General features: G+C 33.9%; 3 protein-coding genes and 1 pseudogene across 5 annotated transcripts; 1 reads left to right on the top strand and 3 right to left on the bottom strand.

Annotated features, from left to right (window-relative positions):
- Nucleotides 1-26,625: 26,625 nt before the first annotated feature.
- On the bottom strand, nt 26,626-29,361 carry LOC116118410 (beta-galactosidase 15-like). The gene is made up of 10 exons (XM_031404397.1): nt 29,293-29,361; nt 29,098-29,186; nt 28,903-29,008; nt 28,708-28,795; nt 28,489-28,607; nt 28,029-28,384; nt 27,838-27,941; nt 27,644-27,753; nt 27,107-27,558; nt 26,626-27,010 (listed from the first exon to the last, which is right to left on the bottom strand). The coding sequence occupies exons 1-10, from the start codon at nt 29,359-29,361 to the stop codon at nt 26,626-26,628; spliced, it is 1,878 nt and encodes a 625-aa protein (XP_031260257.1).
- A 3-nt stretch (nt 29,362-29,364) lies between these two features.
- LOC116118418 lies at nt 29,365-30,377 on the bottom strand (annotated as a pseudogene).
- Nucleotides 30,378-37,545: 7,168 nt separating this feature from the next.
- Nucleotides 37,546-38,792, top strand: LOC116118411 (FCS-Like Zinc finger 13-like). The gene is made up of 2 exons (XM_031404398.1): nt 37,546-38,223; nt 38,310-38,792. Exons 1-2 carry the CDS (start codon nt 37,661-37,663, stop codon nt 38,467-38,469), a joined length of 723 nt encoding a protein of 240 aa, XP_031260258.1. The 5' UTR covers nt 37,546-37,660; the 3' UTR covers nt 38,470-38,792.
- Nucleotides 38,793-40,102: 1,310 nt separating this feature from the next.
- LOC116118414 (oligouridylate-binding protein 1-like) lies at nt 40,103-46,941 on the bottom strand. 3 transcript variants are annotated; one of them, XM_031404403.1, is made up of 13 exons: nt 46,861-46,941; nt 46,615-46,704; nt 45,832-45,893; nt 45,379-45,481; nt 45,113-45,189; nt 44,983-45,044; nt 44,811-44,898; nt 44,594-44,669; nt 44,432-44,462; nt 43,720-43,830; nt 42,850-42,935; nt 42,201-42,374; nt 40,103-40,793 (listed from the first exon to the last, which is right to left on the bottom strand). In XM_031404403.1, exons 2-13 carry the CDS (start codon nt 46,699-46,701, stop codon nt 40,506-40,508), a joined length of 1,245 nt encoding a protein of 414 aa, XP_031260263.1. In that variant the 5' UTR covers nt 46,702-46,704; nt 46,861-46,941; the 3' UTR covers nt 40,103-40,505. The 3 variants fall into 3 exon arrangements, with proteins under 3 accessions (XP_031260263.1, XP_031260264.1, XP_031260262.1); XM_031404404.1 differs by lacking the exon at nt 46,861-46,941 and having other exon boundaries at nt 42,850-42,932; nt 46,615-46,796; XM_031404402.1 differs by lacking the exon at nt 46,861-46,941 and having other exon boundaries at nt 46,615-46,795.
- Nucleotides 46,942-54,049: the final 7,108 nt, after the last annotated feature.

The raw sequence follows: 54,049 nt of genomic DNA, 5'->3' as shown, positions 1-54,049 counted from the left end.
TATCTACCATTTGATCATTATTTCAGGAAATCAAGTAGTTCTCAAAGTATGCCTTTGGCCTCTGATCTATGTCATATCATTAATGGAGTTGTCAATAAGAAGTTATATTAAAACAATTCTGTTTGCGCTAGCCTTTGGTCATTTTTAAAAGGACAGGAACTTGCTTTCTATGTTTTTTATATTGAAAAAATTATCTGAGAAACTGGCGAAGATGAGGTGTAACCAGCGGTGGTTCCAAGAACTTTATCCAGCACAAAAAGGAAAAAGTATTTAATATGATTCACCTATACAAATATAAAACTTTGTTTTCCTGTTTACTAATTTTATTTTAATTTATGGTCAATGACAATATGAAACTGTTAAGGCGCACAACTTGGGGAACTATCGGTCCTATACAATTATTTCATGACACTCGTTGGAGCGCCGAGAAAGGGTGGATTAATGAACAAGCAAGAGAAAATATGTAAGTTGATCATCTTTCAATTTCGATATATGAAATGTTACCATTCAATTGGGTATAAATGTATTGTTTTTTCGTAACTGTTCCATACTGCCATGCTTTTATTGTTTTAATTTGAGTCTCATTGCATTTCTCTGTCATTTGACCTGTAATTATGTTGGTGCTTGTGCATTTGTTTGATATTGGCATTTAGTTTCCTGAGTGTTACCAAACTTTATAACTTTGCTGTGGGTTGCTATAGATATGTTACAAACATTGCAGGATAAGGCTGAAAATTAACTTGTGTTAATTTTCTTCTGATGAACTTAACAGTTTGTATTTTTAAAGCTGAAAGTTGGAGTTTCTTCTAGTAGGAAAAACCTGTTTCATGGTTTATAATCTGTTTGGATTGAACTTAACAGTTTGGATTTTATGATGTAGATATTATTATTGTTGAATATATAATCTGAATGTCGTATCGCTGAACTTGACAGGATTAGAGTTAGATTTTTTTTTTTTTTCTATATTTTTGGTGTGGTGTGTGTGTGTGAAGTCTTCCTCCATGGAATTGAGATTCAGCTTGATTGAAACCACCTAAATCAGAATGATTTAAAATGTGTACATCATCTTTTGAAATGAATTTGTTATTTTCGAATATTAGCTTCATGATTGCTAAAGATCATGTATGGGAAATGGGAAAGCATATGTACAGTTATAAATGTGTACAGATTTATACACTTGAGAGTAGTACAGATTTAAAAACACTTTGAAAATGGGAAATGAATATGTACAGATTTATATAGGCTTTGTTTTGCCTCTTGCAGAATATAACACTTTGAAAATGGGAAATGCATATGTACAGATTTATACTTCTTGATGAGTAGTACTGAACTAACAACTTCCATTCCGTATCACCATAGCACCCTTGCCACATCACTTTTATGATATTTAGAAAATGCAACAGCCCTTATCTTTCAATTACTTAGCATGTTTATGCATGGATATGTGAATGTAAATCTGTTGCTTTATGTGTATAAGAAAAACTTTATGTTAGAATTTGCCTTTTAGTATTAGATTGATAATGTTTGAGATATTGCGTTCTCTACTCCATCAAATTTATTTTGTTGGTGTTGTAGTATTCTTTTATGTTGCTATTTAGTTGTTGCTTGACTTATTGATTATGCATTCAATTGATGGTAGGAAAAAAAGATAGAGCTGCAAGAGGAAACACAAGCAAGGGAAAGTGAAAAAAAAAAAAGCTGAGATATGTGAGGAAGTTTTGGGTAAAGCTTCCGGATTTAACCAGAATTTTGCATTTCATAGATTGAGCATCAATTCATTGCAGCAGAAGCAGAGTTAAGGTGCATTGTGCAACAACAAGAAAATAAGATTAAATAGTTGGAGGAGCAGCTCTCTTATTTGTCAACAAAAGAGAAAATAAAAAGAGTTGAACACCAACAATTTGTCCTGTTGGAGATGAAAGCAGCTAACTATAGCCTTGAACTACAACAATCTGATAAAGCTCCCACTCGACAGCGCTTGCTATCTCCAACTGATGAGACCGTCCCATCAGCTACAGCTATTTCAAAACTGCAACTGGGGACACTTGACATGCTAACGGTATGATGGTTATTTTTGTTGTATGGTAGTAGATATTTTGACATGGGGGTAGAACCATATTTTTAGGATTGTTTGCAATATGTGTTAGATGGTGTAAATGGGGTGGACATTTTTTTGTAGTTATGCACAGATAGATAGGTAGTGGGGAAAATGTGGGTGCATGCTGTTCTTTTGGGTTATGCACGTGATAGTGCATTTTGAATTTTGTTGCTCATCATGCATAAAAATCCATGTATGGACTATATATAGATATTAGATATATATATATATATATATATATATATGTATGTATGAAAATATGATATTTGATTTAGTGATCAGATTTTTATATTGTGTCTATTATTGTTTTGATGTTGAATGTATAATGTAGGTCAATACAAAATGCTCTAATAAAAAACACATTCTTGCAACTAATTTTTTAGTGGCAAAAAGTCATTTAACATAATTGCATTCCACTGAAGGTCAATATGAAATGCTCTAAAAAAACACATTCTGCAACTAATGTTTTAGTAGCAAGTTTTAGTAGCAAAAAGTAATTTAGTATAATTGCTTCCATATTCAGCGTTTAAAAAATAATCGCGAAAACCTTTTGGATTTCACATTCAGTGTTTAAAATGATTACAATTAACTACTAAATTTTAGTCACCAAACGATACATTCGTCCACTAATAAAACAGTCGCAAAAACTTATTGGATTTCGCATTCAGTGTCTAAAATGATTATAATTAATCACTAAATTTTGATCACCAAAAGATACATTCGATCACTAATAAAATATTTACAAAAACCTATTGGATTCCACATTCAGCGTCTAAAATGACTATAATTAAAGATACATTCGGCCACTAATAAAATAGTCGCGAAAATCGTTTGGATTCTACATTCAGCGTCTAAAAGTATTACAATTAACCACTAAATTTTGGTCACCAAAAGATACATTTGTCGACTAATAAAATAGTTGTGAAAACCTTTTACGAAATTACCCTTACACCTTTGGCGTCTAATTTTTGTGGGATTCGCGACAAATTATTAGACACTAAAACGTACATTTTACAACTAATTGATTAGTCGCTATACAATTTTACCAAATTACCCTTGAACTTTTAGCGTCTAAGGTGGGGGACTATTTTGACCAGCATTTAGTGACTATTTTGCTAGTCGCAAAAAAAAACTTTCCGCCTCTAAACAAAAATTTAGACGCGCTATGAATCTGCGACAGCGATACTACAACTAAGGGGCGATTACCAAATTTAGACGCGAAAAATGGCTTAGCGTCTAAATGTGACTTTCTGCGTCTAATTTTGCTAGACGCAGAATGCCAGTTTTCTTGTAGTGTCTCCTTCTTTGTCATGTAGGATATGTCTATTTATTTGTATCGATGCAGCTTATTTGGTTCATGTCTGTATGAGCTGGAGCTGCTACTTCTGCCATGTTCTATATACGTCCACATGCTCAATCCTTGATAAATGTCTTCATCAGGGTCCTACTGATTGTTTATGTTGGATGTTTCATTGTACCTAGTTTGATATAAAGAAAAAAGACTTTTCAATTTTCTATTAAAGTCTATCAAATAAGAACTATAGTCCAACATCAAGTACGTGAAGTTCCAACGAACATGCATTTTGTTATTTAAACCTAAGATCTACAATAAGGCCTAATCCATATAATAATGGAATATCTAACCAATATTTCTGGTATTTTGTTTCTATTTTTGAAACAATTTCCATTAAGTCTTCATTATATCTATGTTTAACAAAAGTTTTAGAAATTTGAAGTAAAATATATAACACTAAATTAGTAATAGGATAATAAATACCACTTAATGTATTAGAGGAATCGTAAAAACTTTAAGAAATGAATTAAGAAGTTGGCAAACCGTCCAATCATCATAATTGACGACTTCGTCCGGATAGTTCTTCTAGTTGATGAACTCTGTAATTTGTGTAGTGGTTAGCAAAGCTTTTTCCAACATCAAGTACGTGAAGTTCCAATGAACAAGCATGTTCATACATAATTTCTTTGGTCAAACTGGCGGCTCCTCTCGGTGACAATATTTAACGTACTTCTGCCATCTTGTATTGCTACCTGTGATGAATCCGATAGTCGCATGCACCCTTTTAATCCTCGAATTTATAGCTTCTAAACTTGTTTTAACAATCAAATTGATGATGTGACAACACATCTCTAGTGAAAAAATTTACCTTCACTACGCAGATTCAATCTATTTTCAAATAAAGAAATTGTCGCAATGTTAACAGCTGCATTATTTAGCGTTAGCGCTACAACTTTATTAGTTAATACATATTCTTGCAAAACTTCAGTAATTGTAAAATAAATAATGTCAACACTATATTTAGCATATAATGGTTTAAAACCTATCAATTTTTATTGTAAACCCCAACTATGATCTAGGTAATGTATTATGACACTCAAAAAATATGTTTTTCATCTAGCAGACCATATGTCTGAAGTAAGTGCAATAGATATATTCCTAAAATTTTGAAAATCGTTTTTAAGTTTATCACTTATTTCTTTATAAAGTTTTTGTATGTCTCTTCTACTTGTACCTTTACTAACAAGGCTATATGCTGGACAAAATGCATTTTTAATTATTTCAACAAAATAAGGATTTTCAAATAAAGAAATGGGAGAGTCTGTAGAAACTATGTATCTTGTTATTGCCTCTCGTGCTTTGAGTGCATTGTATTGCCAAGTTGAGAGAGTGGAGGATTGTGGATCAAAATTAAGTTGAGTTTGAATTTGCTTTCCAGGTCTTGTTGAAGTTGAACCAGACTATATATATTAGAGGTGCTTCTTCTCCAGGTGTTGCCGCATTGTCGAAGTCATGTGCTCAACACCGATGACAGTTGGACAAAAATTACATATCCCGCACGTTTCTTCCCCTCCCTGTTTGGCTTTGCCCGTTTTGATTTGGTGGATATTGTCATACCCTAGAGACGACCCTTTTTGACGGTCTTGCCTTGCCTGTGGTGTCACAGCTCGTTTGTGTTTGGCTGCACGTAGTCCTAGCTGTTTCTGGTTATGGAATTGCTACCTCTGGAAATGTTGAAAAAGGATCGAACTCTTCCATTTCTTTTGTGGATGGAACGTAAAACTCATTTGGAGATGATCCTCCGAATGCATAATTTCGGGAATCCATTATGAATTTATGATAAAATAATAAAAAATTAAAATGAAAGAAATTGAATAATATGAATAATAGATTAAATTGAAAAATGGAAGAAATTGAATAATGTTAATATAAATTGAATTGAAGAGAATTTGAGAATTGGAGTAAAGACTATTCTTATAGGACCAGTCCTTCCATGGACCAATTGTAATGCCCAACATGGACGTACATGATTTAATTTATGTTTTTATAGCCCTTAGTTAATTTTTGTTAAAGTGATTTTAAGAGAATATGAAGAAAATGCCTTAAACTTGCATTAAGGGTAAAATGATCTTTTCACTCAAAATTAGTTGAAAAAGTAAGGAGTGAAAAGAGATAGAATTTCATAGAGAATGCATTAAAAATGAGGGCATTATGGTAATTGACTAAGGAACATATATGAAATTTCTAAGAAAGAGTAAGGGCAAAATGGGAAAGTGTGTTTATAAACTAAAGTGTTAAGGGTTTGAAACCCTTATTTTCTTCATTCCACCGCCACACTCCTCCCCCATTTTCTCTCAAATTTCCATTCAATCCTCCAAGGATTTTGAGGGCTTTTGAGTGGTTTTTCATAGGGTTTTGATTTTAGGCTTCAAAAGGTAAGAATTCATGCTCTTTATCTATGTTTTATTTGTGTAAAAGTTGAGTTCTTATGAAGTTTATGCTTAGGGTTAAGAGAAGATTTGAATCCAACAAGAGTAGAGAGCTTAGGAGAGACTACTCAAGCATAAGGTAAGTAAATTCCACTCAAAATCCAACTCAAGTTAAAGTTTAAGAAAATCAAGTGAGTAGAGATTTCTTTTAAATATGCATATGTTATGATTATTGAGAAATTGAGATGAGATGGATGATTAGTTATGCTTGTTGTTGGATATACTTGAATAAGATGAGTGTATGTGATGGTTTGATGATGGGTTGAAATTGGAAGAATTGGAGAAACTTTTAGGAGTGTTTTTGCCGTGTAGGTATGGTGATGTTACAAGAGAGTTTTTCTCTCAATTTGGATGGTTTAAGAAACAAATAGAATGATAATTACATTAGGGTTTGTTTATGCACAAGTATTGTTTGATGAAATGCCTAAGAGAAGTATGAGTTGAGTAGAAACCTTAATTTTATGCAACATTGCATATGTGCATTTCATAAGTGCATTTAAGTAAGAAATTTTAAGCATGAGCCATCCATATGCATATAATTGTGTATGTGTAGAAACTTAAGAAAGAATAAAGAATAAAGAAAGAAAGAATAAAACATTCTAAGAATAAAGAGAAAGAAAGAATAAGCATTAAAGAATTAAAGAAAGAAAAAGTGTTAAAGAAAAGAAAAGAATAAGTTGGTGTGATGGGGAACCGTGAGTGTTAAGAAGAAATTCTCACATATACGTCACCTTAATTGAGTGGCATAAGAAGAAGAAGAATTGTACGACCCGTAAGAGTGTATGTGGATGAGGTTGTACCAAGAAGAATTCCTACATGCACGTCACCTTAATTGAGTGGCCTAAGAAGAAAGAAGAATTTGCACGGTCCGCAAGAGTGCATGTAGATGAGGACTGTACTCACTCACACGGCCTAGGTTCCGAATCCATACATCAACCGAGTCCGATCGGCAAATAATAAGAAAAGAAGGGATAAGAAAAGAAAAGAATAAGAAAAGAAAGAATAAGAAAGAATGAGAAAGCTTGAACAAGCAAAGAAAAGAAAAGAAAAGAAACAAGAAAGAAAAGAGAAGCTTGGGCAAGCAAGACAAGAAGAGAAAAGAAAAGCATAGAAAGAAAAAGAAAAGAAAAGAAAAGAAATAGAAAGAAGAAATAAAATGCATTTCTATGCATTATTGCATATGCATTTCATTTATGCATATTCCCATGAATTTTATTATGGTTAGAAAGAATAGAAAAGTAGCAAGAAGAGAAAGAATGGAAAGAGTAAGAAAGAAAAAACATAAAGAAAGAAAGAAACAGAGAGAATTAGAAAGAAAGAAAAGAACAGTGAGAATTAGAAACAGAGAAAGAAAGAAGAAGAGAATTAAGTAAGGAAATAATCAAAGAAAAAGAAAAGTTAAGAGATTTACTTACTGAGCTTTTTTATGCTCACCCCATTGTTTTTCCATGTTTTTGCAGGAAATAGGTGAGCAGCGGTCGGAAGGACGTCGACAAGCAGAGAGAATTAGCATTACTGTCCACCGTTGCTAAGTTTTTGTACTTATTATTTTGATATATGTAAAAAATTATATTTTGTAAAGAAAAAATTGGGCCAACTATTTTCATATGCTAATTGTGTATGTTTTTATAGTATATGTTATAAAATATACTATTAAAAAGAAGTCATTACACCGATCCTGGGTTCGGTTTTTTGGGTGGGTTTTTTGGGCTCGGGCCCAAATTCCCACCTCTAGGAAATGTTTTAATATCATAGACTCATTATTGACAATAATTTATTTGTCAAAAAATGTAATTTATAATTTTTATGAATCATATATATATACTTCCATTTAGGTTGAGAGCCTTTACATTCATAATCTTAAATGATTTTTCAAAAAAATTCATGAACCGTCATGTTCATATTTTTAAATTTTTTATTTTTTATTAATAATTAAATAGATTCAATTGAATTTGAACTAAATTTGTGAAAATACATTTAAAGGTACTCACTTCAAATTTTAATTTAAAAGTTATGACTAACACATAATTATTGGCATACACTCTGTAACATTTTAATTTAATTTTAGTAGTTCTTTGAATATTAAAAACCTTAAGTTAAAAAATCGTTAATTATTAAAAAAATATTATTTTATTAAATAAAATTTATCATTTTTTTTTTAACATAATTAAGTTGCAATTAATATAAGCTTTTATTGACAATATATGTAATAATAAGTGCTTGTCAATTATATAAATATTTTTTTATTATTGATAATACATAAAATATATCCTTTTCTATGAAGTAAAATATATTTTAGTTAAAGAAATTATGTTATGTGGTCAATTTTCTAAATTTATTAATTTAATATGGTTGGCATGACCCAATGTCAAATCAACAATGACTAACCAAATTATTTTTTCTCATTTTAAGGGTATTTTAGTCAATTTCATAGTCAAACATGGTCTTCCATTAGATTAAACGGCTAAAACTAATGGTAGGAGTAGTGTTTGTGTAATATGGCAAAACTCCATACCTAATGTTAATTTTGCAAACGTCAGGGTACTAATTGGATTTAATCCTTGAATTAAATGTATAAAATAGCAGATGCCGATGTATATAACATAGATATGGCAACGGGGCGGAGCGGGGTGGGGTGGGTTTTCTCGGGCCCATCCCTGTCCCTAAGACCCAACCCCCTCCTCGGTTTGTCCCTATTATAGGGATGGCGAGGAATCCCCAACTCGGCCATCGGGGATTTTTAAACCCTCGATCCCATCTAGTTCCCTCCCCGCAATAATTTCTTTTTTTGATTTTTTAGCATGAATCTTTTAAATATAAGTAATTAATCAAATTTTTATATTTAAATATAAGTAATTAATCAAATTCTTATGCTATTTCTATAACATGATTTTCCAAACTTTTTCTTGTTTTATTTTATTAACATTCTATTGCTTTAAATAATGCTACATTCATTCAAATTATTAATATCTCAAATTTTTTTTTTATTGCAAATGATATGGCATTGGCATGTCGTTAATCTTCATTCACATGTTACGAATAAGAAGTTGAAGTAATATCAATATCGAAACACTAGAAGAGTGGCATGCTTATAATTAATTAGATATATTGTGTTTGAGATTGAGAAGGTAACAAATTAATAATATTCATGCAATTAGATTGTAGTTGAAATTTTATTGACAATTAGTTATGGTTGAATAAATTTCTTCTTCATAGAGTCGACGTAAGATTTAATTTGAATTTCAGTGGACAAAGCTACTTATCTTCATCTTGTTAGAGAATAATAATTTTGAAAATGGAGATATATCTAGATTAAAGTTTGAAAATTTCAAAAGCTATGACTAGAAAATTAATGAATTTTGTATAAATACACAATATATGTTTATAAATTGCCTAATAGTATATAACTAGGTGTAAAGCCCACTCGTCGCATGGGTATGTTTATTGTTTATCTTTGAAGTATTAGATTTTGTCGATAATATAGTATTGTTTATGTACTGTTATTGAAATTAATGGGATTCTTATATTTATATAGGTATTTATGTGAATGTGAAGGGTTTTTATTTTAGTTAATTTAATGTTGAATTGATAATTAAAGTAATAAATAATAAAAAATTAAAAATAGCAATTTGATATAGTTATTACATGTGTGAAATATATATTTAAAAAATTCGATATACGTTAGACAAGATTCAATGTACACCAATTTAATCCAAATAAATAATATTAAATATATACCAATTCAAAATAAGTATAAAATCAAAATAGAATGACATTCAAAATATTTTTAATTCATTAAATAGTAAGATTAATATTATTTTGTACAATTGTATAGACGTTTACGTGGGTATGTTTATTGCTTGTTTCTCAAGTATTCAAGTTTATCAATAAAACTAAGTGGGGGCGCGCACGGGTATGTTTATTGAATGTATTATATTTTTTAATTTGATAATAATAAACAGTATTGAGTATGTTTGAAAGTCCGATTTGAACACAAATTTATTATATGTTAATTACAGCTTTATGGTAATGAAACTGACTAAATTTATACTTATTTAAAAGCATACTTAATTAAACTGACTACTTGATCCTCAAATTTATTATTTGGGAGAACAACATTTTCCCACCCAAAGTTCGGTGAAACGACACATTCCCGCCCATCGTTAACAAACGTTAGTAAAATCTGTTGATAATCAGTACAAAGACGAGAATACCCTTTAATCCAAATCCATATCCAAACTGAAAAAAATTATTAAAAAAAAACTAAAAAAAAGTTGCCCAATGAATCTGGCCTAATTAAAAATTAACGGACGGTGGATGGAAAACTCTCTTTTTGAAACTTGGAAGGTGGGCAAGTGTCGTTTCGCCAAACCTTGGATGGGAAAATGTCGTTTTCCCTTATTATTTATTGAGCATTGTTAAAGCATACCTATTGTGTAATCTCTAATTTATAATAAAAACAAATTAAATGATGATCTAGGTGGGAGGCCCGCACATTGCACGAGTATTTTTATTGGATGTTTTTGAAACAGATTGTAAACAGCCTTATGGTAATGACAGAAACCAGTTATATTCAGCCATAACAATTGTTAAGCATATTTTTTCAATATGTAATATTACGGGGGTTGTTGGATTTGGTAAAGATTAAAAGTGAAAGCAAAATAAAGTAGGATATAGAGAATAAAGTAGTCAGTTTAATATTGAGCAATTAGTAACTTGAAGTGAAATTTATTTAATATATTTTTATTATAAAGAAAATGTGTACATTGGTTTTTAATTCTGTCAAGTAGGTTTGGATGATGTAGATGGGGGTTTATTTTTTATTTTCCTTAAGATTTTTCAATTCCTCTACTACAAATGCTTATTCCCTTATGATTATATCATAAATAATATTCATGGCAAATTGCATGATGTCTAACATTTGGTCAATAACTTCTTTGAATTTTTGTCTGGCAGCATGTAGATCATCTAAATTGGAATCAACTTTTTGGAGAATGTTTGTTAATTCCAGCATCGCTTTAACCATTGCTAAATCAACTAAGGAAAAAAGATACAATCAAGTTTTATAAATACAGTAAAACGTTTCTATAGTGATACTCTATATAGGAATAAACTTTACATAGTCACAAAAAATTCTAGTCCCAATTTGAAATAATTATAAATAAGAATAAACTCTACATTGTAATAAGTTATAATTTTTCTAATTACAGCCTTAAGGAAAGTTGACTCTACATAGTAATAATTATATATATATTACAAAAAAATATATGTTATGTAAAATTAAAGGTTTAAAATGAAATAAAATATTTATTTAAAATTGTTTGGGACAATGATTTATGTTTTAGAGTTGTTATCACATCTTTTATCTTACGAATACATAATAGCTCGTTAGCATGGATACCTTCTTGTTGAAACCAAAATATTTTTAGTTTCTCAAACATGTTTAGAGCTTCATGGCATAAGACTTTCTAGATTTCCGTACTATTATCCTTAGGATTATTTCATTTCTCTTCTTGTCTAATTGCAACAATGATTTCTCCTTTGATTAAAGTATACACGATTTGTTGCTCATTTGGATAATCGAAGAAGACATTAATATACATTCGATTAGTGTAGTGAATTTATCGAATCTGATCACTCAATTCTACGGTGACTTTTTTATTCTCCTCATCCACTTTATTTGTAACTTACAATTCATTGACATTAATGGTCTCAATTTTGCAGCGCTTAAAACCATTAACAATTGTCTGTGGCTTCACATCAATTGACCATTCATCAACTGTATTTACAGTTCCATCAATGACACTTATTTTGGCTGGTTCTAAGAAATGATTTTTTATCCGTTGCAAAAGTAGGCAATTGAAACGCTGTATTGAAATCCTAATATTATTAAAATATGAATTGAAATCCTAATATTGTACTACTAAAACATGAATTATAAAATAAGAAATCAAAACTATAATTTTTGTAACTACACCTCCATTAAGTTATAACCTCTTTATAGTAATAAAATTAGTTAATCCCAACATTATGACTATAGAGAGGTTTTACTGTATATGAAAGTGCTACATTTACACAGTTTCTTATAGTTGTTTAGAAATAAACATAACATGAATGTGTAAATATAAACATGAAACGAACTTAGGACATACCAAGAGAGAATTTATAATAAATACAGTGAGTTATTGACATTTTTAGGTTTTCCTTTTATTTTTTTATTTTATTATTATTATTATTTTTTTTTGGTTTTATATTATTAGAAATATGGATTACTGTTTCATTTGACGTTTTATGATTATGAGTTCATACCTTTAGTTTCTTTGGTGGAGAGTTAGAGTTGTCAGCATTGGTGCTGATATTTGTTGCAGACTTTTGGTTGCGATGTTCTGTCAGCCATTGTGAAATTAACCTGGGGAGAAGGAATGAACAATTAAAGTGTAGAAATTTTGAAGCAATTTGAATGGGTGATTCTTTATCCTTATATGTAGAAAAGTGTTAGAGGATTATTTATATGAGAATATGATACGAACAGGTGGAAAATGAATAGACAACTCATAATAAATAAACACGCCGATTGAAGAAGTCTCAAGAACTCTTTGGATAACTTGATATGAAAAGGTAGTAGATATCTTGTTAAAATTTGCAAGTCAAAAAATCGTTTAAGAACACATTGGAGTTGTGCTAAATGTGTATATGTGATTTTTGCAATATGGTTAATCATACAAGTAATAACAATAGGAAATATAATGTTGATGCAATAACATATTACTTAAGTACTTAATTATGGTTCGGCAAGTGAATTTTTTCAATTAATAATGGTTCGGAATTTTTTTTTTTTCAATATGTAAAAGGAAAGGTTATTGATAGCTTTTGTAAATTGACATTATAATATATTTAGATTGATGTTTGTCGAATGTGTTTAATCCTTTAACATTAACATTCTAATAAGTGATGTTGTCTGACATTTAAATAATGTTTATTATTTATTGAGCATTGTAAAAGCATACTTATTGTGTAATCCCCAATTTGTTTTTAAAAGAAAATTTGGGATGATATTATGATTCAAGTTTATTGGATGTAATTAATTGACTAAATTGATGTAATTAACTGACTAAATTGCTTTAATATATATCTTTGTGATATGAAATGTCATGTTGATGCAATAATATATTAATTAAGTACTTAATGTATTACATTGGTTAGGAATGTTTTTATTTTTCGTTTAAGTTATGGTTCGGCAAATGGCTTATTACAATTAAAAATGGTTTGGCATTAGACTATCTTCTTTAGTTTAAAATTAAGATCAATGGTTTGGCATTCATCTATAACATAAATATATCTACATATATGAAGGGACAAACATGAATCTATAGATCTTCTTATTTGAGTAAACAAAGTTTTAAGTAGACCTTTAGGATGTCACTATGATATCATATATTTTCAACTAGAATTTGAAGGGTCTACAATTATCCAAATGCAGCATATAATATATTAAATTAAAGCTCTACCTATCTAGTTTACAATGCTTCAATCCGTTCATCAATTGGACTTTTATTGAGCAAGTGATGGCCAATTTATTACTAACTATTTAGTGGAAACCAAGAAACTAAGGAAAGCAAAACTTATTTAGATAAATGGTTTGGTAGCAAGGAAGATTCCTTATCAAAGGTAGCATATAATATATCAAATTAAATTCATTTTTGTCTAGTTTCCAATACTTTAATCTGTTCATCAATTGGACTTTTATTGAGCAAGTTATGGCCAATTTACTACTGATTGTTTAATGGAAATCGAGAAACAGAAGAAAGCGAATAATAAATATCAAATTAAATTAATTATGATGAATGGTTCAACATACAATTTTCTTGACATATCTCAAAAGTAAAAAATATTGACAATAATGGTTGAATGGTTCGGGATATACATATCTCAAAAGTAATAAATATTGACAATAATGGTTGCATGTTTTGGCATATAATTTTCTTGCTAGTTGGTATTATTGCAATGTTTGACATACAATTATACGATTCAAATTTCACAACTCACCATGACATGGTAAAGCAACAAAATACTGAAAACATATATGATAACAATAATCATCATAATACCATCCATAAAAGTAAATTACCAAATATGTTCAACAGAGACTTTCGGCATAACCTAAAATAACAAAACCAAAAGAGAGTATGTTAGAGACATAGCATTTTATTGCAAACCACCCATAGCTTGCATACCAATGATATATATAATATTATAAATTATATATCTAAAATCCTTTTACATTTTAGGAAAAGCAAATATAAGACGATAAAAGCTTACTAAAGTTCATGAATCTAGCTTAAATAATTTCTAAAAGCTCAATAAATGGAGAAAGTTTTGGTCATTTTATAGGGGAATAAAAGTCATTACAAGTCTAACCTAAACCCTAAAATCAAAACTTCAAAATTAAGCCACTATTTGATATCATACTTACTAGAATCTAAAGGGTCTACAGTTATCCAAACTTAGCATATAATATATCAAATTAAAGCTCTGTCTTTCTAGTTTTCAGTGCTTTAGTTCGTTTATCAATCGGACTTTTATTGAGCAAGTTATGACCAGTTTACAACTGACTGTTTAGTGGAAATTGAGAAACAGAGGAAAGCATAACTTATTAAGATAAATGGTTTGGCAGCAAGGCAGATTCCATATCAAAGGCAGCACATCATACATAAAATTAAAGTCCTACCTGTCTAGTTTCCAATGCTTCAATACGGTCATCAATTAGACTTTTATTGAGCAAGTTATGGTCAATTTACTACTAAATGTTTAGTGGAAACCGAGAAACAGAGGAAAGCAAAACTTATTTAGATAAATGGTTGGGCAGCAAGGCAGATTCCATATCAAAGGCAGCATATCATATATCAAATAAAGCCCAATCTACCTAGTATCCAATGCTTTAATTCATTCATCAATTGGACTTTTATTGAGTAAGTTATGACCAATTTATTATTGACTGTGCAGTGAAAACCAAGAAACAGAGGAAAGCGAAACGTGATCTTGACTCCTGAACAAAATTTATTAATCTGAAACAACACTATAAATCAAGAGTGGCTTATTAATCTGATGGATCTGCTATATATACACATAAAAATAGAACTATAGAATCAAAAACAAAAGCAAAAAATAGATGGTGATTATGAAAATACAAAGATGATGAATAGTTAGTTGTGAACACTGTTCATCCACAATTAATCTTAAGATTGTGAGGAAATGTAAGTATATCACAATCTTTAAGCTCAAAATAAGCTCTCAAGCAGCTATAAGAATCATCTCCTTCAAGCGTTGAACAATAATCTATACCAAAGCCATAGCAAGTTAGCACTTAAAGTAAACAATAAAACAACTACAAACTTACATTTCTAACACTAACACAATAACGAAAAGTGCTTTTGCCAAAAGTGGTCAAGTAAAAGTACTTCCCGACAGAAGAATATATATATTAAACTTAACCCTTCAAAAAGAAACATGTTTTGAAGAATGTGCTGTTTGTTGAACAATGTGATGTTTATAAACATCAAAAAGCCTAACCATCTAGATTTGTTATATTTTATTAGATTTTTATTTTCATTTAAGTTATGGTTTCACAACTTGCTTATTTCAATTAAACATTGTTTAGCATATTTTTTGAATAAGCAATAGTAATTTAAATGGTGAATTTTGTTAAAGATAATAACAATATGAAATGTGATTTTCAAACAATATTAAATTAATTAAGTACTTATTGTATTAGATTAGTAAGACCCATTTTTATTTTCCATTTAAGTTATGGTTCGGCAAATAGTTTATTACAATTAAAAATGATTCGACATTTTTTGAATATGTAATAGTAATGGTGATTAGAGGATTTCTTGTCATGGTTCAGCATATTACAAACACAAAAGTCATAATAAACTATCTCTTGTTGGATATTATAATCATCATAATAAACTATCTCTTGTTGATTTGCAACAACAGTTAGACTTCAATTCAAACACAAAAATGTACAATTTGTATTACCACTGCCACACACCATTCAAACCATATACAATTAAACACCTATAGTATATTATTCTCTACAAAGTTATATTTAATCTGATATAAGATCATCATATCAATTATCACATGATTACAATAATTTCGTTCTCATTATGTAAAGATGTTGAACCATTGAATCAAGCTATTATCTAAAAGTTTGTTTCCTTTTGTTGTTTAATATAAATTCAACTGATTTATGTTGCACTTCTTCACGGATAGAACGATTGAATTGAATGGGTAGTTGATACTTACTACAAACAGATGAGTATGCTTTTCCAATAGCCTTCCTCATCCATATGAAAGCACTTTAATTCTCAACCAAAAGGTTCGTTGCAAGTAGTATCAACTTTGTTTTATGGGGCCCCAATGACCATATTGAGAATATGGAGCAACTTTACTTTTTCAGTATTCATAAATGAAATTAAAACTCCTCATTTTGATATAACCAATAAGTTACAAGGAAATTTGTGTGGTAAAGTGGAGAATCTATGCCAATTTATGATATATATATATATGCTAACTGTAAGAAGAATAGTCTCTTCCTAGACCTTATTAATTATAACACATTAGAATGTCTATTAACATTAACTTGAATATGCCCTTATTTTTTTTAAATAAAAAGAAAGAAAAAAGAGAGGCAGAATACATATTTATAGATATTTGGAAAATGATTGGCCTGTTACTTTAATTGATTGTACTTTTGTTAAAATGAAATGCAATTATTTATTATAACCACCAGAGAAAAAGAGTTTCCAATCATCAAATTCGAATATCAAAAATGCTACGGACACCGAATGCTGGTATCGAAATTTTGCACCGATCTATGTGACATCTGACTCGGACGTGGCCACGTATGACACAACATAGGTATTCAATGAATGAACAGTCATCCAATAATTATGGATGTCCGTCCATATCTTATGGACAACCATTCATCAGAAATGGACGAAAGTACAGAAAATATCAATGGACTCTCGTCCATATATTATGGACGAGAGTCCCTTTACTATGGACAGTCGTCCATATTATATAGACGGTCGTCCATATAATTTTAAAGCGCAAAGTATTGGACACTAGTCCATAAATAAATTATTTTTTTTTAAATTTATAATTTCTTTTTCATTTATAAAAAACTATGGCTTGTCTAAGTCAAAAATTTTAGATGAAATATTCATTTTTAAAGCACAAAACTTTTAGATGAAATAAAGGAAAAAACAAATTAGATTTTTAAAGTACAAAGTATGGACGCCAGTCCATTCAAATGAGGATGGCCGTCCATATACAATGGACAGCCATCCAAATGAGATGGACTGGCATCCATACTCAAATAAATTTCTTTTTTAAATTTACAATTTTTTTTTTCATTTACAAAAAAAATGCAAAGCAAGAGAGATAGATAAAAAGTACTCATAATGTATAATTTTTTAAAGAAAATTTTAAGGAAATGTTTTTGTTAAACTAGAATTTGGGTATGGACGGCCGTCCATTGTATATGGACGCCCGTCCATTATTTGTTTTTAAACTTTTCTGGACAGGCATCCTTCTTATATAGACGTCTGCACGTCCATAGTAAATGGACACCCGTCCTATTATATGGACGGCCGTTCGTGTAAGATGGACGACCGTCTATTCACGGAATCAGTATTTTTTGTCCAACGACCATCCATTCAGATTCTGATGTACACGTCGGACGAAGAGCATACCTCCTTTGTTATGGATCGGGGGCTGTATTGCTATAAGGTTATGCCCTTCGGCCTAAAGAACGCTAGGGCGACTTACTAGTGGCTGGTTAATTGAATATTTTCCGAGCATATCAGAAAATCAATGGAAGTCTATGTTGATGACATACTGGTCAAATCGCATGTCGCTTCAGATCACGTAGCGCATCTCGCTGAGATGTTTGGTATACTTCGAAGATACAGAATGAAGCTCAATCCTGTCAAGTGTTCGTTCGGAATATCCTTAGGAAAATTCTTGGGGTATATGGTTAACTAGAGGGGAATAGAAATCAACCCCGAAAAGATCCAAGCTCTCCTTGATATGAGAAGCCCGACCAACCAAAAGCAAGTTTAGAGTCTCAATGGGCGAATAGCGGCTCTAAATCGCTTCATATCGCTGCTTGCCATTTTTTAATATACTCAGGGCCAACAAGAAGTTCGAATGGACTCCCGAATGCGAGCAGGCATTCCAGAGCATTAAAGAGCACCTCGGAAAACCACCTCTTCTGTCCAAGCCTCTCCCCCAGGAAATTCTTCTTCTGTATATGTCCGTCTCTCAGCATGCGGTCAGTGTAGCATTAATTTGGGAAAAAGACAGGGTCCAATGGTTGGTATATTATGCGAGCAGACACCTACTGGACGCCGAAATACGGTATCCAGAAATAGAGTGATTAGCCTATGCCCTGTTGATCGCCTCCAAGAAGTTACGACCTTATTTTCATGCCCACACTATCCATGTATTGACCAACTATCCGCTCAAGCAAGTCCTCCAAAAACTAGAGGCTTCAGGTAAGTTGCTCAAGTGGGCGATGGAACTAACTCAGTTTGATCTGCAGTACAAACCGAAAGCAACCATTAAAGGGTAGGTTGTTGCTGATTTCATTTTGGAATTCTCATATCGGTTAAGGAATCCAAGCAACAGGCCAGTGAAGTCACCCAGAAAACCGTTCAGAATCTATTGACCTGGAGCCTCTATGTCAATGGATCCTTGAACAGGAAAAGGGTCAGGGCAGGCCTTCTCCTCCTTAGTCCCGAAGGGACTCACTTCCATGGTATTCTTTGATTTGGGTTCAAAGCAACCAACAACAAAGCCGAGTATGAGGCATTGTTCGTTGGTCTGCGGTTGGCAAAAGAAATGGGGTCAACCACGATTAGCATTCATAGCGACTCTATGCTGGTTGTTAACCAGATCTTGGGGGAATATTAGGCCAAGAAAGAAAACATGATCAGTTATCTAAAGAAAGCTAAGGCCGTGCTCGAGCCATTCAAGCACTTCACGATCACATAGATCCCTGGAGATAGTAATTCTGTCGTGGACGCCTTGGCAAAAATAGCCTCGTCGCTGGACTCAGATGCTCCAGAAAGTACTCTTGTTCGGTTCATAGAAATCCCTAGTATCAGCTCGCCCGAATAGGCCGTAAATGTGACATAATTAGTTTTCTGGATGACCCCAATTATTCAGTATCTCCGAGATGGGACCTTACCCAACGACAAGATCGAGGCAAGAACCATGCGGACTAGAGCTGCTCGTTACACACTTATAAGAGATCAATTGTACAAGCGAGGGTTTAATGCCTCTCTCCTCCGATGTGTAACCGATGAGGAAGCAGACTATATCATGAGGGAGATACATAAAGGGATCTGTGGTAATCATACTGTCGTGCGGTCCCTTACCAACAAAGTTGTTCGTCAAGGGTATTATTGGCCCCTAATCCAAGAGGATACCTTCAAATTTGTAAAAAAAGTGTAATAAATGCCAGCGGTTCACGAACATACCGCGAGCTCCTTCCCACCAGTTGATAAGCATGACCAGCCCTGGCCATTCTCCATGTGGGAAATTGATCTTATTGGACCTATGCCAGTTGGAAAGGGAGGGGTCAAGTATGAGGTGGTCACGGTGGATTACTTCACCAAGTGGGCCAAGTCCAAACCCTAGGCCGCGATCACTACTAAAAAGCTCAAGAACTTCGTCTTCAAAAACATAGTATGCTGCTACGAAATTCCTCATACCCTTATCTCTGATAATGGGAAGCAGTTTGATAACGAGGAATTCAAGTAGTTTTGCGATGAGCTGGGGATCCATAAAAAGTTTGCTTCAGTCGTAAGACCGCAAGCAAATGGTCAGGTTAAAGCTGTCAACAAGACCATCAAGCATACTTCAAAAGCCAAACTTGGCGCTGCCAAGGGTAATTGGGCCGACGACCTCCCAGAAGTCTATCGGCATATAGGACAACTCAGAGAACCTCTACTTCAGAAACACCTTTCTCGCTAGCATATGGCTACGAGGTAATGATCCCAGTAGAAGTAGGGACTGGTTCACTTTGGAGAGACCTATTCAATGAAACAGACAATGAAGCGTATATACGCACAAGTCTGGACTTAGTTGAAGAACATCATGGCAAGGCTTAGCTGAGGATAGCAGCCTACCAGCAGCGCGTGAAAAGATTCTTCGACTCTAAAGTCAGAAGAAGAGACTTCCAGGTCGGCGACTTGGTTTTGAAAGAAGTCCTTCTCGATATGAGAGAACCAAGTATGGGAGTATTGGGGCCAAATTGGGAAGGCCCATACCACGTCGCTAAAGTGATATGATCGGGAACTTATCATCTTAAAAGGCTCAATGGTTCCGAAGTATTGCAAGCTTGGAATGCTGAACATCTTCGCCTCTATTATCAGTAATTCCGAACTCATTTTCTAATTTTTTTGTAAAGATTTACTCTTTTAAGTCTTGTAAATAAGATAACTCTCATGTAATATTGTTTCTCGCATGTGTGCCTTTCTGTTCGCATATGTAACATTTGTACAAATACTATCGCAAATAGTTAGCAAGCAACCTTGTGACCACATGTGTAATGTTTGTGAGGCACGAAAAAATTATAAGTACTCACAAATGATTGAAGAAATAGTCTCTTTATTTATTATAATTGAAAGCAAGTACAGATGTGCGAGCACAGGAACAATTATGAAAAGCAAAAGCAGAAACCATCACTGGCCTTCGTTCCGAGGACTCGAAGGTGCAACCTCAGTATCTCCAGGTTGGTCATCGACCACTTGGTCAACCGTCAGTTCCTCCGGATACTCGTCTTTCGGATAAGGCCCTTGTCATTCCTCCTCGTTATCGGCCTGCGCCATGGAAGTGAGAATCCTTTGGTAGTCATCCGGGAGATTGGTGAGGTCTATGTTCGAATTAGTTGGTCGCAAGGCATAAATGGACTAGATCGACCAATATGCGGCTCTCCTCTCAATTTCCAGCTCTTGTCGCTCACCTCTTATGTTAACGAAGCGACGCGTCCCTGTGACAATTGGAGTTCCGCCTCAAATGCCCACCTCTACTTCTCAGTGGTTTCCCACAACTGTGCTTTCTCTTGTTTTGCTCGCAAGGCCCGCTCGGACTTCGCTCGTAGCTCCAGCTCTTTCTCGCCAGCCTCCTTGGTAAGCCTAGCCACTATCTTTTAGAGCTCTTTGACCTCCTCTCCCTTCTTCCCCAGCTCGGCCTTCTGGAAGTCCACCATGCGGAGTGCAGCATTCATCTACGATAGGTACTGGTTTGTCTGAACGATGGACATGTTCATCTCTGTCTGTGCAGCCTCCAAATCCTGTTTTAGTCGCACATTCTCTTGTCTTAGCTCGACGAGCCCCTCAACGGCTCCCAATTAAGTCTTCTGCTGGCCAAGTGCATGGCGAGCAAAGACTGTATAGCAAAGGGAACATGGGTTTAAATTCCTTTTCATTAAAAAAGTAAGGGAAATATAAGAAAGTCCTTGACGAGGACGAACCCTCTTACCTAGCTTTACAGCTGAATCGCCATGGTCATCAAGTCTATGGGGTTGGAGGCAACAAATTGCTCAAAAGCCTCTGCGAGCTGGCACTCTAGTAGGGTGAACATCACCGGCTACAAGTGCTATGGGAGTTGCCCCATAGAATCTAGCATAGGCGTGCTCGTTCCCGCAGCAAGTGGCGTCTCACCCACTAGTTCTTTGCCCGCTCTCCTCCCAGGAGCTGCAACCTCCCCTTGCCCTATGTGCAGACCCTCGGGGGAAAGTGTAATGTCTGTCGCGTGCCTAGGGGGCCCTCCTGACCGAAAGGCCTAGTAAGGTTGCGACCCCCCAAGTTGAACGCCCAAGCCTTTCGGCTCAGACTCTGACTCCTCGACCTGAAGCTGCTTCCTTTTCTTGGTTTCCTAGGCCACAATCTTTTGCTTAGGACAAGCAACCACAGGCTAGGGAGCGTCCGCTGGCTGAGTTGGCACCCCCGCCGGCGTTCCCCTGATAGGGGGACCGTTGGGGCCCGCCCCACTAGTCCCGTGGCACCGACCTGAGGAAAGGCAAACCCCCTAGCTCTCAGCGACCTGGGCACCTTGGCTGGCATGGTCGCTGCATGCAAAAATCGTTAGCAAAACAATTCGCTGTATGCAAGAAATAAGATTGGCTAGGGTTACGGACACTTACTCGGTAAGGATTCCAAGGTCACTTCGGGATTAAAGAAGTTGAACTTCCTTAAGTTAGCAGTTGTCACGAGCAGTTTTGCGTCGTGACTTTGATCGGGTAGAAGACCAAAAGAGGTTATTCTGTTGAAGTTAGTAAGAGCCGACAACCTGGTCGTCTTGTTTACTGCGAAGAAATGGAAGAGTTCGTTAGCAAAGATTAAAAGAAAAAAAATTCACCAAGTAAAAGAAGGGCAGATCTACTCGACTCCCTAAAATGGAAAATGCCATCGTAATGGAAAAAGAAAAATGTCGTCTCGTATGCCCCGACGTTGCTTGGGTAATTGAATATCCCTCCCTCGATCGTGGATCACTTCGAGAGATAGTAAGAGTCCTTGTCTTTGCTCTTATTTAGGTAGTACGAGCAGACGAGCTCTAGCGCAGTCAGCTCGCCGAGACCGTTCTCGCTGCACGCGATATACATAGTCACGGCTATCATATATGCGTTGGGCATCAGTTGTAAAGGTGCGACCCTGAAGTGATCGAGGATTGACCTTATAAAGGGATGGAAGTGAATCAGCGCTCCACATTTAAATATGTTCTCGGAGATCACAGCCATTCCCTTTGGCAAATTCTGAGCTATATACGTCCTATGCTGGTAGACGTTTACACTAATCGCGTATTGGTCAACCGCTTTCTATATTTCCTCTCCTATGGCCACCGAAAGAATTTCTTGTGAGGGACTCGCTGGGGCGTCCTACACTGGCGAGCTCATTCCCTCGTCTGTCCTGGTCGTTGAAGGGTCCATTTCTTCTGCAGTCTGAAAAGAGTGACATGCAGGAATTACTCAGTCATCATACAAGGTTTCGTACGATGACGTGGAAGAAAAGATAAACATAATGTGTCTTCCTTAAAACCTAAGAATCCTTGGGGACCACCCCCAAAGATTCAAACCCTAGAGGAAAGCCTATTCTCCGTTCGACCACCCACAAACACCTACCGTTATCGCATGATTATCTACAAAATAGAAAAGGGAAAGTAATGGAAGGATCTTCCTTACCTCTTGGGTGTGGGGATTGAACTTCCTGTTATGAACGTCAAATGTGCACCAACTCGAAGGATGAAAAGTCTGGTCTCGCGAAAGCTTCTTGCTCTTTCTGAAAAAGTGAGTGTTGTGACATTGCTTAAGGTGAGCCTGGGATTTTATAGTAGAGGAAGTGGTGATTGGTCTTCCCGAAGCCAAGCGGCATTTGGGCGGAAATCATCTCTCGCCATTGATCGCGACCACATGTCATCAATCAACGAGAATGAGTAACTGCACGGTTCGAGAAATCCAATCGTCGCTTCTCTCCGTTGAAATAATCGAGCGATGGCTCGTTTCCCTCCTCCACATTAAATGCACTTTCATCCGCATTTAATACTCTGATAAGATATGTCGTTTCAGCATGGCTTACATTTAATGCGCATGGCTGGCACTTATTGCACAAAGAACACGTTTGTCAGAGTAAAAGGCACTTCATTAATGGATTAGTTGTCAAGTGCAATGGATAACATCTGAAGAGGTCCTTAGGACAAAACACTCTTCATCGCATGTCAGTTGCGAAGCGATGTGACTCCTTGCCTTCAATAAAAATATGCTAAGTATAACCAGGTCGCAGACCTCAGTTAAGATAAGAGGCGCATCAATACGGCACTAAATATGGTCTGATCCAGGTCATCGACCTTGCGGAAGGAGACCATGTCAGGTCGCTCATAGGGAAATGTCTTGCGACTTCCTTGTAGCCAGGTCAGATTGATCAGGCGTCATTCGGAACATATCAAATCAAGGCATAATTGTGAAGTTCTCAAGGTTCGATTCTCAAACCTTAGAAACTAGGGGACTTTTGTTATGCCTGAAAAAGTAGGGCTAACACGAAGTCTTGTCAGCATGGGGTGGTCAGAACTTAAGAAGGTTCCACGACCGTCCAGACGAAGCCACGTCGCATGATGACGTGAGTGGCATGCCCTTGTCAGTGCAGTGGGTGAATGACAGGTTAACGAATGGTTGGAAATCGTCCACGTGTCCAATCCCTGCACAAGTCGAGAAAATCACTCGAGTAGGTGAACAATAGGACGCAGAGAAAGATTTGCACGATACCCCCCCACTTACAGATTTAGTAATCATTATCTTGATTCATCCCACTATAAATAGAGGACTCCTCTCTCATTTATGGGATGGCTAATTTCACTCTAGAATAGTTTACTCTCTCTCACTCTCAATCTCTTGTATTCTCTAAGCTGTAACTCAGTTCGCTGAACGCAACCTGACCTTACTCTCATTAATACAATATTAGTGGACGTAGGATTCGCTTTTGAGTATCCGAACCACTTTAAACATCACATTTCACCCTTTATTTAACTAAATATTCTCATATCGCGTATGACTTTTAAGCCTGCTTAGTATTTCTCACGTGTAAATAGTTGGTGTCAAAATCAGCATCAACAATATTAAATCTTGAATCACATAACATTTCTATTCTATCAAATTCAGAAATAATATTTTGTCATGAATTACAAGTGTAGCCACATCTATACACTATCTTGCCACTGTACAAAACTTCGTCAATCTGTTATCATTATATTTTCATTACACTGGGTACGAATGCAACTATCATAACAACAATCAGCACCTAAACTAATCTCCTCAGCTATGACTCCAGACCATCAAAAGCAAAAGCTTTAAGCAACGCTTAGCTGAAAATTTGGTTCATATATATTCATAGCTAAGTACCATTAGTTACCACTTAGTTCGATTGATAGCGGATACGTGTATGGCTTAAGCATTCCATTCAAAATCTCTCTTCTCTCCAATCATCCACAATGCCATCATAATGAAAAAACATTATCACAAAATCACTTGGTGGAGTTTCAGACTACAAAGGCACTCCCCAAGAAGAAAGTTGAAGCCAGCAAAATCACTGGAAGGAGGCAATGAAATGATTTGTGCTTCTTGCGCTCAACCTTTGGGTATACCTGAAAGCAAGAGGAAATCAGCACCAAAAGAAAAAACATATCTGCTGCATATACATATAAAAATAGAATTATACGTTACCGTCAAACAACTTTATCTTGTGAACACATATTTACCAGCTTGAACATACACGTACGAGAGCCTTAAGTAAACACAAGCAACACAAACAGACTAAAAGTTAAAGGGATCTACCATGTTCAAATTAGGTACAATATACCTGCCCATTTACAATCTCGCGGTGACCAAGCATCGGATTGTTTGGATTTTTCTCCACCGACATAGTGTAACAACAACATAAAATTACAAAGTCCAATTGAAGCAAAAAAAAAAAAAAAAAGTAATTTATCATCTAAAAAACGTACTAAACATGTTGTACTGACGACTTGACTAAGTGAATTAAGCCAAAATCTTTGGCAGAATCATGGAGCATAGACGACAATTTGAATCTGCAGCATCGCTTTGATCCACTGGCTTGCTCCCGGCTGTTTGTATAGCGGCTTCAAGCGCTTGTCCCATTGTAATTTTACCTTGGTTGCCCACTATCATATATAATGACCATATTAATCATTTAAATTTAAGTGAATGTGAAGGACAAACAAGAATTTATATATATAAACAAAGTTTTCTTCATACTTTTGGGAATGTGAAGAGACTAAAATAAATCTTTATGTTCTTTTAATTTAGACCTTTGGAATGATACTATATAATTGTTATTAATATGTGTCATTAATACTAACAAATATCAAATACCAATTATCAATTACATTAAGCTACATATAACCAACAATCATACACATCAGAATTATACACATCATCACTAATTACATGCAACCAAATATATATATTTCACATCATCACCAAAAAAATACAGTCAAGTGTCAACCACATTTCCAACATATCAAAGATGGAGCAATTCTAGAGCTTTTTGATGGCAAAATATAGCAATTCTAGAGCTTCCAAAATCATACCTGTCAATCAAACAAATCATGCTTCAAGATTATAAATATATATAGATATATAGATACGAAGAGTTATTTTATATTTTGAATCTCACCGTTGCTATTGTATTGAAACAATTTTTATTGCTGTACCCTGGCATATATATATCATCAAATTATGATTTGTACATAATTAACAATCTACTAAAACATGCATAACAAATAACCCAAAATAATATCAATATTTCTGAGAGATTTATTACCATGTTAAAGAAGATGACTGACAATTTAATCATTTATGGACATACAAAAAAAAAATGTATAACATGGCATCAAAATTGAAACTACTATGAAACATCTCACATTAGTCAAATTGCACCCAGGAAACTACGGCTTCACGAAAAAATTAAAATCAAGGCAACAGAAATACATATTAAAATTTAGCGGATAGTAACTGCAAAAATCACATTTTATTCAGGACAAAATATTCTTCTATAAGACAATGTAAAACTTCTAATATGGCATTTGGTCCTAAATTAATTAAAAACGAAAGCAAAGAAAGAAAAAAAAAGGGTTTATATCTAAATTATTAAATATTACTACTAACACACAGCTTCCACAGCAAGTCTCTTGACAATACTTCCGCAGCTAGTTTTGCCAAGCTTATCTTCAGAAATGTCAATGTAACATGTCTCCTTTCCAACACACTCCTGTTGAAGTACTGGCAATATTTCTTTCTCAGCTTCACAAGTCCCCACTTCAAAAGAACCGCATGTCCCTTGTGGATCACCAAAACTAGCGAACTTAATTGCAGAGATCGGTCGCCCATTGCAGGACAATTCCAATGTCTTTTCCTCATACGCATTGCCGCATGCTGTTCCCACAGCGAGTGTTTGAAAGTTTACTAGCGATGGATTACCACCGAATTCCTCAAACAACACTAATGTATTTACATCATCTTGCAGAAAAGACCGAGGCACATGGTACCTATCAATCAAAACAAAACAGAGAAATCGTAATTTAAATATAAAGCATAACATAAATGAATTTAACCAAAACTTGTAGTAAGTATATTGCTCTCACCATCTCTGGGAAGGCTGACCACAGTTGGTGACACACTTGTTGTTGTCGTATTGACCGCGATAGTCGCAAGCGTCAGAGCTACAACCATCTTCTTCAGCCAGGTGGCTTGGCCAGTGACGACCAATGTTATGACCATTAACCCAAGCGAAACCTTTGCCCATTCCTTGTAAATCCAAAACAACTGCATCATTTCCTAGAGGAGCTTTGAAAGTAGTCTTATACCATGTCATTCTACTGTTAGTGGGAACATTATCTGCAAACCAACCACTGGTCTCATTATTGGTATTTACTGTACTGTAAAACTTCTGATCTTCCAGTCCACTCAATCCAACTTTGTATGACCATTTGTGAGAAGACAAATCCTTGATAACACTCTCGTCACCCTTCCTTCCTATCAGTTCAACCGGACCAGTAATTCCAGTTTGTACCATGTCAAACATGGGACCATAATTCTATTATGAGAAACAACATGTTAGGATATATAAAATATAAAGAGACTGACACTGTTAATTAAATAGGTTAGTATTAGCATTATACCTGCAAGCCAACAGTTACACTGAGCAATGATATTTGATTCTTTCCAGGATTTAACTTGACTTGTTGCTCAAAAACATCTTTGAAAACACCGTATTTGGTCCATTGTGAACCTGAACGAATAAGAGAAAATAATTATTAATAAAAGTTTATAATATAGATCAGAAGTATTCACAACAAATTTCCAAATAAATTACCAATATGTTCTCCATTAACATATGCATGAAGTACAATGCCACTGGTATTAACTCTCAGTGTCATATTATCACTCCAAATTATATCATCTGGCTTAAGGTCCACACTGTTTCAATGACAAAAAGTTGAATTAAAGCATGTGATATGATGAATAAATCCTTAAATGAAAGTTTCACAGAAAGAGAAGAATTACCTTGTCATATACCAGAGGTAGTCACTAGCATCATTTATTACTTTTTGGTCAATAAGTGAACTAGCGGCAAAGCTTCCCTTTCCTTGAACTACAGGTTCATCGATGACCTCAGAACTCCAAACCCACTTCAGAGAAGATGGTTCGTTTTCAGCCTGGTTTGGTTTCTTAACAATCAATGATGTTTGAGCGTTCACCTTTGCAGTACTATAAACTTCGGTTTTACAATCAGGGAGAATGCTTACAGACCATGCTGGCACAACATAATCACTTCCCTGGAAAGTGATTGCAGCATCTCCAGTGGTATTTGCATTCCCGAAAAAGCAACTTGATCCTTCCTCAGTTGCATAAACAGTGGCCTGGACATCGAAATTGCATATTTCAATAAGCTCCTAATTAAAAATATTATATAAGGGGAATGAGGTATATGTGTTTTATGTAGTTAAATATAAATAAATCTTACTGTGACAGAATTTCCGAAATCAGTGGTGGAAACGTTGCCATGGGTAAGAGTCTTCTCCATTGCCTTCAAGACATTATGAAGTTCCTTCAAATGTCCCCACTTCGGTTGATTCAGGTTTCCTATCAATTATTTACAAAAATAATTTACTAATTGAATATTGATTATTAGCATGAAGTAACACTAGAAGTTAATAAAAATGCTAAAGAACTATGAACTCACCAAATTCGTCAAGGGGTGCATCATAATCATAGGTTGTAGTAAGATATGGACCACCCGATGTTCTACCAAAATTAGTCCCACCATGGTACTGAAATCAGAAATCCAACTGAGTTTCAGCAATCCAATTTTTGATTTTTTGTTTTTTTTTTTGGTTTAAAAATAAGTTTAAATCTAATTTAATCGGTAAGAACTGACCATGTAATAGTTTTGGAATGTGCCTCCAGTTTGGAAAAATCTTGCAACAGAAAAGGCAAGGTCCTCAGCAGTCCTATGTGGGTCTTTGCCTCCCCAACTCTTAAACCTAATAAAGAAAATAATACATGAATTTTTAGGATACCAATAAGATAAAAACAATTCAATAAAAACAAGGTAAAATAAAGAAAAACCCACCAGCCAGTCCAATTTTCAGTCCACATTTTGGGGCTGTTGGGATTATTTGGTGTAAATGAATCGCAATACCAACCATTACATGTGTTGATCTGACAACAAATTGAAAATAAAATAATCAATTAATTAAAAAAACCAAAACAAAAGAAAATATTCTAAACGTGAATAAAAAAAATAAAAAAAAATATTTATATATACCATTGGCTGGGGAGCATCACTCTCTTGGCACATGATCCATGGTACTCCAATATCAAGTGAATCAGCCATTTTAGCACACCAGTCAATATATAATTTCCCAGCTTCTCCATAATTTGATATCATGTTTCCGTATTCATTCTCAATCTATCAAACACGAAAATTTAACAGTTACAAAAATTAACATATATAATTAACTAAATACTTACAAAAATTAATGGTTAGTATAATACCTGAGCAAGAATAATGGGGCCTCCTTGAGATGCAAATAATTTCTCTTGTTTAACCATATCCACTATCAAAGCTGTAAAGTTTTGCATTTCATTCTAGAAAACAAAAAAGAAAAAAAAATATCGTCACAAATCTTTAAAAAAAAAAAACACTGAGAATATTATAAAAGAGTTAAAATGTTCCATTCACGTACCATAAACACTTCGTTTACGGTTCGAAGCTCTTGAACTCCAGGCATGTTATGTAACCACACAGGAAACCCTCTGATCAATTGGATAGTGAAGATTAGATTATAATAAAAATATTTATGTGAAGATGAAGATGGAAATTAAATTGATAGAAATTAACTAACCCATAGTTCCATTCAGCACAAACATATGGTCCAATTCGAAGAACAGCATATAATCCTTCATCTTGAATGGTTTTAATGAACCTTATAAGATCAAGATTGCCAGAAAAATCATACTGGCGACGTGATGGTTCATGAGCATTCCAAAAAACATAAGTCTCAATTGCATCCAAACCACCCGCCTTCGCTTTCCTTATAAGGTCAGGCCACATCTGTAAATCAATATTAACAAAACCTATGTTACTTGTTATCCAATAGAAAAAACAACAATGAATAAAAAATAAAAATAAAAGATTACTTCTGGTGTGCTTCTCGGGTAATGAATTGATCCAGAAAGCAAAACCCTACGTCGACCATCAATGATGATTGCTCTCCCGTCAGAGGAAACATTATAAGCACTTGAAAGGCTTATAAAAACAGTTTGAATAATGAAACAGAGAAGAAAGGCATAAGAAATTGATCTTGGGGTCGCCATTGGAAGATAATAGGAAACAACTGATTTAGCCATGTATTTATATGCTTGAAACACGAACTAGTTTGAATATTTGAGATAAGAAGTAGAAATCTGTAGTTACGAAAAGTTCAGCCGAAATCCAAGAAAGGATATAGCTAGTGTGAAACGAATTCGCTATCATAATAACAATCTTTTCGTAATAAATCAATTGAGAGATTCGACTAATTTCTAAAAATACATGCCGTATTTAAACTAAACATTAAAAATCATATCATAAATTATTATTAATCCACATTTGACATAAGAATAGATCGAACATATATACATATGTAGTTGAAAATTATTGAAAATTAGTTGTGGTTGAATAAAATTTCTTCTTCGTCGAGTCGACGTTGCAGGAGATAAATCTTTATACATTGAATGATAATCAAATAGCGCAATGTTTCTGGTTTTTTATTTTTTTATTTTTATATACTCGTATTCAACTAACAAATAATTTTTTTTTTTACCAAAAATAAATATAAAATCGGGAATGTTAAGCTATCGTTCTTTATTATTCTTTTCTGCGTTATCTGTTCTCAAAATTTAAATTTAAAAATGAAGATAAAAAGTTTAAATTTTATTTTTTTAATTTAAGAATGCCTCTTTATCATTACATAAAAAAAGATCCTTTTTTTTGTATTTTAAATTTTTCCTTATATATTTCATTTTATTTTCTTGGGTTTTGTGTCTTTAAAATCGGAAATGATCAAGTGAACAATTCTCTAATATTTTTCAAGACGAAGAAAAAAAAATAGAGAAATTTGGAAATAAAAATAGCCTAATTTATTATCTTATTTTTAATTTTAGAGAAGTAATACTAGTCAACATGTGATAATAATAGTATAATATAGTAATTAACAAATTTGTATTAAATCAATTCTCTCATGAATTTGTATTTTAATGTGTAAAGTTGTATGATTCAATTTAGAGTGTCACTGGGTAAATGCCTAAACCTAAATGGGCCGGGTCCATTTTTTTTAGGCTTTATAAGCCTCAAACTCTAAACGATTATTATTATTTTTGTTAGTTATTAATTAAATATCTTTTCAAAATTTCTTCTTACCATTGAATTGCGAAATTATTAAATAAAATTTCACAAAAAAATAATTAAAAAAAAATGTAACGAGTAGAAACACAAAGAAAATAATAGTAATAACAATTTAGAGGAATAGATAAATTACAATTACAATAATAGATTATGGAATTTGATCGAGATTATAGTAGAGATCATTTGATACTATTGATTAACATAAAGTGAAGAGAATTTGTAATTAACAAAAAGTTGAAAATATGAAGACAAGTAAAATTACAAAACAACAATGTCAAATTATTAATTCTATTTTAAAGGGTAATCTTATATTATGACAGTAAATTAAGATAATCTATAAATATATTATTGAAATGAATTCAATTTCAAATGGAATGGATATTCTTTCTATTAATAAATGTTAGGTTTTTAAATGGAATGTATAAATTATTCTGACAATTTTTTTTTCCGAAATGTCAATAAATTAATTATGACATTGATTAAGATGGAATAAATATAGTAATAACAAACAGTAATAAATATTTTATGAATCAAGCGATAACTACTATGGCCCAAGTTAAAACAACATCGTTTGACCTGCTTATATAGTTAGGTTCATTAAATTAAAGTATTAAATCCATTAGTACCCCTGATGTTTACAAAATTACGCAAACACTACCCCTGCTGTCAAATTTGGCCGTTAAGTTTAACACCTTGAAGAGCAAAGATGTAATTCAATTCTAAAATCATGTTTAAATAAAAAAAAAAAAGAAAAAAAAGTGCATTGCGAAATGTTTTAATATCATAGACTCATTATTACTCCATTATTGAAAAGAATTTATTTGTCAAAAAATGTATTATATATATATTATTTTATTGGCATTATATGTGCTTCCATTTAGGTAGAGAGCCTTTACATTCATAATCTTAAATGATTTTTCAAAAAAAATTCATGAACTATCATGTTTATATTTTTAAATATTTTTTTTTTATTAATAATTGAATAGATTTAATTGAATTTGAACTAAATTTGTGAAAATACATTTAAAGATACCCACTACCATTTTTAATTTAAGAGTTATGACTAACACATAATTATTTGCATACACTTTATAACATTTTAATATAATTTTAAGTACTTCTTTTAATATTAAAAACCTTAAGTAAAAAACCGTTAATTATTAAAAATATATTATTTTATTAAATAAAATTTATCAGATTTTTGTAACACAATTAAGGTGCAATCAATATAAGCCTTTATTGACAATATATATAATAATAAGTGATTGTCAATTATATAACTTTTTTTATCATTATTGACAATATATAAATTAATATCATTTTCCTATGAAGTAAAATATATTTTAGTTAAAGAAATTATGTTATGTGCTCAAATTTCTAAATTTATCAATTTAGTGTGGTTGGCATGACCCAATGTCAAATCAACAATGACTAACCGAATTTTTTTTTTCTCATTTTAAGGGTATTTTAGTCAATTTGATAGTCAAACATGGACTTCCATTAGACTTAACGGCTAAAACTAATGGCAGTAGTAGTGTTTGTGTAATATGGCAAAACTCTAGACCTAATATTAACTTTGCAAACTTCAAGGTACTAATTGGATTTAATCCTTGAATTAAAAGTATAAAATAACAAATGCCGATTTATATAACATAGAGATGGCAACGGACGGGGCAGGGTTTCCTCGTCCCTACGACCCAAGCCCGTCCTCGACTCATCCCCATTACAGGGATGGCAGGGAATCCCCAGCCTAGCCCATTGATTTTTAAATCTTCGGTCTCGTCCTGTCCCCTACCTTTTTTTTTTTTTTTTTTTTTTTTTTTTTAAAAAGTGATTTTTTTAGCATGAATCTTTTAAATATAAGTAATTAATCAAATTTATATATTTAAATAAAAGTAATTAATCAAATTCTGATGCTATTCTATGACAAAATTTTCCAAAGTTTTTCTTCTTTTATTTTAGATAATGCTACATTCATTCAAATTATAAATATCTCACTTTTAATTTTTTTTGCAAATGATATGGCATTGCCTTGTCATCCATCTTCATTCAAGATTTTTTATCTTTTTAATATTAATGGCTTGATTATACTATTATAAAATGTATTATTTTGCTTGTATCGAATTAAGTACAACTAATAAATCTAATTAAAAATAAAATGCTAGATAATAATTTATACATCAATCCCAAGCCACATTCATACCACTAACTCATCCTACTTGAATTAATCATCAAATAATACTATACATATAATATTTTCATACAACATGATGTGAAAAAAATTGATTGGATAAAAATTTATTTTTAATTTAAAATCGGTCAATCATCTTTTATCATATCATGTTATACGAAAAATATTATATAAAATTATTGTATGTGCAGTATTATGTTTAAACAAACCCATAAACTCTTCGTGCTCAACCCACTGATTTTAAGTAGGCTAAATATGACTATACTTCTATATGGATTTGATTATTTGTTATTGTAATTAATATTTAATAGTATTGTGCTATGAAATTTATATATACATAAGAAATTTGTCATAGTTAAACAAATTCAAAATAACACTTTTAACATTTTTTTTTAAATCATATATAAACATTCATTCTCTATAATGTGTATCTGGATAAAAAGAACTATTAAATAAAATTCTCAACAATCACAAAACTAATGGCACGTCATAACCAACCATTTTATCACAAAATTTATCTTTGGGCCTCAAGATCTGTCACAGCAAAGCTCTTGGTCCAAATGAAATAATATAAAAAATGGGAACAGGATGAGACGGGGTGGGGCGGGGCAGGGGTTGGCTGTCCCCGAGCCCAGCTCGTCAGGTTGGGGATTAAAACCGTCCTTGGGCCCGTCCCCATCCCTGAAAAAAAGGGGAATCCCTGGCCCGTACTGGCAAGTCGGGGCGGATCCCCAGAAAAAGGGGACCTTTACCATCTCTAATATAACATTAATTTTGTATGTAGTATATACAACACATTATTTATACAATTTTTTTACTTAATTTACCGTAAAATATTTACTTATTTCAACTAATTTAAGAGTATTGAGTTGGTTTTAAAAACAACAAAAGAAAAAAAATCCAATATTCTAAAATTTTATTTTTTGATAGTAACACTGCCAAATTTTTTTATAAAATATAAATGTTATAGTTTAATCCGATTGTTAGTTAACGTATCGAAGATTGTAATTTTATTTATTTTATTTTAATCACTCACTAATATAAACAATGATTGAGATTTGAAAATGAAGCAGTCTATATATAATATTGAAGGTATAAAATATTTTGTACAGATACATATCAAGGATTGATTGCTACCACGCACCTACTCAGGAGTTTCGTTTGATGGACTAATCCCTTTCATTAGTTTAATCCTTCTCAGTGATTCATTGAAAGATTTATTTAATTTAATTGCACATAAACAAATTAACACCTCTTTTTACTTTATCTATTAAAATTATTTTATTAGCTGTTGTTGCTTTCATTCCACCCATTCACATTTCTTCTCTATTTTATTTTTATTATTTTAAGAAATCGAAGCTATTGATATCCTTAAAGATAGAGATATCAACATTATATTTCTGGGTATCATTATTTCTTTATACTTTTCTTTAACGTCTTAATATAAAATATTGGCAACATTAAATAAAAAAATAAAACAAGCAATTTTTAATTAACATCAACATGTTTACCCAAAAATTTATAATTAATTAAATATGATATTGAATAAAATACTATTAACATGTGTTTTGTACTATTATTAGATTGAAAGAGTCTTATTATATATATCAAATTTGGACATTTCATTTTGTATTTTAAATGATTTGACATAAATTAAATTAAATATTTTAAATGATAAGATTACCTAATTCACATGGATCCTTATAATCACTGATGGAGATTAGAAGTGACCCGGTTGGGCCCTCTTTGATTTCATACAAGTGATAATGCCTATATTCTATCCCAATTAGAAATTTCCAAAGATTTCTTATATAAAGGGAGATGCCATTTCTTATATAAAGTAGGACGAAAGAGTAATATAAAAATCAAGCAATTAAAAAAGAAAAAAAGGTTCTTTGTACTTTCATGCTTAAAGTTTAGAGTATATTACACTTATATCCAGTATTATGTGATACAAAAAATTTAATCCAATCATGTATTCATGTGAGACTTTTATTAAAAAGTTTATAATACCCTACTATTTTATTCACACACTATTAGATTTGAATAAAATGAAAAAAAAAAAAGTTAAAAGTATTTTTGAACTTCCAAAAAAAATCAAAATTTCATAAGAATAATGGTTTATATTCAAATATAAGTGAACCGCTTTTAATACATTATAAAACCTGCTTAACTCACAATTATGAAACAATCAAAACATCATCTAATTATCACTTATCACAATTCTAAATACAAAAATCCATCAAAACAAAGACTCAAGTGAACGACATAAAATGTTTAAAACATTCAACATTTTTAATTTTATATATATATTTTTTCTAATAATATATGTATAAGACAACATGGGGATTATAGTCTTTTTATTGAAACGTCTCATCTAACTTGACTAAATTGCTCATATCCCATAATATTGGAGATAAGTGCAAATATACTCTAAACCTTAAAGATGAAAGTGTAAATAACCTGAAATAATATGTTACGGATAATATTTTGGTTTTTATTGTGAATGTGGGCTTGGAGTAGAATGTAAGATTGGCTGATTGGCTTGACTTGACTCATTTAAACGAAGTCTTACATGGATTGCAAAAATAGCATCAAAGTTGATTCATCAAATATTTTTAGCTTATTCTAAGTTGATTCTATATATTATATCGAGTTGAACCGATTCAATAAATCAATCAACCTTATAAAATTTGATTAATTAATGAGTTTATCACACTCAATGCAAGGCTAATCTTATATTCGTTATATTACATTATACCTAAATTTAAACTCTACCGAGCACCGTACTTAATTTATTACGTTGGACTTTATTATGTGGTAGTTAAAAAGACCATTTCATAGTAATTGGTCCGATAAAACGACAAATGATAAAATTCCAAAGACAAAGGTGATGTCAGTTTCAGAAAATTATTTAAGAAAAAGGGGTGTCGACATTTTGACACCTCAAAAATGTAAAATAATTTAATAGCAATAGCCCTACTACAAAAACTACGAAAATTTTAATAATTGAAAAGTAAAAATAAAACATGGGCATGGGCATAGGCATGGTGGGTCAGTGTCACCTCCAGCATCATTATTATCAATAGATAAAACGACTTTGGGCCAAGCAGGGCCAGGGCGGTCAATGTCACTGTGTGGACTCAGCCCAAAGGTTAACTAACAGTCTTAACACTTCACGTGGGTTTTATTAAAAAATTCAATCGTCGGGTGCCACGTATGGATGGACAGATGTGAAGAGTTGCTTGGTCGCTTTACCTTCAGCTCCCGGTATTCAAGAAAGCTCTCTTTTCATAAAAGTGACATTGCATATCATTTTTCTGCTGTTCTTCATTCAGTGGGCGACCGTTTTCTGAAACAAAAATTACTTTATTGCCCTCAAATATTTATAATTTATTTTTTTTTTGGGAAGAATTAATGCTTTTTTGGGCGTGTGAGAATCTTATAAAATCCAACACGCTTTTTTTTGTCTTTTTAAAAGAAGAGAAAAAGCTGAAACTCACTAAAATAGAATTTGACATGTTAATAGATTTGATTCCAATTTGAATAAATATAAAGTATGAATTTATTCCCAGATAAAAACCACTTCAAATTATTATTTACCTAAATGATTAAGGTCAGTGAGTAATGGAGAAAAAGGTTAAACGACATCGCATTCAAAGGGCCAACATTTAATCAGTGGGGTCAGCCAAGTTCTGGGTGGTTTGAATAATTATTGAGAATTGAAAGAAAAGAACCACGAAACCCACAGTGATTAGCTAGTGGTGGTGGTGGTAAAGGAATCTATAAAATATAAGTGAAACAGCAGTGGGCAAAGGTAGGCCAGATCCCAAGAACAAGTCTCAATCATTAGAAAAAGACATAATAAATATTTTAATAATTCAATTATTTTTTAAATCTCAATCATAACCATATAATTCCAAACCAAACCTATGGGCTAACTCCACCCACTCCATCTTAAATTAAACCCTCTTACCATTTGGTTTTCTAGAGATTTATTTATATCTCTCCATTTCTTGCTTCAATCCACTCTCGCTACATCAAAACTCTTTAGCCATGTTGGGCAACAGACCCCGTCCGGTCATTGGAAAGTTATCGGCTTTATTGGTTTCCGGCAACCGTGCTGCCGGGTTTTTGGATATGGGTTCGAGTCCAAGGGGCCCATTAGACTTAAAAATTCAATCACCAAGAGGTCTAAAATGTTATGATGTAGGTGGGGTTGGATTGGGAATTGTTGCGGCTCTAGAGAAGTGCAGTAGTAGTAGTAGTAGTAGTGATGGGGGTCGTGAGATTTTGGCTAAATTTGCTGTGTGTAGTCCTACAAGCTTCAGTAAATCGAGTCCAATTCCGGTTAGTTCCGGTAGAAATTGTGATAGATGTGAGATGGAGAGCTTGGAGGATTATACTTATGTGACTTGTCATGGACCGAACAAGTCCTTCACCAAGGTTTATTACGACGGAGATGAACGTAAAATAAGCAGTGGAGATGATAGAATAATTAAGGAATCGCCGGCGAGAGTTGTTGTGGAAGAGACATCAGTTTATCCCACTTCAGAGTTTATGAGTTCATGTAACTTGTGCAGAAAAAAACTCCATGGCAAAGACATATACATGTACAGGTAATTTTTTTATCCATGATTGGTTTTGTCATTTCATTACTGTGATGATGGCAAATGTTTAACGTGAAATTGGTGAATTTTTACAGAGGGGAAAAGGCATTTTGTAGCACAGAGTGTCGATCAAGGCAAATAATGATGGATGAGAGAAAAGAACATTGCAGATCGGAGGTTTCAAGGTCTGCGGATATGTCAAGTTCACCTTACACAAGAGATCACATCTTCTTAACGGGAATTCTTGCAATTTAAAATCTTTACACTATAAGTTTTGGCAGCAAGGCAATCAACTTAATTATATAAGAAGCAATACTATTATATATATTACTATATATATGAGAATTACTCGGCTCTAATTTTAACCAAAACAAGAGCAAGAACAAGAACAATTCCTGTCCCAGTTGCAGCAGTAAAGTTTATGTTGTAATGAGATAATAAAGTTTGATATGAGTTAAGAGTTTTTCTTATCTTCTTTCTGGTGATTAATCAATGGGCAGTATATGGCTTAAAGAAGAGACAATAACAAATTGTTTCTGGAAACCATTAGTTACTAAAAAAAGCTTTCTTCTCCTTTTTGTTTGTTTGCCTTGTGGGAGTGATTATCTTGTGAAGATTAAATTTAAGAAAATAATAACCCTTTTCACCAGAGAACCTAAAGCTAAAGCTTCCACAGTAGCTGTATGTCTTCTTCTCTATTATTATGAAAATTTATCATTTAATTCACGGAGATAAACTTTAATTTTCTGTCCTTGATTTAGACATTGTAATTAAGTGTTGTGTTGGATTGAGTGTAGATATAATTAAATCCTAATGATGGAGTTGTGATCAATACTTGCACCTAGCAGTAGGTTTTTGAATATCTTCAAACTTCAAAGAGTCATTTCTGGGAAAGTTCCTGAACCTAATAAATATGGAATGCTTTGGCTTTGCTGAAACTTTCTGACACTCCCACGTTTGGAAAAATATATGTAAGCCTCACCATGTACATAAACTGCCACCATAATTTTGTATATCTTCCTACACGGATGAAAATATTCCTGGGTATTATTAAATTAAACACATAAAATGAAGAGTAATGCTACAGTTATAGACTGGTGTGTACTGATTTTGTGCACCGAATAACGTGACACAATCCTGACCGTTTATTTATTATCAGTTAATATTAATCAACGGTTAGGATTTTGCCACGTCATTCGGTGTACAAAATCGGTACACACCAGTCGGTAAGTCTATCATTTTCCTAAAATGAAAGGATACAGAGACCTAATCGAAACAGAATGATAAGGACAATAGGACATATGCCTAATATTCCAACCTCTCTTGTAAGAATGGAAGGTGTGTATACAATTTTAAAACCAGGGGGGTGTCAATAGAGATTCGGAAAACACTGAGGGAGTTCATTGATACTTAGCCAAATAGAAATGATGCAATGAACCTGGTGGGGACTTTTAAGGCCACACAGATTACCAAAATTTTGTTCCCAAACATAAACTAAAGCAACAGTCTACGACAAAGGTAAGAGAGGGACAGCAGACCCACTTGGTAGAAGAAATCACATAAAACCAAAAATGATTAAATCAAGCCACCACATATCCATCTTCCATCCATGACATTTCAGATATTCCCATATCGTTTCCTGTACCACGAAAAAAGATTACCAATCTTAATTTACCCAGCAACTGCCAAACACCTTAACTAAAAGATATTGGCAGCTCCTGCTACCATTTTCTTACTTACTACTTTTACAGGCCTTCCGACTAACTCACAACCTATACTACCTATTTGGGAAAGTATACAAAATTCTCACTTCAAGTTTTACAAATCAACATTAACGTACAATACGATAATAATAATACATCATTATATGACAGGCTTTAGAATAAAATCCAGTTTAAAAGAAGATGCTTCTTCCAAATCTTAACCCAAAGTTATCATCTGTGATGCAAAGTAGCATACAGTAATGGGCACATGTCGTTCTTACAATTGCAAAAACATTTCATGTAGAAAGTATTATGCCCGGCAAAGATAAAGTGTTCAAAAGTACATAACACAACGTTCATATATAACCATGCCCCAGAAAACAAAAAACAAAAAATGTTAAAAGGAAAGAAAAGACACAAAGAGACTATCCATACAGACACGTACACGACAAATTTGGTAACAGAAACACAGCAATCCTACAAGAAGGGAGGAAAGAAAAGAGAAAAAAAAAGAGGTAACGTAGTCCTAAACTTATCTAAATACTTATTACTGCCACCAATGTAACAGGGACTTTCCATGTATTATTACTAATAATACATTAGCTGCTGGGTTGTTGCAACATTCTGAAACCCACCATCATAGATTGGCTGACTACCTCCAGCAGCACCCATTCCCATTCCCAAGTGTTTAAGGGCATGCTGACCCTGTGGATGCATTAAGGACGGCACACCAGCCATTTTGCTCAATGCCATCTGTCGCTCATAGGCAGCAAAATCAGTCGCTGAAAGACCTGGCATATGTGCAGCAGCAGCAGCAGGCGGAGGAAGAGGGGTTGAGCTGGATCCTGGTGGAGTAGGTTTACTGCCCCAAGAGCACTGGAATTTAGAAAACATTGGACTATCATGCCATTGTATATCAAGAACTTGTAAACTCTACAGAAAACATATTTGATTGAAGATAACAATGAAAAAAAAAGAAGAAGAAGAAGAATAAATAACCACAAAAAGCAGTAATAATCATTTCTTTCAACCATTAAATTATTATATCTATGGCCGACTCATTTTTAGCATCAACTGAGGCTCCTCTCACCAGAATTTATCCTGAATCCAAAAATAATAAGAACAACTAATGCTTTTCTACTTGAGAAAATATCAGCAACCTTCACATACCATAAGCAACACAAACAACACCACACATTTTTATACAAATCTGAAACTGACAGATTTAAGCTAAACAACGTTTCAATTTGATCAAAATTTTTCAGAAGAGTCACAAATCCCTTTACAGACAACACAACACATTTGACAAACTATCCACATAATAACATATGATCTTAATTTCATTATTTTCCCTTTTTTTCTTTTTTTTTTTTTTTTTTTTTTTTTTTTTTTTGGTAGTAATTTTGTAGATGTGCACTAACCCACACTTCAACCCCCAAAAAGGGTAAAAAGATAAAAAGGAAACAATATATTATTAACATACAACAAGATTCTGGAGGCAAAATTAACATAATAACTATAATAAAAAGTTGTGTAAATGTCAATTACAATGAGAATAGAGCCTATAAGCACCAAACAATTATACACACAACCAGTATTATGGAGGCAAAGTTAACTCACCAACTTTAATTAAAAGTTATGTAAATGTCAAATACAATAAGAATAAAGGCTATAACTGACCACACCAGACACCTATCCATACAACCATTGTCCTGGAGGCAAAATTAACTCACTAACTTTAATCAAAATGTTTTAGAACAATCTATGTCCAAAGAATCAATGGTTTTATGATCTTTAACAATTGAAACATCAAATATTTTATTAGAAAGCTGCACTTGTAATCAGGCTACAGCTGCATAATATATCCTATGCTCCAGTTTACAAATGAAGACCATTTATCATGCTCTCCAAACTATATAGCACATCATGAAACTTTGTATTGGTTCTGATTAATTAACAAGTCCACTTCACGAAAAGATCTTGGTCAGGCTATTAGATAAAAAGGTGGGCAAGCAATGGCATGCAGCTAGTGTTGGCAAACCTAAATTTAGATTTGAACATCTCAGTACTCTATTTTATCTGTGTTCATTACCAATAAAGTCGACTAACTGACAAAAAATATTAGAACCAACTATGATGTGGGGATGCTTCAATCACACAATTCAAGTAAAACTGTGGGTCTTGCAATGCTTGAACAATTGAAACAAATCCAGCAACTTGTAAATCACAAAACAAGCCAACAGTTCCACGTTCAAAAAATAAGATAAATCAATAATAATGTACCTTGATCGGTTTCCCACAGAGAATCCGAGCATTCCCTGTCTGAATAGCCAGAGCTGCTTCAGCATGTGTGGAGTATCTTACAAAACCAAAACCCTTATCTCGTTGCACCCGAACATCTTCAATTGCTCCAGCACCAAGTGCATGGAAATGCCGGTGGAGATCAACTGAGGTAACCTGTAAATTATTACTCAAATTAGAGATGAGCAGACTGCTTGGCTCATTTCAGCCATCTATTTTTATTACTGCTAGATAGGCTTCCCTCCAATAATGAATATTCCCCTCTGGAATCTTATTCAAGTCACCAAAAGAGCAGCTGAAGTCCAGCAAACAAATAATGTTCTAGTGGTGTTTACTATTTTTATCCTGGAAACTACTAGTTCAGAATCTTGGACTAATCATCTGTGCAATGAGATATTTAATGTGTCAAAATATTTCAATCAAGTTCCTGGTTTGATAGATCTGACATGGCTGTGTGAATAAATCTTAATTGGCTTGTATGCCTAGCGCAACCAATTTACTGAATCTTTCTTCCAATGGCAGACTTTGAAAGTTTGAGATGGATATTCATAATTTACTCCTGTAAATTTAGATCAAGGAAAGAATTGATGAACTTCCCGTTAAGATTTAGTTTAAGCAAATAAATTCCTACCTCAGGAGCAAGATTGCCAACATAGACAGTGGTATACTGAGAATTGCTTTCTGGAGCATCATCATTACTCTTCTCTTGAGCGTCTTCTGCATAAGAAAAAAATACATAAATACAAGTATACATGCTCATGCTTCAACATGATAACAAGAGAAGTAAAAAATCACATCTCAAGCATCCATGAAAGGAAACAATTGATGCTTGATTCAGGCAAAAGAATTCAATGCCACATTAGTAACAACAATAAGCTCAAAGACTGATCTAATTGCATAATTTCAAAAGTTAGACTGTTTCAATACATACATACAAGAATGCATACGCGCATATATACATGTATGTATGTATGTATGCATGCAAGCATGTGCAAATTGAAACACAAACATCCAAGTAAGAAGAGAATGATTTGGACGCAAACCACTTTTTGCAATTTCAAATTAAAAAAATAATAATAATAACTGCTACAAAATGCCATAGCCAGCACAAAAATTAAACTTTTCAACTAATAACATACAAGTATAGCCAACATCATGCTTCTTGAGCCTTGAGAGAAAATCATTCACTTGCCACAACCAAGCAAACATGAATTCAACATGATTCTTTAATAATAAATTAAGAAATAACAATAATGAAAAGAGGATACATGTTTTACAGATGGGAAAAAAGGGTTCAGACACTAAATAGATTAACTTCATAGTATACAAATCTCTACCCTCTCGTATCACTAACAAAAAGATTAAAAACAAAAAATGATATTAAAGAGGAAAAATGAAGATAAAATCCATAAAATGAAGGTGCTGAGGAACAGTTCACAACTTCTAGAAGTAGATCTTCAACCAGAGGTGCTTGTAACTATCAAATCATAACAAAACTCACCAGAAGTTCCATATGCCAGCTCTACACTTTTGGAGTCTGAACTTTGCTTGTCATCATTAGCACCTTTTGCAGCCCAGTTGCACCGAATCTGTCTACTTCCAAGCCACTTTCCTGCAATATAAAAACAGGACAAAGTTATTTGGATTCAAAGTAAATTGGATGTAAATTTAAAAATGATACATGTCCAGTAAAAATCATTTCCAACTATAACAGCAACATATTACGTCTCAAGAAAGGGGGAAGGGGGTAAGGCTTGTTCCTTGTTATATAATCCATTCAGTGATACTAGTAAAATATCATACTAGGAGAACTATATGGATAAAGTAATTTTATCAATTACTCATCTTCATCCAACGATTCATGCATCCATAAACCAGGAAAATTCTGGCGTATCAGAGGGTACACAATGGGACCATTGGACAGAAATGAGCAGTTATTGATAAAACTAATGTAAATATAATATGTGCAAGTGAAGATGTTTGTTAATGTCAAGTTACTCATCAACTTGAAAATATCACACTACACATCTCTTGTGTCATGTTTCCCACCACTTTCCAATGCCATTTTTCACTATAGCCACTGTTTCACAACAAAGATGATAAAATACTGAACAGCTAGAGAGTACCCCAAAAAACAATTAATGTACTATAAGCAAGAGTACTCTAAATCCCAGAAAAAAACAGACTGCAAGGAAGGAATGAAACTTGCATACCAGTTAAGTCATTTATCGCACTTTGGGCTTCCTGGCCAAGAAGAAAATTAATAATAATCATATGATGGACCCAGAAAATGGGGAAATAACAATTATACATGAAAATATAAAGAAATGCAAACCACAATTTAAGTGCCGAAATGCAAACCAGAATTTAAGTACCTGCTGGTTCCGAAAAGAAACAAACCCAAAACCCCTTGAACGCCCACTCTTCTGGTCCCACATAACCCTCGCATCCCTAGAACCAACACATTCAAATCAAACTTCCAATAATTTAGCAAGTATACTAAAATCCAAATCACCATAAATCCATCATTTAAAAAAAAAAAATTTAATAACTACTGCAACAATAAAAGAAAGAAAAGGAATAAGAACTCACGAACAACTAGGATATACAGAGAAGCATGCAAACAACGTAGCATCAGTAACTTCAGGGCTAAGATCACCAACGAAAATGTTGTGATGACCTGAATTACAGTATTAAATTAGGACAAGCTTTAGGAAATCAGAAGCACAGCACAGTCACCAATTGTAAATACACATGTATAAACCTGATGTATCCTCCCTCTGACTACTAGCATATGCCCAATTGACTTTAATAGGTTGCCCAAACCTGCAAAAAATATAAAAGGATATAGAACGGGGCAGATCTAACTGTAATTCTGCGGGATTGCAACTTACAGATGCCTTCCATTGAGAGACACAATAGCAAGAGTAGCAGATCTACGATCAAAATAGTCCACAAAACCATAGGATGACTGCAAAGAAAAGAATTGCAAAGCCCACATCAGTAGCAGGATGAACAACTAGCAAAAAAGCCTCTTCTATTCAATTTGAAAACAAGGCATGGATAAGCAGTGAGGCAAACTTGCTGGAAAAGAAAATGGTAAATATTATCATAGAATTTAGGGACAGAGAATAAAAAAAAATTCACACTGAAAGATGACCTTATCTTTCCTAATGAGCTTGCATCCTTCAAGGGGACCAGTATTTGAGAAAACCTCTTGAAGTAGAGCCTCTGTAACCTGTGGGTGAATGTTTCCAACATACCTATATTTCCCACAAATCAAGTATAAATTCCCATTAGTAAACATGAAATGGAAGTAAAAGAAAATAAAAGCATTGTGCATAAATCATAAAATTATTGTATAGCAACCATAGATCATATTGCATAACTATATATTTAAAACGACCAAAAAACAAAAAGGAGAAACTTCTTTTCCATGAGTGGGAAAGAGTGGAAAACAACTAAACGCAATACAAAGAAATTAAACCTAGAAAGCAAAAATGTAGAAAGTTCCCTTAAATTATAAACTATCTAACAACAAATCAAATAGGAAACAAAAGGACATGGAGGGTAAAAAACAAAAGGAAAAAGACAATGTCTATGCAAAACTCACACACTGCGGCATGTACTTGCATCAAACCCAGGAGGCAGATTTCCACTCAAGATAGGCTCTATCTGCAAAATGAAAATGTAAATATAAAAAAAAAAGGGCAAAAATAAATATTTCCTGTATCTACAATACCCAAAGTCGCAGTAATTTTGCTTGGCAAACACAAATATCAAAAGAAAAAATCAAGGAGTTCCCTAAGCTTGCCATTAACCATGCTCCAATGGAAACCCCCTAGAACCATAAGAGGAGCCCCATAAAAACCTAATATCTCATCTTCAAATTCAGTTTTTCAATCTTACAATAAGCTCTCGGGGAAAAGCACACAACACACGCCCACAACCGTATAGTTAAAGCAAGAAAAGGCTACAATTCTTTTAAGCATTGCTTTAATCATTCCTTTAAGAACCACAATATTAACTGTTCACAATTTTAAATCACCATATAAGCAGAAACAGTACAAACAATTTCACTCAATAGAAAGACTCAAGTGGAAACGTGCCAATCCAACAATTTAAAATAACTAAGTAGTACTTCAGAAACGAAATTAACAAATACATCTCACTGCAAAATAATGAGCACAACAATACAATGATTTTTTACTAACTCACAAAAACAAATAGTTGTATAAGATAGAATTCAAATTTTTGCAAGAAAATAAATGAACCCTTTATTACTCGCAAAATACCCTTGTCAAAACTAATAAATAGAAACAGAATCAGATAAAAATATAATAAAAAATAAAAACAAAGTTTAACCGAAATCTAAAAGTGTGAAAAAGGAAAAAACCTGAGGTGCCGCTAAGAGACCCGGATGATACTGGTAGAGAGACTGCTGCATCATGGTCTGTTGCTTTAGCCTCTGCTGCTGCTGCATAATCTTCTAGAGGTGGATTTTTTAAAAAGATTTGATTAACGAGAGATTTAGTGTTAAGAAGATGAAGATTAAAACTAAATAAAAAAAGAGAAAGAAAAAAAAAAAGAAAAAAAAAGAAAAGAAAAAAGGAAAACCCTCGAAGAGGGCAAGATTTAGTACCAAGAAGAAGAGAAGAAGACTGGGTAGAGATATCGGGTCACTCTCTTTATGCGCGGATTCTATATAAATGTCTTCTGTTTTTTGTTTTTTTTTTTTTTTTGATTTTTTAGCGTAAGTGTACATTTGTGACAACGACATAAAAGATAACACAGTTAATCTATATATTTTAATCCAGAAATTGTGCGTTCAGTTGGAAAAATGTTTTATTAGTGAAAATGTAGGATGAAGATTATAGGAGAATGTTATATCAATACCTTTAAAATTAATAGGTATAAATAATTAAAATGTTTGGTTGAAAAGAATAAAATAATATTGATAGAGGCTTTTATTGAATTGTCTTTCTTTTTTAATATCATTATAATAATAATAAAATAAATTCCTTTAACCCTCTATATTTGAGAATTTTGCTAAAACACCCTCAATAACAAAGTTTAAATTTTAACAAAATACCTCCAGCCACCCAAGATCACCACCGACAGTTGGCCACCAGCATTAGTCACCAAAACGGCGCACGACCGACGAGATTAGGCTAGCCGTATGCCATTTTGGTTGTTTTTAGCTAGATCGAAGGTAGAAAACAACTAAATCCCTGTGGATCTGGCCAAAAATGGCCAAATCCACGGCGATCTAGCTATTTCTGAATGTTTTCCAGTCAGATCCACACTGATTTAGCTGTTTTCGACCATATCAAAGTCCAAAAATTGTCAGATCGCCGTGGATCTGATTGAAAACGGCCACAAATGGCCGATCTATATTATGGTTGTTTCCGACCAGATCCATAACGATCTGGCCGTTTTCAACCTTCAATCTGGCCGAAAACAGCTATATTAGCGCACGACCGACCAGATCCCATCGATCGTGTGTCAATCTAGCGACTATTGTCAGTGGCTGACGGTGGTGGCTGGCGGTCAGGGATGGTCTTTGGTGGCTGGGGGTATTTTGTTAACTTTTAAACTTTTGTGGCTAGGGTGTTTTAGCTAAATTCTAAAATGTAGGGGGTTTGGGTTATTGTTATTTGATAGACATTTGAGAGCAATTGTGTTTAGAATAATATTTAATTAAGGGTAAAATGGGTATAAAATTAAGATTACCCCGGTAATCTTTAAATACCACCCCTTGAGGAGGTAATCTGATTACCCCTTATTTAACCCACAGTAATCACTATTGGTATTGAAAGATTATTGAAATCTTTTATTACTTGACAACCAAACAAATGAATGTTTGAAATTAAAGATAGATTACCTGAGTTATCTTTCCAGAGCCCTAACCAACGCACCCTAATTATTATGTTTGGATGTCAGGTAATGAAAGATTTTGGTAATTGACCAAGATTGACAGTGATTATGGTAGGTAATATAGGGGTAATTCAATTACCGTCTATAAGGGTGTTATATTTTTATTAACAGGGTAATCCACTGTTCAATTTTACCCTTAATTAATAAACAATTTAGATACAAATGCCCTCATATGTCTACTAAATAACAATTAGCCCAAATATGCGAAATGATTTTTTTAACCTCATAAATTAATTTTTTGGATAGAAATACCCTCACTATTTACATTAATAATACCCAAAATATCCTCAGTCACACAAGACAACTGTTGGCCATCGGCCACCACCACTAATAGTTGTCGAAACAGCACAACCGACCAGATCTAGCTGGAAGGCCTAAAACGGCTAGATCAATTCCTGTTAACGACCATAGATCTGGCCGTTTCTAGCCTTCGAATATGGCTAGAAATGGCCAGATTCAGTTGGTCGTGCACCGTTTTGGCGACTGCTAGCAGTGGTGGCTGGCGGCCAACAATCGTCTTAGGTGGTTGAGGGTATTTTGTTAAATTTTAAACTTTTGTTGTTGGAGTGTTTTAGCTAAATTCTCCTATTTAGGGGGTTAAAAGTAATACTCTTAATAATAATAATAATATTAAAAAGCAAGGACAATTCATTAAAAACCCCTCTGATAATATTTCACTTCCAACCAAATATATTAATTATTTATGCTTATCAATCTAACCAAACATATTAATATAACACTGCCCATTAATGTTCAAGGTACTCTATCTCAATGATACTCCTATCTTTTCAGTAATAAAAAATTCCTCAAACCAAACACTACCTAAAAGTTAACTGGAAACTATCCTCTTGGTGATGGGGAATAAATTTTTCCCCTTTAGTTTCCCTTAAAACAAGCACATAAGTTTTAAAAAATAACAAAAATACCCAAAATATTGACCAACATTTATTAAAAAATGATTTACATAATTCCATTATTACACTTTTACCATATTAGCAATTTTTATTAATTTAAATTACTAAAATTTTATCCCCCAAAATTTTTTAGCAATGTAAAAATAATTAAACTATTCTTGTAAGGTTAATTGCTGCAAGGCCCATCTTACATGACTCGAACTCTAACGAGCCTCTTAAACCACTTGCTAGGATTAGAAGCATACCACCAAACCAAAAATTATAACATGTATCAAAGGCGCAACCATATTTCTTTAAACCATTATCTTTGCACCCATGATTCGAGCTGATTAAGCCTTCAAGGCTTCGCCATAGCAGGATGTTGGCCTACGTAAACAACAACTATTTTTCATGAAGTAATCCTAACGTCATCTTTTGTTTCTTTTCCTCTAATTTTGATAAAATGTTTTGGTGTTCTTATTGTAATTAAATTAATTATAGTTGTTGATGCAGCATTTTGCACCAATGAGAAGTAGGGTTGTAATCGAGTCGAGCCAAGTTAAGTTTTCAGCTAATCGAGCTTGACTCGATTACTACAGGATCGATTCAAGTTCGAGCTCGAGCTCGAGCCTGTCAATACCAGGAAATGGTGATCGAACTCAAACTCATTCTAGGGGGTTCGAATTCCAGTCGGCTCGTGAGCTCGAATTCGAGCCAAGCTCGATTAGGCTTGGTCAACCCTGGTTTGACTAGCCCCAATTTTAGCCCTGCATAATTTTTTTTTTCCCTCATCAACCTGTTTAATTGCACAATTTTGTAAACACGTCTATTGTAAATGACAATATACATAAAAAAAAATAGCTACTGCAAACTGTAGATGCAAAAAATCTATTGTTACGAAAATAGGGTCTGATCTCATGAGGTTGAGGCCACTGACAATCTGCTAGACTTGCACACATGAAAAGACAAGCATGAAGCTTACGGAAAACATTGGGTGGTGTTTGTCATAAGCACTCCGACCCCCAAGTTGGTAAGGCTGAAAAAAACAATTTAATGAGAATTAGGGAAAGAAAGATTTCCAAGAGCCTTATCAGAGGCCAAGACTACGGCAAAGGTGTAGAACTCTCAAGAGCAAAAACTTAGGAGCAAATAGGTGATTTTGAGCAATGGAGGTTGAATATTGGAGATTGATTATTTGATCATGGATCCATTATGAGAGGGCAAACCTCTGTTTATATAGTAGTCATAGGATCTTTGAATCCTAGTAGGACTCTAAGTCCATAATGATAGAAGTTTTAATGAATAGGAAAGTCTTTGATTTACTTGCCTTTTGGAATAATAAAAGTCCTAATTCATATAAGATTCATGATCTTAGATGAATTACGATATAGATGGATCTCCTAGGAGAATTAGGATAGTGGTGAAATAGGAAGTGGATGTCTTTAGGGTTTGAATAGAACATTGGACCCTTAATAGATAATATGGGCTAATAGGCCTATTCGTGGTTGGCCCATGGTCTTGAGCCATGTTGATGTTACGCGCAGGCCCAAGATGATTTTTTGCCCATACAGTTAGCCCCACACTCTCTAAGTTAAGTAATTAACTTGGAGAGTAGTTTTAATCGAATAAGTGCAGACTGAGCGGATCAATGCTAGCAGCTCGTCAGGTCGGACTGTTGTTTGGAATGTGAAAGTGTGCTCGACCAACCTAAGTTAGGAGGAATTTGCTCGACCAACCTAAGTTGTAAGGTGAATGTTCGACCAACCGAAGTTGAGAGAATCATGGAGGTTTGCTCAACCAACCTGAGTTGGAAGAAGTTTGCTCGACCAACCTGAGTTAGGGGGTGGCAGTATCTTGGAGAATGTATTAGTTCTTTCATAGGTGAAAAAATGCGTGAATCATAGCCCTTTGAAAGTCGAGTCAGTTCGACTTGATTCGTCCAGGTGTGGACTTAGACGAAGTTTGGTGGAGTCACTTCAAGATGGTGATGTGTACCTCCCACTTGACTTAACTCATGCTGATGAATAAACGGTGTATACTGAGTAGAGCTTGTCGCCGAGTCAACGTGATCGACTTGTAGTTGAAATTCTCAACCCGGATGACGTGGGGCCAGTAGGCATGACCGACTGTGTACTTGAACAAATTTTTAGGATTTGAGCCTGAGTCGGCATGACCGACTTTGATGTGGAAAATCTCAACCTCAATTAGGCAGGGCCAGTTGGCATGATCGACTTTGTAGTTGAAAATTCAAGGATAATGTGCCCAAGTCAGCATGACCGACTTTGTAGTTGAGAATTTGAGGGCAATGTGTTGAAGTTAGCATGACCGACTTCGTAGTTGAAAATTCAAGGGCAATGTGCCCAAGTCAGCGTGATCAACTTTGTAGTTGAAAATTCAAAGCGTTAGGCCTTATGGCCCAGTCGGGGTGGCCTACTTGTAGTTAAAATTGAAGGAATCAGGCCTTGTGGCTGAGTCGATGTAAATTGATTAAAGCTGGAGAAGTGACATGTATGACATGCATGTTTTAGGTGAAGAGGTGAATGGAGAGTCAATATGCATGATGTGCATGTGTTATGGATCGAATGGAGAGTGAGCTAAATGGAAAATAAAATACATGGGCTCCATGTGTTTAAGTAATGGACTGAATAGAGCAAGAATTAACCAAATAGAGTGTTAGTTAAAAGGAGATAATGAGAAATACCTCTTCCCTTCAAAGTGCTGCCACTCATGCTTCCTGAACCGAGTGCAGTATTTGTTAAATTAGTTAAGAATTTGAGTCAGGCTGGCTGGGAGATATTGGAAAGAGCCAAGTCACACAATGCTGGCCGAACGGAGATCATAACATTAAAGGATATCATATTGGTCCACTTGACTTGTCAGACCAAGTGGATATTCCAACTGTTGAATGTCTTAAACCATTCTGCTTATCTTACCGAGTGGAAAATATATCAGTTGAAGGTGTTCACTTTGGTCCACTCAGCTTGCCCTGCTGAGCGGAGATGAATGACTCAAATGGAGTTGTTTACACAATGCGAGGGCCAAGCCAAATAACATATAAGACTCCCTTCCTGCACGTGTGGAAGACAGAGCCGAGTGAGCTTGTTTTTCCAAAGGTTAAATAAAGCAGATTTCATAAAGTTGAATGAAGGTCGACGAGATTGAATGGGATTCAAAGACCTAATGAACTACTATGGAGTTGAATGGTGGTGCATGGCCGAATAAAGCTCCTAGTGCGATGAAGCTGTATGGTGCCGAATGGGAATTTGAGGCTGAATGGAGACTGTCATGCGGTGGCTCAAGGCTGAATGATGAATTAAACTGAGGTGTAATGGATGAGTGTACCAAGAGAAAAATGTCAACTGGCTAACATCTGGTAGGACTAGAGAGGTCTCCCATCAGTGTTTTTTGGTTTCGTCTGTGGGGAGGATGCAAGCAGCCCTCACCATATCTTTTTTCTTAAAAAATTGGCAAAAAGGATGACTACCGAAATAAGATTCTAGAGGTTATTAACCAGTGGAGAAGTTTATAGAAAAGGGCGCTAGAAGAGTGAAAGCTAAGAATTCTCACTCGAGATGTTAGAAGGTGTAAAATCAATGGATGTCGAAGCTGCTTCAATTGTTCCAACGAGAGCTGCTGTCGGCATTGAGAACATGTTTGGTTCTTTGATCCATTTCGTGGCGTGAAATCTGGAGATTTGTTATGCTTTAATATGTTTTCATCTTCTCCCAGTTGAATGGTTTCGTTTGCGATGAATACATGAGGAGGAGCTCTAGTGTCTACTAATGAAGAAGAAGCAAAAGGATAAGGACCTGGCAAATCGAGTCTCCAGGTGAATGGAGATGACTTTGGAGACCGAGAAGAGTATTGAGTTGGACCTAAAGTAAAAACAGGGATTGCAATCACAGTTGAAGGTATAATCACAACAAACAAAACAATGAACAATGAAGAAGACCAGAAATATGATAGAGAGGATTTGGATGGGCATTACTGAGCTGTTTGGTGACAACCTGGTGCAACACATGGGTGCTTGCTGTAGGCAAATACACCGCAGCAAGTTCACTAGACTGACCCACCAAAGGATTCCATATGAATGGTAACCCTAGTGTCTATGGAACAAATCCTCTAACAAATGGTGGTGCATGTGATCCTTAGACTTGAGATCACCAGAGCGTCTTGTGCACCGATTAGTGTAGTTTGATACTAGCCTAACGCAGTTCTATTCAGAGCTGTCAATACGGTGGTGATTGACTGCATCAAGGAATGTATCAAGACTATGGTGGATAGACAGAGGATTCATCACTTCCGGGTACGGGAGAAGTTATCTCACGACGCAATTCAGTATATGGCAATCACACTAAAACTGTGGCCACAGTGGGATTGAGTTGTTGCTCTATCTAGTTTATAATATAGGTCATTGGTCCAGAAACTGAATACATATTATCGAGAGTAACCGAAGGTTGACACTATTTCTATGCCTTTGTCTCGTCGAGATAACGTATTATGAAAGGATCGAATTGTACGGTAACCATATCGTTGATAGGTAGCTACTTTGCTGAATCTGAATCTATTGGGTGGCCATGATGCCTTGTTAGAGGTCAATCTTGGTCTGTGTATAGTGAGATGATTAATTGGTGTTAATTGCGATATTATATACTGTCGGTATGATAAAGAGCCTATGGGTCACACGCATAGAAAATAATTTAAGAGCCAGGAAGTTAGAAGAGTTTTCGTCTTTTTAGGCAAAAGAGTATTTTGGTAATTTCACAGTGCAATTAAATTTGCTAAGGTCGTAGCCTTTATTTAATTTATTAGAAAAATTAAATAAGTGAAATTACGTTTAAATATGTGTTCGCATATATTTAAATAATTATCATTTTTGTTAAATGTTAATATATATTAATTTTTAATTGAGATAATGATGAATTAAAATAAATATCTAATTGGGAGTGTTTGGAAACAAGGGGTGTTTGGGTTGGAGCCCAAGCCTATTCCATATGGGAA

Source organism: Pistacia vera, unplaced genomic scaffold, assembly GCF_008641045.1.
Source record: "Pistacia vera cultivar Batoury unplaced genomic scaffold, PisVer_v2 Contig842, whole genome shotgun sequence".
NCBI classification, from domain to species: Eukaryota; Viridiplantae; Streptophyta; class Magnoliopsida; order Sapindales; family Anacardiaceae; genus Pistacia; species Pistacia vera.
The sequence above is the reverse complement of the archived record's forward strand: the minus strand, read 5'-3'. Positions and strand labels throughout refer to the sequence as shown.

Coding starts and splice junctions, on each gene's coding strand:
- LOC116118410 (XM_031404397.1), bottom strand. CDS start 29,361: ATGGCTGATTCACTTGATATTGGAGTACCATGGATCATGTGCCAAGAG. Junction 29,187..29,292: donor GTGATGCTCCCCAGCCAATG/GTATATATAAAT, acceptor ATTTGTTGTCAG/ATCAACACATGTAATGGTTG. Junction 27,011..27,106: donor GGTCAGCCTTCCCAGAGATG/GTGAGAGCAATA, acceptor TTTGATTGATAG/GTACCATGTGCCTCGGTCTT.
- LOC116118411 (XM_031404398.1), top strand. CDS start 37,661: ATGTTGGGCAACAGACCCCGTCCGGTCATTGGAAAGTTATCGGCTTTA. Junction 38,224..38,309: donor AAAGACATATACATGTACAG/GTAATTTTTTTA, acceptor GAATTTTTACAG/AGGGGAAAAGGCATTTTGTA.
- LOC116118414 (XM_031404403.1), bottom strand. CDS start 46,701: ATGCAGCAGCAGCAGAGGCTAAAGCAACAGACCATGATGCAGCAGTCT. Junction 45,190..45,378: donor AGCTCATTAGGAAAGATAAG/GTCATCTTTCAG, acceptor TTTTCTTTGCAG/TCATCCTATGGTTTTGTGGA. Junction 44,463..44,593: donor TTTCTTTTCGGAACCAGCAG/GTACTTAAATTC, acceptor CTTCTTGGCCAG/GAAGCCCAAAGTGCGATAAA.